The following is a 72089-nucleotide window of genomic DNA, read 5'->3' as shown; positions in this document are numbered from 1 at the left end:
GGACGAAGAAGCGATGAAGTTTTTGTCTATTGTTGGTCCAGACGCATTGATTAATTCCTTTGTTGTAAATTTGGTCGGAAACTCCACTAACTTGGAAGCCACCAACCAACTTCAGAAAGATATTTTTGACGAAACAAACGGTAAGATGACTGGAATTTCCATTCTCCTTAATATAGAGTTTGTTTAGCTGGAAAGAAAAGATAGTATTTATGAGTTATTGAAGGTTTTATATTTTTGTCACTCCAAACATATCGACGGCTTAAAAAACAGGTGTGAAACAAACTTCATTAGAAACTGACCAGGTGACTGGTATAAGTTTAGGCGATGCTTAATAAAAAAAATGCTAAATTTACAATCTGAGTTTTGATTTTATAGTTAATTTGATAAAAAAACTTTGTGGTTCTGATATGGCGATATGGCATGAAATTACTTGCATTGTTTTTGTTTTTCAGTGACTGTTGGCCAACATGCTAAAAGAGTACCAATTTTCTTAACCACTTCAATTATTGATCCTGCTAAGTACGGAGCAGCCGCTGATCAATTAAAAGAAAGATTAAATATATCAGCTGAAGGAGAGCTAGGTTTTCTACGAAACACTTGCATTAGTCCGTTTCAAGCCAATGATCTTAATATAACAGCATTTGGCAAGCTCTTTAGAAATGTTGTCATGAATTGTATTGGCGGTGTAAGTAGTGACTTAGAAATTTCCTAGATGTCAGTAAACTTACAAAAAAAATTTTTACGTCACACGCTTTAGCCAACTAAAAGAATATCGACATAACATGATGCCAAAAATTATTTCGATGTGTTGATAAAACTGTATATATTTGCATACATGAACAGCTGAAAAAAATTGTAACATAAACATTAAGCAGAAATTGATGCAAAAATAGACCAAAAGAAACATTATCCAGCACGTTTAAAATCCCAATCTTTTTCAGTATGAGTAGTCCAAAGGAGATGACGACAGTATTTCCTCCTGTTTTAAAAACATTTCTCCAATGCAAATGATTTGATAAGTTGCCTGTCTTCTTTTAATTTAGCTAAAAGTGGAAGGTTTCGGTGACCCTGAAGTTCATATCACCTTTGCTTGTGCTAGTAAAATGAACAAACATGGAAAGATCTTCTTAGATCACATACCATCCTTTTCTGTTCCTGGCAAACAATATCACGTGGTTTTGTCTATGCTGGCCCCCACCGATGCAGATCGTGACCGACTTAGGTAAGAAGTGAAATATAATGGCTATTATTAATTTTTGGACCAAACCATGTAAAATATGTCTCACGCATTACATTGCAAATATACTTTCTATGTAAATTCGTGGTACCAATGTTATTTATAGAAATGCTCAAAAACTTGATCACTCCACCTTCTTCCTTAAAACAAAAGGCAAAACAACAATGAAACAGTTTCTAAGAGGCAAAATGACCTTCATAATGGAAGTTTACAAAGGTATTTATTTCTAGTTGAACTTTTCTTTTCTTTGTTTTCCCCATTTTTGTTGTTGTGGTTAGTGGTGATGGTGTATTGTCCTTGTTGTCGTGGCTGTTGTTCTTGTTGCAGTGTTATTGTTGTTACTTTTGTTGCACTATTGTAGTTTTTGTTGTTACACGTGTTGTTGACGTTATTTTGATCCATCAAACCGTAGATGCAGAAAATACCACAGAAAAGCTATTTGATGTAGCCATGCAAGTGGATGAAGTGTTTAGATACAATCATTTGGAAAGTTTGGAAGCCAGTAAACACATTGAGTATCCTGAGCATCAAACCTACTTTTTGTATGGTGATACAAAGCGAGCATTCATTTCACATGTGCCTACCAAATTCCCCGACTTTCATCAGGTTTGTATATCTTTCTAAGTATATATTTTTCATTTTCTATTAACTACTTTTGTAATGAATCCTAGAGAAAACATTGTAAAGCCTGAAACAATTTATTTTAATATTAACTTTCCAATTGTTGCCAACTTATAAAAGTAGTTTTAAAAATAGCATCAGCATAATCTTTTAATGTGATTTGTAGTACAACTTTAAATCCTTTTTGTTATTTTTTAATGATATATAAAGAATGTTCTTATGTTATTAAAAGGTTGTCAAACTTGACGAAATCCCACACAGTGTTACACCAGAAATGTTAGATCTTGGCGTGATCATCACCATTCCTGAAATACCTGGGCGACCATTAGAGATTAATGGGTCTATTGTTGACCCGTTACAGGGAGACGGTTACCCTGTTTCATTCATGGGCGTGCAATATAAAGAATGTCGAACAGCCATTAAATTTTTTAAAAAAAATGCGAAAAAGCATTTTGACGGCAAAATCTAATTAGCATACTCGATTTTTTTAACATTATTTTAGATTATATTAACTCTTTGTTTTTGATGTAGTAGAAGTTTTTTGTTAAGAATTCTCCTTTACCATTCTGTAATGTGCAAACACTATATTATATTGTAGTTGCTGCGACAAGATGATAAGATTAGTTTTTGCGTTTTAGTAAAGTGTAGTTTAAAGAAGAAGAGTTTAAAAAAGCAATGGGGATGTTTAAAAATACTGTTGTAATTTCCATTTTCATATTTTTATACGTTATTATTTCACAACAATATAGTTATATAACATACGACTGGTTGTTATTTATGTATACTGTTAATAATTAAGTACAATATTTTGAAAACTCATCCGAACAAGAAAATCCTACAATACAATATTTTGTGCTTCGCGCTAATGAACCAAATCAAACAAGGCGCTGGCAAAAGTGATAGCTAGATCTTAACAGCAAAAAGTGTATATTACCGTGTAACGCATACGCATTTTAATTTCCCCGGGGATCCTCTAAGGGAACATTTCCGTTTCATGCTCAAAAAAAAAGGTGAATTCCACAATATTTAGAAGCCACAAGAGCAAGAGCAGGCATGTAATAATTAAACAGATGCCAACACTAACACCAAGGTCAACAAGATGAACTCGTATGTGCACAAATAGTGTTGGTAATACCTTTTCCATATCTTTTCATCAAACACAACGTCTAGGTCTTTTTCGTAAAACAGGACAAAAAGATCAAACTTAGAGATGTTTTTCTTAATCTTCGGGAAGTTGCAATCATTTATAGCTGGCTTTCTCTACATGGGCCATGTCTACACATTTTATTGATCAATGTTGTATCTCGAGATCGAAGCTTCCATCTTAAGATCGAACCAGCTATCTTGAGATCAAATAATCCAGCTGAAGATTAAAGCTTTCTTCGATCTTGGGATGGAAGCTTCCATCTTTTTTTTGGAAATAATTAAAGAATAAAATTATGATGCTTATAATAAATGATGTGTTTACTTGAATTATTCCAAGACATTGTTTTAACTATTTTTGTTGAGACACAAAACTGCAATCGGATTTTTATGCTGTCCAAAACAGCTTGTCAGTGCCTCTAGAAAGGACTAAATCCAGGATATCAGGAACAATGATTGTTTTCAGTTAAATTGTATCAATTTTTAATATACCCGGGAAAAAAAACGAGGTATTAAAATATTTCGCAAGTGTAAACATTTCCACTGCAAGTTTTTATTATCTGTTCTAATAAATAGGGGTAGATGGATTTTACGATTTTTTTAATATGAGAATGGGTGTTAATAAATTAAATACATTGAATATCATAAGAAAACAGAAGTAGAATTTGTTTGGGATTGTCAAGGCAACAAATTGTAAAAGCAGAAATGAGAAGACTCCTTAAGTAAATTATTTTTAAAGCCATTTTTAAAAAAAATTGTTTTAAAAAGGAACTTTTTAGATCTTATTATAGCAGTTGCCTAATATACCTGCGAGACGTTAAAATTACATTATGACGGCGTTCTGTCAAAAAATACAACGAAGGAGCACCCTTTGAATTTGTACAGTAAATTAGTTATCATATTAGAGCTGTAACGCAGACAAGCTGATATGCACCTACAGGAAATAGGAATGCTTGGTGTAAAAGCTGCGAGTACAATGGATACAATGGGTAGGTCAGTATTTAAGCTGCAGTTTTCATTTAAATTATAATTTTCATGTGTATAATTTAAAGTTCAGTTAAAATAAAATAATAATGCTTAAAAATTTTTGATTAATCAAACTGTGCAGCTATCACCGCTTTAACCCTATTCGGTCCGGGGATGGGAGGGGGAATTTTGCCAACCTGACTTTTTTTTTTAATAACTTCTTAAGGTTGCGCTGCATGGCTATTATACTTACTGAGTTTGAATATATATCTAGTAGACACCTGCATGCCAAATTTTAGGTCCCATGCCTTTCAGAGGCTTCCATACTGGCTTTTACTCGAAAATACCCCTAAAAATCTCTATTAAAATCTAATAATGGGGAAAATATAATAACTCTTGTTAGTATTATCCTTAGAACTTGAAACTTACAACACAACTTTGTTTCATCAAGAAGAATTATTTTCCATGTCTTGGACACGTGATTAATCCAATTTCCTGATTTTTTTTGATTCTACCCGAAATTCGGAAAAATCCGGATTTTCGGGCAATTTTTTGGCAACTTTTCATGATGCGATCTATGTAAAAACCGGAAAATATGTTAAAAAACTGTTATGTAGCTTTCAGAAACTTCAAACAGAATGTGAAAAGTCGCTCTAGAACTTAAGTAATTGAATTTTAAGTCGATGGTGGCATTTTGTTGCTGCTATTTTGTTCCTTTTTGTGACGTACTATAAATTTTCCAAAAATTAAAATAAATTTCCAATAAATTTTTCCAAAAACAACTTGCTTGCAACATTAATGCAAGCACATCAGTTGAAAAAAAATTGAAAAAAAAATTATTAGTCCTTAAGTAAAAAGAACTGCAAAGTAATATTAAGTAGATATACAATAGGTAAACATAGGTTATTGAGATTTATTAACCCGAGGTGATTTATATTCAACGACGCGCAGCGGAGTTGAATATAATATCACCGAGGGTTAATAAATCCAATAACCTATGTTTACCTATTGTATATATGTTTTATTATATACCATTTTTGTTTCGATTTCTTTGTTTTGATGTTTTTGTAAAAAGAATTTTCTCGACAAAAAAGTTCCCGCCATTTCACGTGTTTGGAAATCGACCAATCAGAAAACGGACCACTAAGAAACAACCAATCACAGTTAATTACGATAAAAATTAATGAGGCGGAAAGGATAAAATCAAAACATGCGTTTACGAATGTTTTGTCAAAACTAATGTTACGTCACAAGCATTGAATAATGCGGGTGGAATACGATTATTTATTCAATGGCTGTTTTTGCTTACGGGTATGTAATAATAACATTTATACAATTTTTCAGTCTTTAATTTTTATTATTATTTATTTAATTTCTTGTCATTTAGCGTTTTTTACTCTCATCAGCGTCGAATTTCCTACACAAACTTTCAAGTTCAAACAGAAGGAGAAAATATTGGCATTGCATATTAGTTGAAAATTTTTATTTGTCATTTCTATCATCCCTCTTCACGACAAATGATAATAAGGATTACTTAATAGTAAAGAACAAATTATTTCCTTAATATTTTCTGAAAAAGTGTTATGACCTCTCCTACTTGAAACAACCATCAAACTAATTCCTACTCTGGTCTAGAAGACCTTCTTTAAGTTTAAAGATCGATATTTTACTCCTTAAAACATAAATATAACAAGTAAAACAAAATGAAGTGGATGCTGAAGATTTTTTCTAACTGATTTTTTAAGACAAACAATGGGTAAATTAATGCTTGTTTACGTCAATTGATGCAGAACAATTAGTTAGCAATCCAAATTTGTGTGAATAGAAAGGAGATAGGGTTTGTTTAAAATCTATATGGAAACATAAAGATGCAAAAATTGCTTGCTCAATTTTGAAAGCGTATAAGAATGTTTGACTTTCTTAGCTAATTTCCTTCGACTTTTTACAAAGCAACGAGAGAGCTTATTATATTTGAAAATATTATAAATTATTTTTGAATAGTGATACAAGGCTTAAGCCTATACAAGTTTTCCTATATAAAAGTATCTAATTTTATAGCACTTTTAATGATATAAAATTTACCACAAGTGACTATACATAATATTTTCATCAAGTTCAGTGGATGTGATGTTGAAAAGACGTGGATGAAAAGTTTGCAAATCGATTCTTTGCTTTTCTTCTAGCAACTTGATTATAAAAGAAACGTCAGTTACAATAAGTTCGAGTCAAATTCAAGTTGATTTCTAAATTTTCTTTACTGCAGAATTTCTTCATCCTCCATCATAAGATGCGTATATTTTATTGTTCTCACAATTGTAGTTTCGAATTTCCTATCCCTCTTAATTGCAAAGATTTTTTATTCTTTATTTAAAATATATGTGTCGTTTTATTTTCCACACAGATTGTGTGGAAGACAATTCACTATTTTTTTTAAAAAAATCATGAAATGTTCAGCAAAATGTGATAGCTAAAAAAGTAGAATTCTAACTTCTGGTAGGTTTTTGACAATTATGCCAACACACATGTCAACACACGAATCAGTGAAAATAAGTTTTAATTTTAACATGTCTGGAAATGCATTAACACCTTGAATTAAGAATTATTAAAAAAAATATTAAAAAATATTAGGTTTAGAATTCTCTAAAAAAAAAAAAACAACAACGAAGTTTAATAAGAAATGATCCGTTTAATATGTGGATTACAATTCACGCATTTTAATAGGTTTTGTTGCAGTGTATTTTACATAAAACACATGAAAACTACCTTAGCAATGGGATTAACTTTCGCATAGACTGAAAAATCAAATTTAGTTTTTATTTTGCGAATAAATATTTCCTTAATTTTTGCGAGTCAAAATTGCTCAGATAAAATTCAAATTTGATTTTCATAAAAGGAAACAAAAGCAGCCCTCTAGGCAGGTGGTTAAGTTTAGAACCAAAACAATGTAGCATCTTCTTCTTACTCTACTACTCAAATTTTCCTACAACGAGGAATATTCCAACAGGAGAAAGGATTCGTGATAATTCTAGAAACAATGTCATGAAGAAATAATGTTCCATTGTCTTTCTTAAATAACGAAACCTTTCTTAAAACAACAAATATGTTTTTTTTTTTTTTTGGGGGGGGGGGGATTGTCACGAGATCGTATTTTTACAAATTAGCAACTTCGTAAATTGCAAATTGCATGTTTCGAAATATTTCGTGTGGACGTAAATATTGGACAAATTCGCAAAAACCCAGAAATTTATCTTACGCGAAAATTGATCCCGTTAAGGTAATCAAACAATTTAGTTACATAAAAAGATAGATAGAACACATTGCAAATTGTTAGAGCTTAAAAAAATGTGAACGTCCAAAACCGAAAATGATGAAAAATATGGGATAAATTTTATTCCTTTAAAAATATATTTCAGTTTACGTCTGGCATGATTTCATGTCAAAAAGAAAATATTTAGTCAAAAATATTTGTAGTTTATTCAATAATGTTTGTATTTCTTTTTCTTTTTGTGTTGGAGGTCAGCGTACATTATCACACAAACATTATTTCGAAATATAAACCTCTTTTAGAATCCTCAAAACAAAAGAAATAAAACACAAGACACAAATTTATATTTTTCGCATAAATCTCAACATTTGGTTTGTCTTTTTAATAAAGCTTTTCCCTGTTTTCGTTGCAAACATAACGTAGATAAACGCATCACAAGCCATGCCAATGAAGAACATTACATTGAGTGCTCTTCTTAAATCATCAATGCCTTCTAAAGCCCCGACTGACGTGCAGAAGTGAATAATGTCTGGCACCACAACAAAGATCACGCAGGTTAATATAAGTAGAACTGGGAGGGACTGGTTTCTAAATCTCTTTGATCGCTTCCTTTTTCTGGTTCTACAACCTTTATCAGAACACACTACTTTGATTTCTTTAACATGTCGAGGATGTTCAGTATGTGTTTGAAGTGATGGTAATTTGTTTTGCGTATCTGACTGAGCAGGCTCTCTTTGATTCTTGCAAAAAAACCTTAATCGATTTTCACGTTCTCCTGAATTTGTATCAGTTCCATCTGTTTTACAATCTTCACATGTGGTAAGTTCTTTAGTTTGTGGACAAATTGAACTAACATTAAAAGATTTTTTTCTGCTTTCATTTGATATTGGTTCAGACAGATTTGTAATCGCTGTTTCTGACCATTCTTTTGGACATTTAAAGCTATAAGGACTTACAGAGTTATTTTTTCTTAACTTGTTGAGGATGTATATGTATGTAGTTGTTGCTATGGCAAGAAATATGATATCTAACGGCAGTGAAACGTACTTAATGTAAACGTCTATAATATTCCTTAAACCTTCGTCACTGTGATAGTGAAAATATAACAAAAATGCGAATAAAATTTGCAGAAATATTATCCAGCAGATAAACATGGTAATTTTAGTCTTTTTTCCCGACCAATATAAATGATATCTAATGTTTAAATACACTTCAAAGAATCTGTCCATTGTGAGTGCAATCATGACCAAGTAATAGACCAACACAAATGGGTAATACATTATGCAGGCAATTTTTGTCGCCAAAACAAAGCCGTACAACTTTAATGATAAAACACTGAATAGGAAAAAAATGCATATACATATCTCTGTGGCACTTAAATGCAAGAGAAAGATCTTCTGACTTTCACCAATATTTGTACTACTTTTGTACAATAAGTAGAAGCCAACAACATGTAGCAACAAAGGTATAAGTATTGAAATGCTTTCCACTATCCACATATCATGTTTTTAATTCTAACATTCAAAATACATATATATATACGAATGAATGGGCTGCTCATGTTTTTCAAATAATAATGACTTTTTATATTATATAAGTAAATCAAAGAAAATTTTAGGTTGTAAATGAATATTAGCAAATATTAACTTGACCATAACACAACTGAAAACAGATTTTTTCATACATTATTTAACGAGACTTTAATTTGCAAGAGGATATTAACAGAAACAAATTTACGAACAAAACCGAGATATGATTATTGCAGAAATGTAACTTCTATCACGTTAGAATACGTAAAAATCTAATTTTCTTATTTATTTTGGTAGGAGCACATTTTCTAATGAATACTTGTGTTCACTTTATTTTAATAGCAAAACAAATATGCACTACAAATTTATTTGGTTAAACAAAACAGCTGAACAAGCTTTTAATTTCGGCTAAATTATTCATTAATATTTTAAACACACAGTTGAAGTAAAACAGAAAGTCCGTTATGCGTCCAGCAGGTTAAAAAGTCATTTAGCGAGATTAACAACCCTAAATGGATGTTCATATGAAACTAACCAGCAAGAGTTAATTTAATTCTTGGGACTCATAAAATATCTATAATGGTAATAATGAAATAAACAAACATTATTGATCATAAAATTGTTATTTGATAACAAATACAAAATTTATCATACAAGTTAGGATTTCGAATTCCTTCAAGATATTGGATCATCGGCAAAAGATATAAACATTCTCATACATTTAGGGAGCAAGTATCTCGTGGTAATTAGCGGAATATGCTTTATAAGAATATAAGTCTAGAATTTTATTTGGAAAGCAATATTGTTTACAAATTTAGAGTAATAAAAATAATGACCAGCCTCGTCGGAACTTTGGTATTTTTTTTAAAAAAAAGCGTGTAGTTACATGTAGTAACATCATTTGTCTAATTAAAAATTAAGAATTGACGCAAAAGTGTGGCCTGAAAACTGTAGCTAGGTACATGAAAGAGTGTTTCCTATTTGTTCTGAAGATAACAATACAAAATCAACAACATTTTTTTACTTACTAGTAGCCGTACCTTGCGTTGCAATTTCACAAAATTTCAAGATACCATAAATAATAAAAAAATACTGATCAAAGACTAAGCAAAGACTGAGTGAAGAATGAGAGAAGGCTGATCGATGACTGATCGAGGACTGATCGAAGGCTGATCGAAGGTTGATCAAAAACTGATCGAAGATTGATCAAAAACTGATCGGAGACCGATCGAAGACTTCTCGAAGATTGAGCGAAGACTAAGCGAAGATTGCACGAAGACTAACCGAAAATTGATCAAAGGCTGAGCGAAGACTAAGCAAAGACTGATCGAAGATTGGACAAAGGCTAAGTGAAGATTCCACAAAGAATGACCGAAAATTTATCAAAGTCTGAGCAAAGACTGATCGAAGACTAATCGAAGTTTGATTGAAGATTTATTGAAGAATGATTAAAGGGTGATCGAAGACTGAGCAAAAAAACTGAGCGAAGACGAGCGAAAACTGAGCGAAGACTGAGTGATCATAATCCGCTTGTTTTTTATAGAATATTCAAATAGTTTAGAGGTTCATCTTAAATGTTTGACACTAACTCTGTTATAGCAGGAATTGTAGAAATGAAAAGAATTCAATTCGAAAGTGGTCATAAATAACTTGGATTAAAAAAAATAGTTGTTTAAATTTTTTTTGATGGGCAAAAATGCTTTCCCTTGCAAATTGATTCATTTTTGTATCCAGCTACTTCTATAGCAATATAAAATATCTATAGTGGTGTTACCAAAACACAAAGGCTACTCCGCTATTTTTCACGGGTTACCAAATAGTCTCTATAATAATAGTTGCATTTTGTCTGTCTGTTTAAAAGGGTATTTCTTTGATCTATCCGCGATTTTCTAGAAACCATAGCGCTGTTTAGTCGGAAACTTCATTTTAAAAATAAAATTATTTCTTTGATTAAGTCAATTACTTTAATTTATTAACTTATTTAAGAAAAATAAAAATAAGTTATTAAAATGAATGCATTATTTTATCACGCCATTTTTAATAATAATTACCCCCGTAATTCTCAATCGCCAATTCCGCTCTGTAGCCAGAGAAAACAAATAGGACAGTTTTACTCACAGTTTTATTACTTTGTTTTAATCGCTCGCACGTAGCATACCAATCAAAACGCCTGATTATTTGAAAAGCCAATACAAAGTTTTCGCGGCCTGGACATGCTAACGAAGGAACATGATGACCAAGGCCATTTCGGTTTCGAAAGTGCCCGTAGTCGTGGTCAGTTCTAGGGTTTAAATCTGTGTTCTTGTTCTTTTTGTAGTATTTGTTTTCTGTATGTTTTCACATGTTAAGATAAAATTATTGTCACAATTTTTAGCCATAAATATTAATTAATAAAAAATTAGAAATAAAATCCCCCAAAAAATGTTAGGCGAACACATATTCTGGTGATTCCTAAGCTTCGATAGACGAGAATTGCTCGGAAGCTAAAGAAGGAGAAAAGGAGAAACAATTATGTTTATATAATAGCTATTTCGAACCCAAGTTGTCGTTTAATATTGATTTTCTTTCTTTCCCCGTTTCTTTACAATAAAACATTTTTTTTTAAAGCTAACTTTTTTATTCTAAGGCTGGTGGATGAGATTCTCCTTTGTAATCTAGTATCTCCAACAAAAACCAAACATCTTCATCATAAAACACAAAGTTTATGAAATTTGAACCTGTCAGCAATGATGGGAAAGTATACGGAGTATCCATGCTCGTTATTTCTTTGCGTACGTAATTACGCAAATCGCTCGAGTAAAGGCCATTTCGGTTACGAAAGTGGCCGTGGTCGTACCAGTTCTAGGGTGTAAATCTGTGTTCTTGTTCTAAATTTTTTTATTCTTGTAATATTTGTTTTCTGTATGTTTTCACCTGTTAAGATAAATTTATTGTCACATTAAAATTAGTTAATAAAAATTAGAAATAAAATCCCCAAGAAAATGTTAGAGTGGATTGTGCTCCTCAGTCAAGGGAGTGGGGGTTGAATTATCCAGTGTTAAAGTTAGCGCAACAAATTGCACAGAAAAACAAACTTGACGTAACTATGGGATTAAATTGGCGGAGATTTTAATAGCTACTCTATGGACTGGTTTCTTCCTAAAAACCTTCCGTGTAAATCATTTATTACGCACTACCACTAGAGAGTATTAAAAAAAAACAGTAAGAATGGTTTAGGTTCTTTAAACACCTAAACGTGAAAATTCTTTTTCCAAACGTAAATCATAAAAAAGATTAAACTTCCTTTTAGAAAAATTATGCGCAAGAATGGACAATAATATGAGATATGTTTTTTACCGTTGCCATTAATTTTACCTACCCAAACTTAATTGAGCGTGAATAACTCTGCATAAATCAACCACTGACCTATGAATTTAGGTCATTTATTTACCTGTTATAGTTGAATTTCGCATTTCATCTTTGATATTGTAAAGAAGAAGAGATACTGCAAAAGGTACTTTTTTTCTCTGTTTTTTTTTTTTTTTGGGGGGGGTGTGGAAGAATACGACATTCGCGTGATAACTTAGTTTCATCCACTTCTTTTTTACTTTTTTGTGTCTTTTCAGAAAATTTGTTCAGAAAAATATTTTTGAGAGCTTTAATATATTTATAACTTTAAAATTTAAAACTCCATTCTCTCTAAGTGCATAGGGAATATCTAAATATTTACAAGGTGAAGACAATTGCGCCGTTGGATAAAATCTATAATTTTTAAAGAGCCCAGAAGAGAACAAACTTCGTGGGTTCAGACTTAACTTCTCTACATACCCCAACATTTTCTATTCTGCTCGAAGCATATCTACTCGACTGGAGTTATTCATCTATAAAACATCACTCTTAACATTCTCTCGTTTCGTTTTAACACCTGTATGCTTCTGGAATTGCAAAATAACGAAGATGCTTTTTCGTATTCAAACGAACTTTTACTGTATTATCGTAGACCTCAAAAGACACATTGCCCTGTATCATTGGATTACCGTTTAGCGCACATTTTTGATTTGCAAGTGAATTAATACTTCGAATACAGTAAAACAAAAAAGGCGCACTGATCCATAAAAAAGGCTAAACGTCATTTTAATAAAATTATGCGCAAAAATGAGCATTAATCTAAGATATGATCACATTTCCTTTGCACTTTACTTGTCCAAAATTAATTGAGCGTGAATAATTCTGCATAAATAAACCACTGACCTATGAAATAGGTCACTAACTTAACTGTTATAGTTGAATTTCGCATTTCATCTTTGGTATTTTAAAGAAGAAGAGATACTGCAAAAGGTACTTTTTTTCTCTGCTTTTTTGTGAAGTTTGGCAGGATACAACATTCACGTAATAACTTGAGTCGCATCCATCTTTTTTTTTGTCTTTTCGGAAGATTTGTTCAGAAAAATATTTTTAAGAGCATAAGGAATTTTTAAATAGTTACATGGGAACACAATTGCGCAGGTGGATAAAATCTAAAAACATGAGTAGTAAATAAATGATACTTAGTTATCAGAAATACATTTAATTCAATGTTCCAAATAACTTATTTTTAGACCACAATGTTGTATTCAACGTTCCTGTTGCTGTTGGTGCTGTTGTTGCAGGTGGTATCGACATTTTCATGTAAGCAATATTTTTAAAAAAACTGTTTTAGAATATAATCAGAAATATTTTCTGTGACAAGCGCTGTTGAAACTTAATGTATAAATATATTCCAATCATGTCATAGGGCATGTTATCAAATGGTTAGGTTTTTCTTGCACTGTGATTGGCTAATCTACACAAAATATATGCTATATTTTTGTTTTCCTCCGAGAAACGAGTGCAAATAGTGCAAAGAGCTGATTTTTTTCTGATTGGCTAAGGTAAGGTGCAAAATTGTGTCTGCGTAGTTCAAAATGAGCATTAAATACTATATATATATATATGCGTATGAGCAGTAGAGTATGACACTGATAATCTAGATATCCATTCCAAAACATATGATAAAATCCTATCATAGATCTAAAATAGTATTATCACGTAGCCACGAACGAAAATCATCATCAACAGTTCCGATATTGCCTCGGATATCAATTCTTTGGCATGTCAGTACATGTTGTGGGGTTTGAATTTCACCACAGACGCAATTTGGGCTATCAACTAATCCATTAAATACTATATGACTCCTAATCTAAACCATGGCCACTCCAAGAAATAATATACAAGAGGGTATATCTATTCATTTTTGTGAGGATATCCATGTAAAATATGCATATCTATCTAAGGGCTTACCGTGGAAAAAAAGTTCTAGAACAAAAGGCTATGCGTCTGATGAAACCCTTGTTTCTTAGGTAATCCCTTTACCCACACAACATCTATTCCCTAGTACACACGATATTCTGAATCCGTTACAGGAGAGTAGGGACATTAAATCTAAAAACAAAATTGTGTTTCCTTCAAACTTTTGTCACTTCTTCTTTGCCATACTGCAATTCTAGGAGAAAGGCTCTCTTTCCGTACTCTGCCCTGGGTATGCAACATTGACTTCTTACGGCAGCAATTTTAGAACTTCAATCAAACAAAAAGGCTTCAAAATGTAACTAAATTCCAATGATGATTAAGAAATGTTCATTATGCCACTTGAGTAAACTTTCTGGCGCTTAGTTCTTTGTTTTGCAAAAGATAATGTATATGAAACGTGATGTGACACATAGCTGTTAGAAACCATAACTTGCAAGACGTTGGGGTACAACGATTTTATGTAGTATATTGGATTTTAGTACTTGAGTACGAAAACAAAAAGAAGTACTATCTTAGAGTTTTTATGATAAACATGCCATCACTAAAAAGAACATTAAATTGTGTTGTACATTGTATAAATAAGAATAATTCATTAATTCAAACATGAATGATAAAACAGTATTGATTTCACCATCTTTGTGCCACATGTTGCAAAAAAAGTAAGTGGATAGGTAAGGCGGGGTAAACACACAGTGTAGTCTTTTTTATTTCCAAGATCGATGTTTGTTTGCATAAGTACACAGTTGTTAGGCTTTATTACCGAGCGACTTAAAATAGGCAAATATGTTAATAAAAAGAATAAAATAGACAATAAAAACACTGAACTTTAAATGTAATACTGAACATGAACACAAAAATCTGAACCTGAACAAATTTTGAACCGCAATATTTTTTGTTCGTCAAAAGTACACGAGCCTATACATTTTCTTTGTTAGCCTTTTAAGCTCTTTATGATGAACGCAATGATTTTCTAATTCTATAAAAAATTTTGTATTTTAGACAAATATTTTGACCTTTGACCTTTTTTGTTCTTTGGACAAACATATTGACCTGAATTTGCAACAAAAAATAACAATATTTGATGGTACCGACGTTATTTATTCCGTAGAGCAAACGTATTAACACAATTTAAGCGATGATTTCCTGACATTAGCAAGACAGTACCTCCATAGCCAGAAGACTTGATGCTTTTTGCAACGTTGCACCAAACTCTCTGTCTTTTTTAATTTAAAACACATTATTTTATTTTATGATTTTACATTATTGTCATAATCACAAACAACATTTGAACTGAAGAAGAGGTGATGCATTTTCTCAAATCTTATTTTTTCATAAGAAATAAGAATATGAGAGAGTATAAGAATAGCGCCGGCTCTCCGTGCATGCTACAACCAATATAGTAAAATATAGCATAAAGCGAAATATTTCATTCATATAAAAACGTGTTTAGTGTACTTGTAGAATGTTTGATAATACGGCAGACATCCCCATGTCTGCTAGATCATAAACTTTATTCTTGTTTGAATAAAATTAGCTGCTGTTGCGAGAGAGACATTTCTCTTTTCTCTGAAATTAGGTCTTCAAGTCATTTTATACTCTTATTCCATTTCAAGGTCGTGAAAGTTTCATTTTTTGATTTATAAAACACATTTGTTTTAGGTTCGTGCACTCGCACTTTTCGTCTCCTAATTCATACTTTTATTAATTTTTCGTCAACGGTTGTTTCACCTTGTCATCAATTCCTGCTACCTACGTCTTTGTTCATGTTTACCCACAGCATTTAGATCGTTTATATCATTTAATGACGAAAAGCTGTAATGAGAGTCGGTAGTAGTTGTTCACGTTACGACAAAATAGCGTGCACAGGGTGTTAACATTGACAACATTGCTTGATGATTGGTACTGTTGAACGCATTAGTAGCATCTAGTGCAAAGTTGACATGTTCAATTTTCTTATACTTATACTTATATTTGTTAATCCCTTTGACGTGTCGTCGATATATTGAAGGGGTGATGCACGACATATTTTGTCAAAATCAAACTTTGTGTTCAGAAACAGTCCAGCGTAAATGTTTGTCGGGGAAAATTAATGATGGGTAATTCAGTATCGGTCAAAGAAAAAAACACCTAATTTTTTGTTTATTTTCTTTATTTCACTCTAATACTACATCAATTTCATTATCATCAACAGTAATTTGTTGTTTGTTGCCAGGAGAATAATACCATCTGATGTGGAAACAAAATTAAAAATGAAAAAAAAGAGTTATAGTAAATTTTGCGGCACATTTTTCTTATTATTTTTTCTTCTTATTATGGGATTTACGTCCTACGTTGTACTTTTTATTGGTAAGGGGTACAATATATTTACAATACTTTAATGATAGCAAATGTTATAACATAATGTCCAATCGTTGTATTATGTGACTAATATAAAGCGTCTGTTTTAGCACCGGCATCTTTAGACGCAAGTCGATGTGAAAAATATGAAGGGAAGATATGTGAGGACGTATATTCCTTTGAATCACGTGAAGAATTACTCATTTACGTTAACCCAAGGTACAACCAAACTGTGATGGAAAATGAAGTCCGATATTTGTTACACAAAGCGAGAAATCATCCTCAAGTTGCTTGCATTGATTTTATCAAACAGATATTTTGTTATCGCTTTTTCCCAGTTTGTTTACCGACTAGCAGTAAAAAAATTACAGTGAAAGAAACATGTAGAGAAGATTGCGAGAAAGCTAAAAGTCACATTTGCTATACTGGAATAGAAGATGTACCAGAGCTTTCGGAGCGATTGCTTGAAGCAAGCTGCATGACGCTACCATTTGAAAATTGTCAACATGTAAAAATTCCAAGTAAGTTTCTCAGTTTTTAGAAGTACAATTCCAAAGAATCTCTACAGTTTGATAACATCGTGAGAACATGCTAAGAAAATAATGTATACAGTTATTTTCCTAAATGGTAAACACCATGCAACACTGTAAACGTTTTCTGCTTTTTTATTTTAGCCACAACTGAAGTAATTGAAAAGTCATGCCGCGTAGACAATTATAGGAAAGGTAAAACATTGCAATTTTTCTAATTATTTTTATTTAAATTTGTGGATCAAATTATAGACAAAATAGATTGCAACATATATCAGCAAATAGCAACAACCAATATTATTTTGTATTTCTCCTTTTGCAACAAAACTTCATATCCTTGTTGTAATCGTCTCATATATTAATATCTAGTTGCTAGTGTTGTGTGATCTTAAATTAACGAGTATTTCTGTAAGTAAATATGAAAATGACGAATTCGTTTAGCTGACATGATTAGTGATTATACCATATTCCCATACCTCAACAAAAAAAACTTTAAACAAAGGCCATTCAAAAGTTAACAGGTATATTTCAAGTGAAATTATTTTTTTGTAATTCTTGAGTAACTGGATTTGCAGTTTTTAATACATAACTTACTAATCATGTCGGTTTAACGCCGAATTTTGATTTAAAAGCTCTTAACTAAATCATATTTTTCTAACACTGACAAATCATTTTAATTACTTTGGCATTACCAGCCAACTACATTTTTGTCAGATCACAAACTTAATTGTTATAGGATATCTTTCTAAATAAAATTGTCATTGTTTTTATCTTTATTTCTATTTCAGATAGTGGCACAACTAAAGTAAGCATTCTACGACACAGTAACAATAAGGCAACTACCGATATTACATTTCCACAACCAATTGTGCTTTCTAAAATCAGACCACAAATTTTAAACACAACAACCTACGCGAAACAATCTATTTCCCTGTCAAAGATTTTTCAAATTAGTGATCTTAAAACCACATTAGGTATAAACAATTTAAAAATTCAACAATTGCGCAAATTTCTAATCCGTTCCTATCGCGTTAATTACTTCGACGATTTTACAAAGGACATCACAGCATACCTTGGTAAATTAACGAAGTACACACCAGACGACTATTTAACGTTAAGGAATGTCAAAATTTTTATTGAAAAGATTAACAATACTATTTACGTAGTTGCTTCAGGTAGACATAGACTTTGTGGTAAAATATTTAAGTATTCCATAGTCGCCGAAAGTAAAAATATGGTTATAATGCATGCTACTAGTGCAAATGCCATTTCTATGAAACTAATTGAATTATCTCATCGATTGAGAGCATTTCCAGTAGAAATCGAATCCATTTTAAGTCAAAAAATTAGACTTATTCAAACCCTTCGTATCACTGAACCAACGTGGAGTATCTTATGGTATGAAGGCAAGAAAGTTGCGGCTTTCAAGGGCCAGGGAACAATTGAAGTGAATGCTGAAAAGAAAAATGTGAAGGCGGAACTTATGATTGGAGTTGATCTGCGGTTTTGGATCGTTCGATTGAATATGAAGTTAACCTTGCAGGAAATTATTCGCATATTTGTCGAGGATCCGCTCTCTCCATTTCCATTTTCAAATGATATCAATATAGAGGACGTGATGCCACATGATGTAAGTTTACTTCAAAAAACTTTATTGAAAATGTAATATTTAACGCTTTTCTGAGGTTTGCTGAAACATGTAAGCTGATTGATAAGATTTTGTGCGTAATCAGTTGGACGGTTGTAATTTAAACTAACATATATTACTTTGTAATAATCCATACGTGAAAACACTTAATAATATAATATGTGATCTATATGAGCATAAATATCACCTTGAATATTCTTTTGGTAAAAAATAAGCGTTCAGTTTGATTTTTCCCATTTTAATAGATTGATTTCACATTTTCAACATCAGACGTCAAGTTGCCGAAGTCAACATATTTGGAGAAACAGTATAGCTTGTATAAAGACGCCAATAAAATAAACTCCAGATTGTCAATTAGAGCTACTGGCGAAACAAAAAAATCAAAAGCATCATTTTCACATTTGTATGGTGACAGGAAATTTAAATTAGACATCGATACTCAAGAAGATGGAAAAACAACGTTTCTGCTGCGTTTCGATGACAATATGTGCAAGCAGGTAGATCATTTATTATTATTATTAGTAACTAAGACTAGTTAAAAAAAGGTTGAAAAAATAGACAGCTAAATATCATGTTTGTGTTCCCATGTTGTTATGGTTTGCTTTACTTCATTGAAACAGAATATTAAAACCAGTTGCAAAAGTAAATCCTGAAATAAAATTCTGATAACAGAAAATGATAACAAAATTGATAACAAACAACGCAACTCAATTCATATCCATCATATAAATTTCCTAAAGATGCTCCCAAACAGCTAACTATAATGGCAACGCTTTTTAATAACAACTGAAATGGGTGCTCTAAGCAGTCGGATTGTGTAACCAAATAAAAAATTAGGAAAACTTTAATTTATTTTACTTTGTGTTTTTTTTTTTCAGGATAGGCACTGGGAAATGTTTGAGAAAACGTTGCGCATTCTTCAAAGCAAGACTAACAGCAGTGAGAATGCTCAAATCAAAATAAAATCATATTGTGATCATTGTTGTGAATCGAGATATGCAAATCTTGTTTCAATCAAGGGGGCGATTTATTGGGAAGCCTCTACATTTGACGTCTTTTCACCAAAGATAAATTATTATCTGGATTTAGATATTAATGTGGCGAAAAGAGAATATCTTCATATTTATCGGTTAAAGAAATATTTCATCAAGGCCGCGTGATATTTTAACAGAAATTTTGTTTAATTCCAAATACTTATCGGTCATACTCCAACCGTTAACCGATATTGTTATATCTAGATAACAACGGATTAAACAATTTCTTCCACCTAGATCAAGTATCAACTATACGATATTTAAAAACTTTCTTGCGTGAGATTGAGTACGGGATATTCTAATTGGTGTACTTTGTTTATTACAAGAGAATGGATGATGCTTTTTTAACTTATCTATACGAGTACAAAATATAGCTGTCATTTGAACATATAAATAGTGTACTGATGTTTACGCCATTCCTAATTTTACATCACATTAAGTTAAATTGTTATTAGCAGCTTAATAGGTGTAGCGGCAGATGATTTAAGTTCTGTGACTACATACTAAAACTATTAAAAAAACCTCAACAATACACTCTTCAGCGACTTCCATACTGTGTTGAAAGTAATGATAGGATATGGTTGATGATATGAAGTACTAAGATTATAATATAAACAAATCTTGTAAAAACAAGCTTCCATAATTTATTTACAATGAAGAAAATCTTTTCCGTCACCATGATAGCCTTGTTTTAACTAATGCCTACAATTTTGGAATGACGCGTTTTTATATTCTGTGTCTTCCACAATGCAAATGAGCCCTTATTACAATTTTTTTGCCATTTAGTAACCACGTGGGTTTTATTTTTAGATTCCGGTAAAGTTTTCTTTGACTTTTATTTTACTTTCATGCCTTGGTGAATGATTTAACTCCCAAGTGCCTTTCAAATAAATTTTAGACGACGGCGATTAGTTGTTGTGTTCCCTGCAAGAAGAAACAATAAATATTTCTTTTTCTCTCCAACAGTCATCGACTGGTTTAATACCTTTGGCACCTCAGCAACATTACTTGTCTTCATGGCACCTCAGCAACATTACTTGTCTTCATAGCAAAGCTAACATGGTCGCAAATAATTCCAATGAAAAATCAAACACCATATTATTTAACATACATACTATATTTTTAATTTAAAAGGAGAGTAAACAAATATCTGTTTATTGTTAAACATTTTCCTCTTGAACTTAAAGGTTTCCTACTTAAAAGATTCAGATATTGGCTGTTACGTAAAACTACATCTGTTAGGATTATGCTCAGGACTAGAAAGTCGTAATATGCGAAGCCACCGTTTTATTACCTTTACAGAATATTATAGCTGTACAATGTTTGATGCCACTTGAAAAGGTCGTGAGGGCTGAAGGTAGCGGAATCCGCCCTTTCCCAGTCATAATATCTCGGAAAACTGCTAGACTGAATCGAGTTTAAAAAAAGAAACACCAATTTCATCAAAACACCAAGTTCAACAAATAGTTTAACAACTTGTAGTTATGTAATATAGCAGATGTAACAAGAGAAATATTAAAATATCTAACAGTGGCAATAAGAAGAAAATGACGCAGTGCAGGGCTTATGATCGCATGATTATAGATTCAATTTTTAATCCAGCTTAATGTAAGTTTAGACAGTTTAATAGAAGTCTCTGAATGATGGTAAATCTGGCTTGCAGCTTTCATCTTCCTTATCATTATGAAAATTTTCAGATCACGATTTCTGAAATAAATTTAACAAAATAGGTTTTTGGTTGTATATTCTTTAGTCACAGCCTTCCTAAACTTCATTCACTAAAAAGCCTCGTCTTCAAGCAGAGGTCACTAATCAAAGAGTTAATAATCCGTTGTAGAAAGTTGTTTTGTTTTCTATCTGAATGTAAGAAAGATTACAAAATATGAGGAAAAAGCTGCGAAAATCTAATTCAGGTATGGATGGTGAAATCTATCGTAGTTTGATGTATTTAAAACCCTCTTCGTTGGATATATAAAAGAAAACAAGGTCTTTGGACCAAGGTTGGATATAACTAACTTGTTTTGTGGCCTTTTGAAGACAGGAACTTTTGCGTTTTTCGCGTTTTTCTCCCTTTCTTCGAAATTTCAAAACAGCAACACGCAAAGGTTTTTTCCCCGCGAAAATACAGACTACAGGTATTATCGCAGATGTTATATATTTCTTCAGAACTATGCTGGATAGAGAAAAAATATTCTGCAAGAAAAATCATTTTGACCTCCAAGAATACTTTAAAGCAATTAATACTTTTAATGGACATTAAATAGATAACTAAAGTTTTGAAACTTTTGAAGGAATACGAAGTTTGAAAGGAATTTTTTTCTTTTTTACAATTCCTGAGTTTCTAGGCGTAGTTTCAAGCATTAAAGATGGTCCATTAAGAAGGTAAGAAACAGTCTTAACTCAGTGAAGTTATTTAAATGTTCTAAAAAATAATAACAAGTAAGTTATGAGTGTGGCGTTATATTTCTCATAAGAAAACAACGCCCTGATGATGACAATCCTAAAAACAATTTTAGATAAAAAAAAATTATTATTAAACAACAAACATAAAAAATAAATTTTCTTTTAAACTTTCAAAGGTTGCTCCTACATCAACGTCAATAAATCATGTCATTTTGAAACAATAGGGTGCTTAGCCGGTTAGTCCCAAAGGGGAAATTATAACAAGAAATGTGCTTTTTTATTATGTTAGCATTCTGAAATTAATTGAATTTGCAGCATGAGATACGGCTACTATTAAGTAAGGAAACGCTCTATCATTTACTTCGCTACAGTTTAAAGGTCACACTTTTGCGTCACCTCTTAGTTACTAAGTTGACAGCCGATTTTGTTTTTAAAATATTCAGGCGTAAAACAAAGAGGCTGCACGCTTTTTTAAAAAGAACACCAAAATTGTAACCAGGCTAGTCATTTTCTGAATTTCTGAACAATAGATTTATTGCTTTTAGCATAAATTCCAGCCTTATACTCTTATTAAGCATATTCTGATGAAAGAAAAGGGTGTATTATATTTAAGCTACACCTCTTTGACTTATCGACGAATTAGAAGTGTGATATGCAAGATTCGAGACCAATAAATTTACTTATAAATACTGTTTTGGATTTAAAAATTGAAGTGTTTTTCAGTAACGCACCAAAGAAGTTAACTAGTAGTTGCAATCATTTTTTTAACAACTCATTACCACAAAAGCATTTAGCTGTCCCTATTTGTCAGTTATTGCTTTATCCTTCCACCATAACTAGAAGCTTATTGAATTTGACTTTCACAATGGATTTTCTCTTGCAGCAATCTTTGTATGGTTAAGTGTGTTTGCTACAGTTTCTTTCTAGGTTAAGTTCTCTTTGAACGTGACAAATTTTCCGATAGGCGTGAGCAGAGTTTGCTGGCTATAGATAATATAGGTAAAAAATATCGTTAATGTCAAACACATGTAATACGAAAACTTTTTAGCGTAAAAAATATCACGAGTCATATAAATTTAAACATTGCTTAAAATTACGTCAACAATAGTATGACGCAATCTATTAAATTTTAGTTATATTATGGTCCCATAAGTAATTTAAAATGTTTGAATCAAAAGCCATTACTAGCTGTCATGTTGAGATGTGTTAGTTTAAAGATTAAATTTAGATTTTAATATTTTAATTTCGCTATTTTTTACTAAAAAAATATATCCTGGTGAAAATTGCAACCTTATTCTGTTATATTCTTAGTCCTTCATATTATCAATCATATTCTTCGCTTATTTTCAACACAGCAGGGAAATAGCTGGAAAGTGTGTTGCAGAGGTGGGCGACTTAGATGATCTGCCGCTACCCCTACTGCTACACCCAGGATAACAAATTAACCTCAATGAGATTTAAAATTAAGAATAAAGTCAATTTCGGTACATTATTTATATGTTCATTTGATACCTATATTCTGTTCTCATATAGATAAGTTAAAAAAGCATCATCGATTCTCTTGTAATAAACAAAGTACACAAGTTAGGATCTCGTATCTTTTAATATTGTATAAGTATTTACCTGAACGAAATAGAAAACTGTTTAATCCTGATGTTACCTACATATAAGAACATCATACAACGGTTTCAGTATAACCCATATACATTGTAAGTCTTGAATGTTCGGAAATAGAAACGAAATGTCTGTTAAAGTATCACGCGACCTTAATGAAATACTTCTTTAACCGATAAATATAAAGATATTCTAATTTCGCGACATTGATATCTAAATCTAGGTAATAATTCATCTTTGCTACGCAGCCGTGATATGTAAATGCAGGGGTCAAGACTTCTCAATAAATCGTTCCCTTGATTGAAACAAGATCTGCATATCTCGACTCACAGCAATGATCACAATTTGATCTCATTTTGATTTGAGCACTCTCACTGATGTTAGTCTTGCTTTGAAGAATGCGAACCGTTTTCTTAAACATTTTCCAGTGTCTTTCTTAAAAAAAAGACAAGGTGAAATGAATTATACTTTTCCTAATTTTTTTTATTTTTTATTTTTTATTTTTTTATTTGGTTTCACCATTCAACCATTCACCAATTGTTCAGTACCTCCATTTCATTTGTTGTTTAAAAGCGTTGCCATTATAGTTGTTTGGCAACATCTTCATTGCAACATATGATGGACACGAATTCAATTGGTTTTTGTACGTATGTTATCGGTTTAATGGATTCTTGGTTATACGCTTCCAACTTTTATCTTGTGGTCCACCAAATTATCAGAAATGTATTTCGGGATTTACTTTTACTTTCTGTTTTATTGTGCCGTCCCAATTAAAATGGTATTAAATGCATTCTATCTGTAAATGAGAATAAAGTAAAACAAAACATAAGAAGATGGAAACGATAGAATGATATTGTACTGTGATTTTTTTTCAGCCTCTTCAACTAGTCTTAGTTATTAATAATAATAAATGATCTACCTGCTTGCACTTATTGACTTCGAAACGCAGCAGAAAAGTTGTTTTTCCATTTTCTTGAGTATCGATGCTTAATTTAAATTGTCTTTCACCATACAAATGTGAAAACGATACCTTTGAACGTTTTGTTCTGCCAGTAGCTCTAATTGACAATCGGGGTTTTATTTTATTGGCGTCTTTATACAAACTATACTGTTTCTCCAAATATTCTGACTTCGGCAACTTGACGTCTGATGTTGAAAATGTGAATTCAATCTATTATAATAGGAAAAATCAAACTGAACGCTTATTTTTGACCAAAAGAATATTCAAGGTGATATTTATGGTCATTTAGATCAGCTATTATATTATTAAGTGTTTTCACGTATGAATTACTACAAAGTAATATATGCTAGATTAAATTACAACCGTCCAACTGGTTACGCACAAAATCTTATTAATCAGCTTACATGTTTCAGCAAACCTCAGAAAAGCGTTAAATATTATAATTTCATTAAAGTGTTTTAAAATAAACTTACATCATGTGGCATCACGTCCTCTATATTGATATCATTTGAAAATGGAAATGGAGGGAGCGGATCACCAACAAATATGCGAATAATTTCCTGCAAGGTTAACTTCATATTCAATCGAACGATCCAAAACCGCAGATCAACTCCAATCATAAGTTCCGCCTTCACATTTTTCTTTTCAGTATTCACTTCAATTGTTCCCTGGCCCTTGAAAGCCGCAATTTTCTTGCCTTCATACCACAAGATACTCTTTGTTGGCTCAGTGATACGGAAGGTTTGAATCAGTTTAAATTTCTTACTTGAAATGTATTCAATACCTACTGGAAATGCTCTCAATCGATGAGATAATTTAATTCGTTTCATAGAAATGGCATTTGCACTAGTAGCATGCATTATAACCATATCATTACTTTAGGCGACTATGGAATACTTAAATATTGTACCACAGAGATCATGTCTTCCTGCAGCAACTGCGTAAATACCATTGTTACTCTTTTCAATAAAAATGTTGACATTCCTTAACATTAAATAGTCGTCCGGGGTGTATTTCGTTAGTTTACCAAGGTATGCTATAATGTCCTTGGTAAAATCGTTAAAGAAATTAATGCGATAGAACCGATTAGAAATTTGTGCAATTTTTGATTTTTAAATTATTTATGCCTATTGTGGTTTTAAGATCACTAATTTGAAAGATCTTCGACAAGGAAATGAAATGATTCGCGTAGGTTGTTGTGTTTAAAATCCGTGGTCTGATTTTAAGAAAACAAACTTGGTTGTGGAGATACAATAACGGTGGGTGATTTATTGTTACTGTGTCGTAGAATGGTTACTTTGGTTGTGCCACCATCTGAAATATAGACAAAGATAAAAACAATGACACAATTTAATTCGGAAAAACATCCTGTGTCAATTAAGTTTGTAAACTGACTAAAATTGTAGTTGGGCGGCAATTCCGAAGTAATTAAAATAATTTGTCAGTTTAGCTCGAAGCTTTTATATCAAAATTCGGAAAAACTGACATGATTAGTGAAACATGTATTAAAAACCACAAATCCAGTTAGTAAACACTCAACAGAAATGATTTGATTTAAAAGTTAACGTTTGAATGGCCTTTGTTTAGAGTTATTTTTGTTAAGGTCTGGGAGAATGGTATAATCACTAATCAAGTAAGCTAAACGGTTCGTCATTCTCCTATTTACTATCGGAAATACTCTTTTACGATTGCAATGATGATATGAACTTTTGCTGTATATAAAGACATACAAAATAATTATTTTATTGCTATCTGCAATTTTTTGTCTGTTATTTTATATGCAAATTCTGGGAATCAAATTTAACATTTCCTATAGTTCTCTATGCGGCATGATTTTTCAATGACTTCAGTAGTGGCTAAAATAAGAAAAAAAGCAGAGAACGTTTATGGTCTTACATAATGTTTATCATTTAGAAAAATAACTATTTCAAATCTTTCAAAGCAAACGCCACATCCACGCCTGAACTGGCGACATATCAAGGTAAATAGATATAAATTGTACACCTTATTTTCTTATCATTTGCTCATCCCTTGAAATTGTGCTTCTAAGATATGTGAAACTGAGACACTTACTTGAAATTCTTACATGTACACAATTTTTAAATGGTAGCGTCATGCAGCTTGCTTCAAACAATCTCTCTAAAAGCTCTGGTACGTCTTCTATGCCGGTATAGCAAATGTGACTTTTAGCTTTCTCGCAATCTTACCTGCATGTTTCCTTCACTGTGATTTTGTTGCTGCTAGTCCGTAAACAAACTGGGAAGAAGCGATAACAAAGTATCTGTTTAATAAAATTAATGCAAGCAATTTGAGGATGATGTCTCGCTTTGTGTAACAAATATCGAACTTCATTTTCCATCACAGTTTGGTTGTAACTTGGGTTAACGTAGATAAGTAACCTTTTACTTAATTGAAAGGAATATGTGTCCTCACATATCTTCCCTTCATTTTTTTCGCATCGTCTTGCGTCTAAGGATGCCGCCGCTAAAACAGACGCTCTAAATTAGCCACATAATATAACGATTGGACATTATGTCGTAACATATGAAGTCAATAAAAGAACTATGACTATGTTGTACCCTTAGTAATAAAAAACTAATTTTAGGGCGTAAATCTCGATTACTAATTTGCCCGCCTAACTCTAACAAGACAAAAAAAACTTCACTACAATTCTATCTTTGATTAAAATGTTCCGATTTTGTTTCCACATTGTATTATTGCGGAGCGTAGTGAAGGGGAGCGCCAGCGAGCCGAGCGCAGCGAAGCTATTTTCCTCGTTCCCATAAATATATTAGAGCGTATCGAATTTCCGCGTTTTCTCCTAGTACATCAAATTTCAAAACGTCCGATTTTTGACCCACTTACCCAAATATTTTTTATGGTCATTTCTTCCGTGAAAATCTGGTTCGTCGAGACCATGCCGTTTCCAGTTGAGATCAGGTCGGCATACGGCTTTAGCCACGGTCACTCTTACTAATATCACGTGACATTGTCTCACATACATAGCGCTTGAAATGAAAATTGCGTTGATGGCCATATTGGCTTGTTGGACGTAATGGACGGAAGAGCATTTTCAAGAAAACGAAGAAAGGGTATGTTAGCTAGTATATCACTATTTTTTACATGTAATGAGCCCTTTTCTAGCCTCACTCACACCTAAAGCTAGCTAGTATAAAACTGACGACTTAGCTGGGATAATATTAAAACTTAGATAGCATATATAGCTATAGCTAGCTAACTAGTTAGCTAGCTCGAGCTTACACCAGTGCGGCTCAAGTTACAGAAACGGAAATTATTTCAATAAATATGTATCGGGGAAACTTTTTCAACATGTATATACATTTGTTATTACTGAGGCGTTTTAAATTCTGACAAGCGGTTCTCATGCAATCATCAACGCCTACTGAAAATCTTCAAATATATATATATATAATTCATTTTTTGGGTTCAATCAGAACAAATTTCAGAAAAATGAAAAAATTTCCTGTTCGGGAAATCTCATAATTTTTTAAACCAGAAAATAATTTCACGATAAGGAAATATTTTCCGTTTTTGTAACTTGACCCGAACACCATTCTTGTTCCGTTTAACCTTTTTTAGCATTTTCGATACATCAGGTTCTAAAGAAAATATGTCCCTGGTGCAAGTAATATTGCGGAAACCCCAGGAAATGTTTCATCAAGGCGAAGATGAAACAGTTTGATCGATTACCATGGAGCACGTGGGAACTTTGTTTTTTATACGATTCGTTATACAATTCAACCGAAAGGGCCATCTAAAATTTTTCGCTTGCGAACCTAGGGGACTCAGTCCCACGCTCCGCAACACTTTCTATACTAGTTGCGGAGAGAGAGCCATTGCTCGAACGGAGCTATTTTCCTCGTTCCCATAAATATATTAGAGCGTGACAAATTTCCGCGTTTCCCCCTAGTACGTGAAATTTTGATGAAAACGTGGGCGTTTTTGACCCACTTACCCCACTTTTTTTATGGTCATTTCTTTAAAAGGTTCCGTGAAAATCTGGCTAATCGAGACCACGCCGTTTCCAGTTGAGATCAGGTCGGCATAGAGCTTTTGCCATGGTCACTTTTACTAATATCACGTGACCTTTTCTAAGATACTTAGCGCTTCAAACGGAAATTGCGTTGATAGCCATATTGGCTTGTTGGTCGCAATGGACAGAAGTTCATTTTCAAGAAACGAAGAAAAGGTATGTTTAGCTAGCTGATATATCACTATATTTTTACATGTAATGATCCCCTTCTTAGCATTTCTCACACCTAAAGCTAGCTAGCATAAAACTGCAGACTTAGCTGCAATAATAATAGAACTTAGATAGCAAACTATATAACTACCTATAGCTACTTCTTGTTTGCTCTTTTTATGCTAACTAGCTAGCATAAAAAAAGAGCAAACAGTGCCATATAGCTAGCATAATACACTAGCTACACAGCTAGCATAAAATTAACTACTTACATGGGTTAAAACTACCAATGTAGCTAACATAAAATTAGCTATTTTTGCTAGCATAAAATCAGCTACATATCACCATAGAAAAGTTGTTTTAAACATATTTTCTAACTAGCTAGCTAACTAGCTATATATATACTACACAGTGATTTAATATGGTCATTCTTAATTACATTTTTTAGTAAGCGAGACAATATGTTTTTAGCACGGCGATGGAGTTTTTGTTGTTTTTTAACCAAGCGTAAATAGTGCTGTTTCCAGTTGAGATTAAGTTTGCCTAAAATTTTTAGCCACATACACATATTAATTTCACTAATATCACATGACTTTTTTCTCGGACACATAGCGCCTCAAACTCAAACTTTCGTTAATCTAAGCTATATCGCAACTGACGGAAGGGCTTGTTCAAGAAAACGAAGAAAGGGTATGTTTTTAGCTAGCTAGTATATCACTATTCCTTTACATGTAATGAACTCTTTCTTATTCTCACTCACACTTAAGGCTAGATAGCTTAAAACTGCAGATTTACATAGAATAATAATAGAACTTAGATAGCATTTAGCTACCTAGCTACTGTAAGAGTTAGCTAGCATAAAAACAAACAAACAATGCAATATAGCTAGCATAAAACTAGCTACAAAGCTTGCAGAAAATTAACTATTTAGCTGGGATAGAACTACCCATGTAGCTAGCAATAAATTGCTATTTTTGCTGGCATAAAATCAGCAACATAGCTAGCATAGAAAAATTGTTTGAGACTGATTTTCTACCTATCCTCTATCTAGCTAGCTATTATACATATATACTACACAGTGAGTGAGATAATTCTACTCTGTAGGAATGTCCCATCATACAGCTTGTTCCAGCTACAATCGTCCACAAAATGGCCAAACATAGCCAGCTAGATATTTTGCAGATAGTAAATGTTTATATACAGGTATGTCACGTGCAATTGTTTACGTTGCTTAGCCACAAATGGGCAGTTCTTAACATTAAGGGGGAATAGAGAGCTATATTTTCGTGGACGGTTGTAGCTAGCTATATATATTGTACACACGTCAGGAAATAAACTTTTTTAACCCTCCCGTTGAGCATACATCAGTGCGGCTTAAGTTGCAGAAGCGAAAATTATTTCAATATATATATATAGTTAGATAGATAGATGTAGATGTAGATAGATATCTCGTTCAATCGTCAACATGTATTGAAAATCTCCAAGTGTATTCATTATTTTTTACCTAATTTCACGATATCATCATTCTCGGCTTAACGTCCGTTTTCCATGCTAGCATGGGTTGGACGGGGTATATTAATGACCCTCTTCCAATCTGATCTAGACTGTGTTAGATCTAAATATATGTATACAAATAATGTCCCAATAATTTCTGTTTTTGTAACTTGACCCGATCCTTACACATGTGGCTCTAATGATGTTTTTGTTCAGTCTGGAATAAGAGATTTTTATCCTACTGTCATGAAAACTTGTTTGCAAACAAAACATATACTGCTATTTGATTTTTAGCTGCACAGGCTAACAACAGGCTGTTTCCGCTGTGTTTTTTTAAACCGAAGTTGCAGTAAAGGTTTTTTTAAAAATGTATTACGGCTGTCCGATTTTATGATTAATTTTTGATCTAGCACAAACTTTTCCCATAAAATATTGCAGGATTCTTTAGGAGCATAAAAACAGGTTTTGAGCAGTGTTTTTATTTTTAAATGTTACAAAAACTTTTCCACAAAATAAAAGTGCTGCATGATTGTTTTAGCTGTGTAGGATAACAACAGGGTGTTTACTGTCTGTTTATTTGAACCAAAGTTTTTCGGATGTGCGCCACAGTATATTTGTACTAATCACTCAGCCTAGTGTTAACGACAAGCTACTACCTGTGTTTCTATTTAACAGAAGTTGTGCTAAAGTTTTTTTAAAAGGGTTTGTTTACCTATACTAATGGCGCACCACAGATTAAAGTACATATATATTTTAAGTTTTACCGGGAACATTTTGTGAAACAGTTTTCGCTATGACATGGCACAATATGTAAATTGTGTTTCTATTCAAGCTAAAGTTGAAGGAAATATATATTTTGTGAATCTGAAAAATATAATTACACACCCGACACACCTTAAATGTTGTGTGTTTCACTCGATTTATGATTGTGTGGTACAGTTTAAAATTTGTATTAATTGTTCCATCAAGCGTTTAACGCCAGGTAACACAGTTACTTGTGGCTTAACCAGCGTAAATTCCTAAGTGTATATAATACTCACCTGTAAAGTTTTGTATATATATTTATGTTTATGCCCTGCTGGTCTAATGGCTATGACACTCATGCAAATGAGAGATCCAGGTTCAAATCCTGGACAGGGCTAGGAAAAACATAATTATCTTGCACCTACAACAACCAGGTTTTCATATAATAGGTAATCTTTAAGTAAGACTTCTCTGATTATTTCTATATCTTGACTTTTTAATGTTGTTGTCATTGGAACCAAGTTAATCTCATATTTTTTAAAAAATGATATGTCGTTATGACCGATTGTTTAAATACTTGTAATGGCTATGATTCACTGTATATTGACCTGAGATAAATTTGATAATATTGAGTATACGCAATCTTTGAGTTGTAAGGTGGAGATTTTCTATTAAAGTCATGCACCCCTGCCTTGCCGTTCCATTGCCTTGCCAGCACTGACCGTGCCTTTCTTTGCCTACCCTTCCTATGCCTTTTCTGGTGCCTGCCCACTATGTCCTTGCCTGTGGCTCCCATGCCTTGCCTACCCCTGCCTTCCTGATTCCTCTTCCTATTTCCTTGCCTGCCTTTGCCCTTTCCTTGCCGTGCTTAATGCCTTTGCCTTGGCAACCTCTCCGCAACACTTTCTATATTGATTGCGGAGCGTAGTGAAGAGGAGCGCCAGCGAGCCGAGCGCAGCGAAGCTATTTGCGGAGAGAGAGCCATTGCTCGAACGGAGCTATTTTCCTCGTTCCCATAAATATATTAGAGCGTGACAAATTTCCGCGTTTCCCCCTAGTACGTGAAATTTTGATGAAAACGTCCGACTTTTGACCCACTTACCCAAATATTTTTTATGGTCATTTCTTCCGTGAAAATCCGGTTGGTCGAGACACGCCGTTTTCAGTTAAGATCAGGTCGGCATACAGCATTAGCCACGTGATTCATAAGTTACTCTTACTAATATCACATGACATTTCCTTAGATACAGAGCGCTTGAAACGAAAATTTAGTTGATGATAGCTTGGATAGGATAGAAGGGTATTTTGAGGAAAACGAAGAAAGGGTATGTACAGCTAGTAGATCACTATTTCTTTACATTGATGAACCCCTTCTTATCCTTACTGCCACCTAAAGCTAGCTAGTATAAAACTGCCCACTTAGCTGGCATAATAACAGAACTTAGATAACATATAGCTAGCTTACTTTAACCGTTTAGCTAGCTATAAAATAGGGCTATAGCATAAATCTAGCTACAAAGCTAGCATAAAATTAACTACATAACTGGGATAAAACTACATTAAGGGGGAATAGAGAGCCATATTTTCATGGACAATTGTAGCTAGCTATATATATTGTACACACGTCAGGAAATAAACTTTTTTAACCCTGCCGCTGCATACACCAGTGCGGCTGAAGTTACAGAAGGGAAAATTATTTCAATACTCGTTCAATCGTCAACATGTATTGAAAATCTCCAAGTGTATTCATTATTTCTCACCTAATTTCACGATATGTATACAAATAATGTCCCAATAATTTCTGTTTTTGTAACTTGACCCGATCCTTACACATGTGGCTCTAATGATGTTTTTGTTCAGTCTGAAATAAGATATTTTTATCCTATTGTCATGAAGACTTGTTTGCAAACAAAACATATAGTGCTATTTGATTTTTAGCTGCACAGGCTAACAACAGGCTGTTTCTGCTGTGTTTTTGTAAACCGAAGTTGCAGTAAAGGTTTTTTTAAAAATGTATTACGGCTGTCCGATTTTATGATATTTTTGATCTAGCACAGAAACTTTTCCTATAAAATATTGCAGGATTCTTTAGGAGCGTAGAAACAGGTTTTGAACAGTGTTTTTATTTTTAAATGTTACAAAAACTTTTCCGCAAAATAAAATTGCTGAATGATTGTTTTAGCTGTGTTGGATAACAACAGGGTGTTTACTGTCTGTTTATTTGAACCAAAGTTTTGTCGGATGTGCGCCACAGTATATTTGTACTAATCACTCAGCCTAGTGTTAACGACAAGCTAATACCTGTGTTTCTATTTAACAGAAGTTGTGCTAAAGTTTTTTTGAAAGGGTTTGTTTACCTATACTAACGGCGCACCACAGATTAAAGTACATATATATTTTAAGTTTTACCGGGAACATTTTGTGAAACAGTTTTCGCTATGACATGGCACAATATGTAAATTGTGTTTCTATTCAAGCTAAAGTTGAAGGAAATATATATTTTGTGAATCTGAAAAATATAATTACACACCCGACACACCTTTAATGTTGTGTGTTTCACTCGATTTATGATATACTGCACACCTGTACTAAAGCGAGCCACCTGAATGTGTGGTACAGTTTAAAATTTGTATTGTTTCATCAAGCATTTAACGCCAGGTAACACAGTTGCTTGTGGCTTAACCAGCGTAAATTCCTAAGTGTATATAATACTCACCTGTAAAGTTTTGTATATATATTTATGTTTATGCCCTGCTGGTCTAATGGCTATGACACTCATGCAAATGAGAGATCCAGGTTCAAATCCTGGACAGGGCTAGGAAAAACATAATTATCTTGCACCTACAACAACCAGGTTTTTATATAATAGGTAATCTTTGAGTAAGACTTCTCTGATTATTTCTATATCTTGACTTTTTAATGTTGTTGTCATTGGAACCAAGTTAATCTCAGATTTATGAAAAAATGATATGTCGTTATGACCGATTGTTTAAATACTTGTAATGGCACATAATTCTGCTATGATTCACTGTGTATTGACCTGAGATAAATTTGAGACTTTTTTTTTGAGATATTGAATTTGAAACATTTGCACCTCAATATTTTCTATACTCCTGGACTAATATGATACTTCACTTAGACATATTGAATATACGCAATCTTTGAGTTGTAAGGTGGAGATTTTCTACTAAAGTCATGCACCCCTGCCTTGCCGTTCCATTGCCTTGCCAGCACTGACCGTGCCTTTCTTTGCCTACCCTTCCTATGCCTTTTCTGGTGCCTGCCTACTATGTCCTTGCCTGTGGCTCCCATGCCTTGCCTACCCCTGCCTTCCTGATTCCTCTTCCTATTTCCTTGCCTGCCTTTGCCCTTTCCTTGCCGTGCTTAATGCCTTTGCCTTGGCAACCTCTCCGCAACACTTTCTATATTGATTTTCCTAGCAACGAAAAACAGATCACTATTGATAATGATAATGATGTTGATGTAGTATTACAGTAAAATAAAAAAAGTTATGCAAAAAAATTTGGATGTTTTTTTCTTTACTCGAGACCCAACTACCCGACTATTAATTTTCTCCGATAGCAAATCTTAAATGTGTTGAGCAATTTTATGTATTCCTGCGGATGTAGTGTAGTGGTAGCGCATTCGCCTTGTACTTATTAGGTTTCAGGTTCAAGTCCCAACTCCTGTGCGCTTTAAATGTAGTGTTGTCAGCCCATTTGGTCCCATCTACTGACCGTCAACGGGTTTGTGTGCAAGTTAGAGCAATGCTAAACGTATCTCAAGGGGATAATACAACAGAGGTACTGTCGGAGGGGAGGAAGAGCCAAGCGTTAGATGAAACACCCAAGGACGTCAAAACTTCTCGTTACTTACTTATATACTTACTTACTCTCATTGCGTACAGCTGAAAAAAAGCTGTTAAAATCATTCACAAGATCATATGCTTTTACGAACGGGTTTGGGGTTAAAGAAATTTAAACGTTCTTTGATGACGTCATGAAATAAAAAGACTTCATAATAATACAATAAGTAATAATGAAAATAAAAAGAAGTGCTGTATGAAAATATACTGAGAAAGTGCTGCATATAAAAAAATACCGAGACTGATAGAAAGTATCATGAATAATTAACAAGAAACGTCATAACCTTTATTTAAAATATCTCTCGATTGAATACTAAAACTGAAAATAAAATCACTTCTTTAACGTCAATATCTTACTTTAAATTAATGAAGCCATTGCAGTGCACTTAAAACTTTGAGGATAAATAACTTGAAACAGAGGTGGTGCCGTCACTGATTTTTCACCGCGTGGGTAAGTAGGGAACAGCTGGGACCAAATTAGGGAAGTTTCCCAAACCTGGGTCCCGAATCAGTTTCGGAATGGACGGGTTGATTACATCAGCAAAAAAACTTTAACCCCAAATATTTTAAGATCTATACGATGAAGGCAACAGGTATACAAATTTCTAAAATCATTCTTTTGTGTTTTAACAGGCCTTTGCTGACGTCAGTAAGTTTTTTAAATCCTTATATCTCCCTAACCCTTCTTTAAAAGTACATGATTATATACGTTCTCTTGATCACCTCTATAAGCTTTATACAATAGAGGCAACGTAAAAACAAGGTTCTGAATTATTTTTTTTTTGTGGATTGGTTGCTCACGTCATCAAAATTCTAATGACCGCTCTTTTTCATTTTTATCCTGCCTAAGTGGATTTTGCCACGGGATTTATCGACTAGTATAATATATTTTTACGAGCGCTATGATGATATCAGCTGCTCAACCTCTAATTGATACTAAATAGTTACGCTTACCTTTCAAACTCATCACAATCAGTATACACAATGAAATCTACATCTTTAAGTAAACAAGCATCAGCTATTCCTAACGCTCCTATAGGGTTCTTTTATAGTTTGCGACTGTGCCACATCTTTTTATATGGTAGGTAATAAAGTCGCGAACAATTGAGTTGTGTATGGGGTGTTGACTGATATGCCTAATGTAACTGTTGTTGGCTTTGCTATGAAAACGTATGTAATCCTAGTCTGTTCGTCTGTTGTTTTAAACAATATTGTAAACAGGTATTAAAGGTATTAAAAATATGAATGATTGACTAGACTTACATTTTTTAACTCTTGTTGCGAAAACAATTATTCATTGTTGTCTTTTTGTGCCTTAAAATTAGTTTTGAGAACAAAAACTGACCTATCAAAAATAAAAATAAAGTGGTGACGAATGAATAAAGTAATTGTAACGTCTTGTTTTAAAACGGTTCATTAGTTCCGTTGGTTAGAAAAATGATAACCAAATAATGGATTTTTTCCTTTCTTTTTCCTTTTCCTTTTTGGATTTTGTGCTTTCTCAAAAAAATTTGTTAGAGAGAACCGGAAGCGGTCATTGTTTTTAAATTCGACCACTAAAAGTATGGGAGCAATCTATAAAATTAGAAGCCACTATGATACAGTAATTACACCTACTACAAATACGTGTAATTAATGTAAATGTTGATTCACTTATAAAATAGGTCCACGTACTATATCCACGCCTGAAAAACCTATTTACACCTAAAAACAATATTCAGTGAAATTGGTTAAAAATTGTGTACGCCTGAAAAAACCATTTACAGCAAAAAACATGAATTCATTCAAACTACGTAATTACCTTAAGTGCGATTTAAAATTTATTAACATTTTCACAAATGCGGAGGTATTTAAAACGGCTAATAATGATCAAAATGATCCGTTCGAAAACTTTGCAACTAAACTTGAAAAACCATCATTGAATTTCGTCAAAGATTGCCTAATTAAGTTCCGGAGGACCTGTTGTGTTAGAAATCGATTTAACCAGGTCTTTGTATGAAGCCATACTAACCGGTTTTGAAAAGCCATTATTATAATGGTAACATAAAGACGTAAACAAATAAAAAACATTTTCATAGCACACAGAAATATAAAAGTGGCTCACTTAAAACCATCTTTTCGTTTGAGTCCACATAAATAATAATTGAATTTGTTTTGTGTACTTACAAAATTTCAAAATCGAATTAATATCAAACATGCATTCTTTCTCCCTTGGTGCCTTGGAAATAGCAACTTAAATACAGCTTTGTTTGTTTTGTTTACAAAGAAATACTTATTTGCAGACCAGATACAAGCTCGGTCTGTACTTTTGACCTCGGGCTTTGTATTTTACAGTACAACATCAAAACCTGTCTGTATCTGTTAAGTATAAAGCTGCTTGCTATATGACAGCATACTTTGCTAAGCCAGAAACTGAGTCATCTCAAGCTCTTAAACAGGCAGCAAAGGAGGCCAACTCACTAAATTTGGGTGCAAGAAAATCCATGTACAAAATTGCATCTGCTTTTGCAACTTCACGTCTAGAATCTGTGCAAGAAGCTGTTTACTATAGCTTACCAGAGCTTTGCAAGTGTTTTCCTGAGGTTATACATATCAATAGTAATATACCCTCTGAACAAATAAGAAGGCATAAGTCACCCGATCAAATAGATGTACTAGATATTAATAGCACTGACATAATTAAACGTAATATTATTGACAGGTACATAGATAGGCCTAATGTAACTTTTAAGAAAGGTGCCTATGCTGTTGTTGATAATATGTGTCTTGCCATGTTTGCTTCGTATTATTGTGTTTGTTACTGCATGGAAAACAATGATACTCAACTAGAGTTGTTACCTGGTGACGTGAGTTCACTTCATCATGATATTCATAGCGTTCTGAAGACATTACCTCTTATAAATTCCTGTGAAAAATGAATGTCGTTGTGTCCAACAAGCTTTTAGATATTACATTCAATATAAAAGAATTTATCCAGAGAAATATGTCCACTATTTTGTTAATTTTGTTTTATCCCTTTCGTAACGAAACAGATTTATTGATAAATGCCAGCTATTGTGAGAAAATTCAGTCAAGCCATGTTTTGGATATTGTAAGGGTGAACTGTGAAAATTTTGAACCTCATGCTGAGGGGTTAAACGCTGCCTTTGCTTCTAACCAAGTTCTAACCAATGGAAACAATCAGTCTGAGCATTCACAGATAACGTCACCAGAAACATGATGAAGACGTTGACCAACAGCCAATACTCTTTGATGGTTATAGTCAAACTTCAATAACTTTTCTAGCAGGTGGTAAAATCAGCAACATTCATTCATAGTTTGGATAAACAACAACGAGAAATATTTGACATAGCCAGGCCAAAAATTCTATTAAATTTGCCTGTAGTAAAATAAGAAAATATTGTTCCGTGGCACTGGTGTTGGCAAATCATATTTAATTAATGCTATTTATGTGTCTGTTTCCAAATGGTCTGCTTCCATACTAGTTCAACAGCTGAAATCCAAATTTTGAATGTTACCCTTACTGGTATAGCAGCCATTAATATTGATGGCGCTACTATTAATACAGCATTGGGAATTCCTTTTTGCGCTACTTCACCAGATATCAATAAACTTAGTGACAGTTAAGATACAGAGCTCTCTGTTATTATCAATAACGAAATATCTATGGTATCAAATAATAGACTATATCACATTCACAAGCGTCTGTGTGACATATTTGGCGTATCCCTTGAAAAATTGTTTGCTGGCCTGTCTGTCATTGTTGTAGGGTATTTATATCAACCCTCACCTATTCGGCAATGCACTGTTTTCAGTTCCTTCAAAAATGATTTGCTTAACTTCTGCCATCCTTGAAAATATTACAGCAATACAGCAAAAAACATGAATTCATTCAAACTACGTAATTACCTTAAGTGCGATTTAAAATTTATTAACATTTTCACAAATGCGGAGGTATTTAAAACGGCTAATAATGATCAAAATGATCCGTTCGAAAACTTTGCAACTAAACTTGAAAAACCATCATTGAATTTCGTCAAAGATTGCCTAATTAAGTTCCGGAGGACCTGTTGTGTTAGAAATCGATTTAACCAGGTCTTTGTATGAAGCCATACTAACCGGTTTTGAAAAGCCATTATTATAATGGTAACATAAAGACGTAAACAAATAAAAAACATTTTCATAGCACACAGAAATATAAAAGTGGCTCACTTAAAACCATCTTTTCGTTTGAGTCCACATAAATAATAATTGAATTTGTTTTGTGTACTTACAAAATTTCAAAATCGAATTAATATCAAACATGCATTCTTTCTCCCTTGGTGCCTTGGAAATAGCAACTTAAATACAGCTTTGTTTGTTTTGTTTACAAAGAAATACTTATTTGCAGACCAGATACAAGCTCGGTCTGTACTTTTGACCTCGGGCTTTGTATTTTACAGTACAACATCAAAACCTGTCTGTATCTGTTAAGTATAAAGCTGCTTGCTATATGACAGCATACTTTGCTAAGCCAGAAACTGAGTCATCTCAAGCTCTTAAACAGGCAGCAAAGGAGGCCAACTCACTAAATTTGGGTGCAAGAAAATCCATGTACAAAATTGCATCTGCTTTTGCAACTTCACGTCTAGAATCTGTGCAAGAAGCTGTTTACTATAGCTTACCAGAGCTTTGCAAGTGTTTTCCTGAGGTTATACATATCAATAGTAATATACCCTCTGAACAAATAAGAAGGCATAAGTCACCCGATCAAATAGATGTACTAGATATTAATAGCACTGACATAATTAAACGTAATATTATTGACAGGTACATAGATAGGCCTAATGTAACTTTTAAGAAAGGTGCCTATGCTGTTGTTGATAATATGTGTCTTGCCATGTTTGCTTCGTATTATTGTGTTTGTTACTGCATGGAAAACAATGATACTCAACTAGAGTTGTTACCTGGTGACGTGAGTTCACTTCATCATGATATTCATAGCGTTCTGAAGACATTACCTCTTATAAATTCCTGTGAAAAATGGATGTCGTTGTGTCCAACAAGCTTTTAGATATTACATTCAATATAAAAGAATTTATCCAGAGAAATATGTCCACTATTTTGTTAATTTTGTTTTATCCCTTTCGTAACGAAACAGATTTATTGATAAATGCCAGCTATTGTGAGAAACTTCAGTCAAGCCATGTTTTGGATATTGTAAGGGTGAACTGTGAAAATTTTGAACCTCATGCTGAGGGGTTAAACGCTGCCTTTGCTTCTAACCAAGTTCTAACCAATGGAAACAATCAGTCTGAGCATTCACAGATAACGTCACCAGAAACATGATGAAGACGTTGACCAACAGCCAATACTCTTTGATGGTTATAGTCAAACTTCAATAACTTTTCTAGCAGGTGGTAAAATCAGCAACATTCATTCATAGTTTGGATAAACAACAACGAGAAATATTTGACATAGCCAGGCCAAAAATTCTATTAAATTTGCCTGTAGTAAAATAAGAAAATATTGTTCCGTGGCACTGGTGTTGGCAAATCATATTTAATTAATGCTATTTATGTGTCTGTTTCCAAATGGTCTGCTTCCATACTAGTTCAACAGCTGAAATCCAAATTTTGAATGTTACCCTTACTGGTATAGCAGCCATTAATATTGATGGCGCTACTATTAATACAGCATTGGGAATTCCTTTTTGCGCTACTTCACCAGATATCAATAAACTTAGTGACAGTTAAGATACAGAGCTCTCTGTTATTATCAATAACGAAATATCTATGGTATCAAATAATAGACTATATCACATTCACAAGCGTCTGTGTGACATATTTGGCGTATCCCTTGAAAAATTGTTTGCTGGCCTGTCTGTCATTGTTGTAGGGTATTTATATCAACCCTCACCTATTCGGCAATGCACTGTTTTCAGTTCCTTCAAAAATGATTTGCTTAACTTCTGCCATCCTTGAAAATATTTTACCTTTTATGAATTAACTGAAACTATGCGTCAACAAGGTGACAATCAGTTTATAAGGTTACTAAACAATATAAGAGTTGAAACTTTAACTGAAGATGGTTTGGTGTTACTTGAGTAACACGGCAGTATAATAAACATGAACTTCCACCTGATACTGTATTTATCTTTACTGATAATTCATTGAAAGATAAATTGCATACTCCGATACTTGATATCGAACTCTGAAATTAGAATATTTGCTATTGACAGTAATCCTCCTGGTGTTCCACAAAGTAAATTAGACGAAATAGCTGACCTTACTGACTTTGATCATTAAAAAGGATGCAAAGGTGATGTTGACTATTAATATACATACAGATGATCGTTTGATAAATGGTCAGTTGGGTACAGTTTTCTGTGTTAAATATGATCAAAATTATTCTGTACAAATTATTTATGTAAAATTTGCTGATACTACTGCACGTGTCAAAATGAGAAGAACTGATAAATATGCTTTAGAAAATGTTCTTGTGCCTATCCAGATGATGGAAGCTGATATTCCTTTAAGTAATACTCTTTCGCCACTATCCATTATACGCGCACAGTTTCCATTGATGTTTGCCTGGGCCTGCACAATGCACAAGTTACAAGGACTGACACTTCCAAACGCATATCGTTTGAATAAACTGCAACGGCCATTTAATGATGGTGAAATTTATGTAGCTTTGAGTAGAGTTAAATGTCTTGATAATCTTTTTATCACTGGTGAAATAACTCCTAAAGCTGTCACTTGCAACGAGAAAGTATCGGTGGAATATAGCAGAATAAGGTTAAATACTATTGTGCAAAATAGAAGTTCTCCACCTGTTCTTGCTACTTTAGTTATTATCAGGTCGTTTGCTAAACACAAATTGGATTTACTGGAGCATTCACTTTAATGCAGTCAAGTATAATTTGCTTAACAGAAACTAAAGTGCCTGGTTATTCCAACATTGCTAAATTAGAAAGAACATTTCCTTCCTACAAACTATCCGTCACCAATAACCAGGATAAGTACAAGAGTATAGTTATTATGAACAGTGATGTAACTGAATTAAAAATAATAGGACATTATGATGCTATATCCTTTACAGAAATCAATGTTGGTCAACCTCTAAAAATGTTATTGTCAGAGAGTAGCAACACATGGGTTTACTGAATTATCACCACATGTAATTCTTGGTGACTCCAACCTCAATTATTTAGATGAGCCTGCCTCAAGTGTTATTTCTATGATAGAACAATGTGGCTACATACAACTTGTACAGGACCCAACTCATATAACAGACGGTATTATTGACCATATTTATGTGGTGAAAAACTACTTCAATAACCCCGTTACTAATGTCGTCCCTCTGTATTATTCTCACCATAATGCTGTTTTGTTATCCTTATTGTAAATTCTATTGAATTCTGTAATTTTAATTGTATTGTTATGTGAAACTAAGTTAAAGTTATGTATGTGCAGATCTTTCAAACATTTATATTTTTAGTCAATCTTATACCACAATGACAAGTCTTAGCAAATCTTTCACACCTCAAAAAAATTCCGGTTAGTCTGATATTTTTTAACACTTTAGCCAATACATTTAGACTATAAGTTTCTATTGTTTTTAGAAGAGATGATATCTCACTGCTCACAACATTTTTTAGCTTCACCTTCAAATTCAACTATACGTGGCTACATATCCATTGTTCTTCCAATAACGTCATCTCGAGACAATAAGAGAAAATGCTTTGATTTTACTCTTTCAACTGAGGAATGACAAGAGAGATCGGTTTGTTTCACTCCAGAAAAACATAAGCTGATCAATACAATTACCATCGAAAAAACTAAATGTAAAATTTGGTCATTCAAAAGAAATATACAAAATGATATATTGGTCCCCTTCAGTGAAAAAAACAAAACTTCTGTTTTGATTCACCTTAACATAGAACGTCATATAAATAAATAACAGAAATTCCTAATGCATTTTCATTGTTCGTGATTGTTAATGCGGTTATTAATGCGGGTCTTAACGAAGGTCCACCCCGAGGAACGTGTGGAAAGGAATGGAAAGACATCAAATTTTGTTAAAGCTGTGTTACATGACAACACTGATACCATACCTATCAAGATTTTTAGCAACCTGACAAAAGAAGTGAAAGTAAAGCAATGCTATTCGATTACAAATGCAAGAATATCAAAGTACATGTCACATAGACGGCTCAAAACTACCGATTTCTCAACAACTGAAGAAAGAGAAACGAAAATAAAAGTTGATCTAGAACTCTTGGATGTATCCGCAGACAAACTGCAAATCTCAGATGAATTTGCAACATGCGATTCTTGTTGTAATATGTTTTCAGCAGATGATTCCATCAAAATAGCCATCAAAATGCTTTTCACAATGTCATTGAAAATTGCTTTAATATACCAGAATGCAGCTGGCTATAGCGACGCTACGCAGCAAGGTGAACATTACCTTTGAACCTGTTGGCAATAGCATTGAGGAAATGACTTCGCACGCCAACAAAGAAGTTGTTGATGAGCAAAAAGAACAAGTTAACACACAAAATAATGCTGAACATGAACAACATGAAAATTCTGATAGCGACAATATATAGATGAGAATTACCCTCCTGATAGAGTCTTGAATGCATTAAGCCTATGTTTTTTTCCGTTATTCTATTCAGCCTTTTTGTTCTGAACCTAAACTTTGTTTGAAATTAGTTCAAGTATGAAATAGACTGTTCGAGCACCTGTCTATCTTTGGTTGCCTATATTTTTGTTCCTTATTCAGCTTTTATGTTGTATATCATAGAAGTGGCCAAGTTAAACATTATTTAGCTCTTATGTTACCATGTAGAGCTAACTACTTTTTACATTGTATTATATTTATTGAAATTGCTGCTACTATTTGCAACAAGTAACGCATGTGACACGTTTTTCTGTTCTGTATATTCCTTATCCATTTTATACTCATCGAATTAAAACACTTAATCTAATAATTAATAATATGATCTTATTAGAATAAATTTCATCATCGAAGTTCTAAAAATGGAAAGTGGGCTTTGTTGTTTTGTTCAACATAGTTTATCTGTCATATATTTTATATTTTATTTTTCACATTTTATTGCCTTACTTTTATATTCAGAATAAAGCGAAATGAAACTACCAATACTTTTTGCTGCTGTATGTTCCTATACGTATCAGAGTTTATCCGTTGTCCCACAGTTCTTTAGCCGTCTGGTTTCCTTGTTCTTACTGGTACCGCCATTAATTAGCTTCGGCTCAGAAAGGGAAACAAAAGAGTTATTTAAGATTGGATTTAATGATAAGGGTAAGGAAATATAAAGGTAAGGAAAAAAAATGAAAATGAGTTATTTTGATCTGATTTGCTGGATCGATGTTACTTGTATGCAGTTCATAACTAGGATTTATATATCTCAGCTATTTCTCACTGGTTACCAAGGTCTTATATATAACACCTTGGTAACCAGCTGGTAACCAACATACATGTATTTAATAATAAGGCCTAATTTACATTTGCAAACCAAGCGCAAACGCGAGTAATATGCATGTGCAATGGTAATTTTATTGCAGTAAACTATAAAAATGCAAAATAACATAAACAAACATAATGCATAAAGAAAGATATAAATTATATTGAATTATATGTTTATTTATTTTTTCGGGGCTATTCAAAAAGGACGTGCTTCTATACTCTAGCAAAAGTCAAATGGACATGGAACCTTCATTCATAATTCATAAAGTGAAGGAGTTATATGTCTTTGTATACATGATGACCCATAACAAAGGCATGTTATAATATTTTTCCAAAATTAATGGTATTTGTTCAAGACATAAGACATTCTTGATTGATGGGATATTTAATGTCATGGTCTGCTTGTATCATGGAAGAGAAGCAATATGACACTTATAGTAAATAAAGCTTTTTTTACACTAGATAAAATATTTCATGTTTTTTCATTTTTAGATTTGGTGATCGTTCAAGTCTTTGTTGGGTGGAGAGAAATAAGTGAGCGGTGAGATGACGGCTGCATGAGCGGAAACAACCATTTTAGTAACACTCTTGTCGCGCTATCCGCTGAAGAATATTTTTAATGCCGATTTTTCCAAAATTAATGGTATTTGTTCAAGATATAAGGCATTCTTGATTGATGGGATATTAAATGTCATGGTCTGCTTGTATCATGGAGGAGAAGCAATATGACAATATGAGCAATATGAGTCATTTTTTGGGCTGATTATATTTTTCGTCGTGATTCTATTATTTCTACCCTTGTCCTCGGAGCCCTCGAGCCCTTTTAAAACTTGGAAAAAACTTTCGCGATTTTTAGAAAAAGTTGATTTTTCGCGAAAATAACTTTCGCGAATTTCAGGTTAAATTTTTATTGGGCTAAAATTTTCGCAAAAAAGGCGCAAATTGCGGAAATTTTTGCCCCTAAAGTATATGAGATTACCTTCCTCTTATTGTTGTTATGGCTCAATGACAATCAGCCTACGATTGCCATAACAACGGATGTAAGCACAAACTTTCATACTACCGAAGAACTATACCAGGTTTTAAACAGTTTTAACGAATGCAGCATACATCGCTTGGTAAATTTGGTAAACGACAATGAAAGAACACTGGTGTTTTCACCATTAAGACTTGGTGGTCTTAAAGAAATGGAAAGTTCTAATGTCCTTGGGAATTCCATCCTAACAATTGGTTTTTCCTCCCCTCCAACTGTAACTATGTTACATTACCGCCAGAGATACTTACATTGCTCTAACTTGGTTGCCTGCCACAAAAGCCGGTTAGCAGTCAGTAGATTGCACCAAATGGGCTAACAACACTGCATTTAAGGTGCACGGGATTGGAGACTCGAACCTGAAACCGTATGATTACAAGTCGAATGCGCTACCACTACATCATCTCCGTTAATACAGAAATAGCTTTACCAGAATACTTAAGCTCGATGCATTTGACGAAAAGGTTACCTAACCACATAATGAGAAGGTCAGGAATTGGTGAAACGTTAGAACTAATAAAGAACAACTGTCGACGAAAAATGACTTGATAACTCTTTCGCAGCAGTAACAAACTTTATTTAGACAAGAATAACGTCTATGATCTAGCAGACATGGAGATCTTTAATGTATTATCAAAAACTCTACAAGTAGACTAAACAAGTTTTTATATAAATTTTACTGTGTACTCCATTCTACTATATATAGATATAATGATTTAACGCGATTTCCACTAACATTTTAGGTGATCTAATACCGTCGCACGTCGCACTGTAATCCTATGTAATCCTATCCACTGTAGTTGTAACGCTGCAGTAGATGTAGATTAAGAAAAAGATTGACTTAAATATCAGATTAAATTCGAAAAATGTTTGAGAACGTGCGGACGGGAATCGTAATAGGTTAAAAAATCACAGGGGGAGAGGGGCGAGCACGAACAGAGAGAATCCTGTTTCTAGAATTGTAATATGGCGGAGAAGAAGTGACCAAAGTTGGAGGGAAACATAATTTTGTTTTTAGATTGGGTGTCTTTACTCTCCTGTGAAGGATTCAGAGTATGATATGCACTAGAGAATAGATGTTGTGTGGGTGAATAGGTGAAAGTAGGGCTTTATCAGACGCATAAGGCCTTTCTTATATATTTTCAATACAATAAATATAGAGTTTTGAAAATCAACCTATAAATCCATTTTGTAGAGTGTGCGATGGCAGCCTTTGAAATAATTTTTGGAGACTTGTCAGACAAAATGCCTGCCACATTTCTAGTTGGTCGAACATGTCCTTAGCTTGTTTCGAGCTTTCGTCGGTTAAAACGTTTGATAGATTTTTGTCTTGGTCTGACACTTTTAGATCTCAGAATTATTGAACGGTCCTGATTCTTTAAATCCACGAGCAAGCCTATTCATAGCCAACTTGACCATCCTAGCTAATTCATTGACTCCTGACTCAGTTAAAAGAACTACATAGACCTAATTCTCTTTTTGCCTGGCCCCTTCGTCGTTGGTAACCAGGTCTTACACAAGAAATCCAACCATGCGGTTCTTAACTAATGCGGAGGTGAACGCCGACGAAGCACAGGGAAAGCAAGTCTGCAAAACTGCACTTGCAGCCAAACAGACATTTTATCATGGATTTAATTGTAGATAATTTCCTCATTTGATAAAACAATTGAAAACCATATTTAAAACCAAATTTAATTGAGTTTTCTTTTTATGCTGCAAGTGTTATTTTTATTCAAACAATTGTAAAAACAAAACCCAAGTAAATTTATGAAAATCACAGTAAGTCATGGATACTATATCAGACATGTAGAAAAGGAAGTTAAGATTGAGAGAGTCGCTATATGTAGATGCTTGATCATGGTGTTTGGAGTTCACAATTCAAAAGGTCCCCCACTTTTCTATTGCAAAATGAATGCGCAACAATGATTAACCTCAGAGCCTGTATCGCACGTGTTATATAATTGATTTGCATGTGCAAATTATCGCACTTCTACAATACTCAAATTTGTCTGAAAAAGCCTGATTTCTATGTTTGCAGATGTTGGCTACAATCCTTTTTATGCATCACTATACTGTCATTTTCATAACTTTAATGTTTATTTTTCAGGTCATCACAAGCAAATAGGAAATTTCATTATAAAATTCTTTTTCTGGGTGGTTCAAATAAAACTAATAAATAAAATCTCTTTTTAAAAGGTATATGTCAGGTACATACAATTTATACAGAATAAAAATTATACCGCACGTTGGTTTCGTTTTTAAAATTGTTTGAATAACAGTTGCGGCACAATGAAAATAATCCATTAAATTTGGACCTGCTATGGTTTCCAATTGTTTCGTCAAATGAAAAAATTATCTATATACAATTAAATCCATGATAAATTTTCTGTTCCGCCTGTAAGTGCAGTTTTGCAGACTTGATTCATCCATGCTGCGTCTGTGTTCACCTCCGCATTAGTTAAGAACTGCATGGCTGGATTTCTTGTGTAAGACCTGGTTACCAACGACGAAGGGGCGGGGCAAAAGAGATTATGTCTATGTAGTTATTGGTAAGGCCTGCTGTGTTGTTGTGAAGACTAATCCTCCAGGAGAGGATAAATTATTTTGGTGGGTTTTACAGGAAAAAGTAAGGTAAATGTAGTCCAGCTATAACACTTCACTCACTGTAACTTCCTAAGAATAAATTGACTAAAATTCCCAACAAAAATGGCTATTTTTGACGTTAATGATTCAAGGTAAAACTACTGAACAAAATCTATTAAAACGTGGCTCTTTTTATGTCAAAGTTAAATTCAAAATGTCATCCTTGAGGGATCACATGATCTTTTATTTCCCCATGAACTCTTGAAGAGACTTCTCAGGGCACTGTTACTTTTCTTTTTCCTCTGAATCACTTCGGTATTGATCACTACTTTTCTATCCAAGACTAAATCTTCTCATCAGTTCTAGCACGAAATCGATTTTATGTTTTTCAAATAGGAAAATCTCATACCTCCTTCGGAAATATTTGGCGAACTTAAAGGAAACCCTAACAAGTCTTTTTAAATTTTTGGAAAAGCTCTTTTCGTTCTCAAGTTATTTACATTTAAAGAATTTCGGATTTAATTATGATGCATGAATTATAATGTCATATTTAAGTAATAGCAAATAGACCTATTTCCATACGCATTTGGTTCCGCAGAATTTTGGCGATGCTGGTTGTTTACATGCAAGTTTGAAGAATGTATCAACAAAATGTTGGGTTTTGCAGCTTTTCACTGGCAGTTTCACATAATCGTAGTTAACACAGTTATAAAGAAAGTTTTGGTAATGGTAGTGTGACAAAAAAAATTTAAAATATTGCAGATTTTAAGTGTGTATCTTATGGTATATGTTAGATAGCTAGTAGCTAGCTAGCTAACTAAACCTCTTAAACCTCCTGGCCACATTAAACCTAGCCCCGTTTTTAGAATGATGTGAATACATTTTTATTTACTGTTTTCAAGTAAATTTAGAACTAAAACTCAATATACAGTTTGCTAACGCTCAGTGATACTTCATATTACTTCTGGTCAGTTAAAAAAATTAAAATTAGCTTGCCAGTATACCTAAGCCAAAAACTAGCCAGCACCTAAGCTAAAACCCTGGAAAACATAAAACATATTGTTAATATCATTTTAAGCTCCCCATTCCCCAAAAAATCAATATTGAATATGCTTGACTGATGCTAACAGTCCAGAAACCTAAAAAAAATTGACTTCAGGGGAAAGGGGATGGCACAGTAAAGAGATTTTGAAGGCTGGATTTTCAGCATTTTCAGAAGTATTTTTCCAGGGTTGTAGCTATAGCTTAGCTGCATGAGTTACCAACAAATCATTTATCAACATTTGTTGCGTAAACTGATATTTAAAATTAATATTTTCGGTACTGGCAATTGATGCACTTCCTCTCTTACTGACTGGCAATAATCATACATTTGTATCAAGCATTGTGGTGGTTAACCTTAATACTTACAGTGTGTAAGTATTAAGGTTTAAATATTATATAAGAATTTCAGGATTTCAGCTATAAACGTATCAAAATCTCAGTCTCAATGTTCTTTTTGTTTTTTGTTTTCTTGCTTTTAAAAAAAAAAATGAAAATTAATCTTGCAGAATTGTTTATTTTACAGAAAATAATCTCAATAAAATATTTCTAAAGTGAAAATACAAAACCAAATATTTTGTTTTTAACATAACAAAAACATTTCCCATTGTTTTCACTTATTAAAGTTAATTGTTTTCACTTATTAAAGTATGACATGACAAGCATTTTGTGGACAAAATTTTAAAGAAATTTCTTTAATTCTACACAGTATGTCAGTAAAATGCTTTGTGTTTTTTTTGAACAACAATTTTTTAATTATTTTTTGAAGTGATCCTTCAGGAAATATTTGTTTCTGACTGATCACTGGACAATTTCATTTGCCTGAAAAAATACTGAGATGGTAACTCTGTGAATACAAAATTTAAGAATTAGGATATCATCCTTTTAGCACCCTTATAGTTTGACATTTTAGATAATTTTTTTGCCAAATTCAATCTATGATAGAGGCTTAAAATTTACCACAAACAAGCAAGAACATTCCAAAAAAGGTTTATAGTCCAACTTTTCCCACAAAGTCAAATTAGTATCCTAATTCTAAAATCACAAATGTGTAAAATGTGAGTTATAAATACTTCCAAAACTATCCTCACTTGAAAAAAAAAATACGAATTTAAGGCAAGATCAACTCAACTACTATTTTAAAATCACAGTCGGTAAGCCTGGCTAATGTTATTTTCACAGATATTGTTTAAAAAATAAGGTACAATCAGTAAATGGAGACACAGGATATATAGCAGCAACATCACCAATTTTGGTAAACAGAAATTTAACGTTTGTTTGGAACTAATCCGCCAGGCATCTTAGCTATATCTAATATCATATTTAAAGCTAGCTCATTTAACACCAAGAATAATAAAAAAAGCATTAAAATGGCCCAACGATACATCTTGTTATCCCATATTATCACCAAATGTTAATAACAATCTGTATGACAAATTAATTTTCCGAATATTAGAAGTAAACAAACGATATCTGCACTACTTTGCTACAAACTAAAATTTTGCTCATAACTAATCTTGTTTTCATGTATTATAAAATATTGTTTTGTCTTGTCAACATTTTCTGGTGGTTCTCAACCAAGAATACTCGTTCTGTGATTGTACTGGTTCACTGCTGGTTCTCTGCTCATTCTACAGAGACTGGTGGTTCTCTGCTCGTTCTGTGGTGGTTCTGCGGAGGCTAGAAGTTACCTGTTTTGGTTATTACTGGCGTCACCACTTGTTTTCAAGTTAATTTTTCCTCATAGATGCATTGTAATGTTTCATTAATTTAAATTTAAGTTTTTATATTTGGTGACATGACTTTTAATTTGTCAATAACCATTTCAGACATAACTTTTCCAGTGGCTTGGAAGGAAAATGAGTGGACATCCACTTGCCTGTTACATACAGACACAGTTTTCGATTATTACATAGATGATAAATTTCTTTTTTAAAAAAATCACAGGATTATGACGAGTGATAAAAGCACAAATATATATTTTATTTGTGCTTTTATATTTTTTTATGTAATATATCTTTATTTCCTTGAATTTGCAGAAGTTTTTTTTCACCAACTCAATTTTTTTTCTTTCTTACTAATTTTTGTCTTGGTAAATAATGACCCAGATGATCAATCTTTTATTTAGATCAATAAACAAGATTTAGAATGCTTGTTAGCCAAAATTAAGTGTGCAAGCATGCCTTTACCAAGAGTAAACGTTGAGCCAATGCAAGTTGATCTTCCTGAGAATGAACACAGAGAGGAAGTATTTGTTGTGGATGCTCCAACATTGGTATTTTTTTGTTGTTGCAGAATTATTATATTAATATTTGACCAACCAGATGTTAATTTGAATGAGCTGTATTAAATGTCTCTTTTTCAGGATTTAGATGTTTATGCTTCCATGTACAAAGGCCTGGCAAAATTACAAAGACTTCTTTTTGTTGCAAAACATTGCCCAAGTTATGCTGTGGATGCTCTACGGTAAGTGGCTAGATGTAATTGAATTTTCTCTTGTGTAATCCTTTTTTTCTTTTTTTATCCTATAGATATAATTTATTTCCTGCAACTTAATAGCTACACAGGAATTACAGGCTTTTTTTTAGGCGGTTAGCCATGTGTAATGCGAAATTTGACATCATAATTTATGCAGCATAATTGAATCTGAAATTCTTTACATGTGAATATCTTGAAAACGGAAAGAGCTTTTTAAAAAATTAAAAAAGACTTATTAACCAACTTTTTAAGCTCTATAATATAGACGTTTAACATAATTTTATACATTGGGTTCCAATTAAGATTTTGTCTATAAAAAATGTTACAAAGAACTTGTAATAGACCGACACTAATGAGCATCTATTTATTGCAAATAGGTAAATGAGGATTTTTGTTTGTTTTACATATACAAATGTTTTTTTTTTTTTTTTTTTTTTTAGAATGTCAATTTCTGCAGTTAAAAGTACTTACAACACTGAGATGTATCGAGATATCATGACTAAACTTGCTGACGCTGCGTAAGGCTGGTTGTGTTTTCATTGAGTTATTTCTAATTAAGCATAAGATCATCACTAAAGCGTACTTCTTTGTAACAATATTTTATTTTGAGGGTGGGGATGGGGAGACGTATTTGGCAGTAAGCCATTTGCAAAAAGGCCCTTTTTTACCAAACACATAGCTTGTGGAAATTGAAAATTAGAATGGGCATAAAATTTGAGGTCGTTAATAAGGAACATAAACTTAACTTTAAAAGGAAAATAGAAAAAAAACCTAAAGGCTTGTTACACATATAGTATTGGCAAAAATCTCCATGGAATGAAAACATAAATTGTTACCCTAAAGTGAATTGACCCTGCTTTTGCCCAAGGTCCCCCTAGGTCCAGTTGACTATTATTTTAACATGTTTTTTTAAAGAATTGAATTAAATAAATAAATATTTCTTGCTAAAATATTTTCTCTGCACAATTTTTTTCATTCTTTCTATAACACTGTAAACAAATAATATTACTGATGGTAATATAATAAAACAAGTAAAAATATTGTTCCTTATGTTCATTGATTTGTTGGAAGAGTTTTATTAAACAATTAAATCTTTAATTTTTGTTGCAGAAAATTGAACAACACAAGACCAAGACCACAAAAAACAACATGAAAAACAATTATCGCATAAGCATTTTTTCTTTTCGTCCTTGGGTATAATGTGTTTACTTTCTCACCCTGTTCAGTTCTACATGTAATTTCACCTTGGGCAAAGTTTTACACTGGGGTGAAATTCACCTTGACTATGTGAACAGGCCCCTAAAAGTATTCATGGAGGTGAAATTATCTTCAGCTAACACACGCAGCCCTAAACCTCAAGTCAGAATAAGCTTCAATTTTAACATTAACTTCTTGAGTGACAATGTGTGTTCTGCTAGCCCTATGGCTCCCTGCCACAAAAACTATTTTTAATGTTTCTGTGAATTGTGTTGGTGGTAATCACTGGTAGTTTAAAAGTGATACGGTTGTGTTGAAAATTTGACGTAAATTGCAGTGACAAACACTAGCTATGTGTGCAGGTGCTTTGTCTTTGCTTTTTAAAGGTTGGTACAATATATGTTCACTTTATTTTAAAAAAAATCAGTCAGTGAATTGTATGGGACCATTTTTCATGTATCTTTTCAGTATGTTGTAAGCCCACTGACAAAACCATATCTTTTGACAAGATAGACATTATTTTAACTCTAAAATTTAGAAATAACGAGGATGGAAACTCAGCATCAGATTTTGATACTCACTGGGTCGAAACAACAAATAAAAAAGCTGAACTTAAGGTACAGGAGAAACAATATTAAAATAACACTAGCCTTTATCTCTTTTAGATACTATAACTATTAAACATGTCCATTCTATTTAGCTTGAAAAATTAGACCAAGACTTAAAAACTTATAAACATAACTCCATTAAAGAAAGTATCAGGTACATCGCGAAAAAATCTTTTTCTTAATGTTTTTTCTCTTTTTTTTTAAAGATGGTTATTATACTCCTTTATGTCCTTTTTATTGTTGATTAAGTTTGATAGGATGTGTTAAAGATATTATTGACTCCAGATCTATATCCACATTTAGAATCTTTCTGTGCATAAGCATGTTTTACGACAGGAAACTTTAGGTTATGCCATTCTCTGTGTATGTTGTTACTGATATTTTTCCATAGGCGTGGTCACGATGATTTAGGTGATCATTATCTAGACATGGGAGATTTCAGGTGGGTTTTTTTGTAATAATTTTAATTTAACTATTTCAAATGATGTGTAAACATGTTGTAATAACGCTTTTTCTTTTTTTGCAGCAACGCCTTGAAATGTTATTCAAGAGCTCGTGATTACTGCATATGTGCGCAACACATTGTCAACATGTGTATGAATGTGATAAATGTATGTATGTATTTAACTCTGATTGATTTCTTGAAAGTTGGTTTGCTTGGAGAATTATTTTTTTTCTATGGCTTCCTGTTTGTTTAGGTAAGTATATACATGCAAAATTGGTCTCATGTTCAGACGTATGTTCACAAAGCCGAAGCAGTTCCAGATTTATTTGAAAGTACGTCATCAGCATCTAGTTCTAACGTAAGTGTTTTTTTGATAGTAATTACGTGGCATATGTTTGTTATCATGTGCTTACTATCTTCTTGCATAAAGTACAGCATGGTGAGGGTGAAAAATAAAACAGAAGTCAATTTACGTACTTTTGAATGTTTGGAAATTAAGTTTGAATTGAGCAAAAAGAAGTTTGAAACATTGACATTATTTTTTTTAAAATTTTAAGTACTTGAACCTAATTGTGGAGGGAGAGGGACAATACCGATTCCAGGAAATATACAACCTATTACAATTTATTAACATCCCACATGAAATGTTTCTCAAAAACCACCCCTTCCTGAGAAAAATTTTCAGTAGAATATGATGAAGGATATGTTTATATTTCATTAAATATCTTCTTCAAATAATTCAGCTTTTCTAGCAAAGACTTTAGAAGGCATGATGTTTAAAGGAGTTCTCATAACACTATTTGAACAATCCCTTTCTGTACAAACATAGGAATAAACAGACAATTACAGAGAAAAGCTTACCCTAGCTCAGCAAGTCGTAATAATTTGCAAAAATTAATTTTTTTATTTGAGAGACATAAAATAAAGACTGTTGAAATTAAAATTCAATTTGAAAAAGTCACCACCTTAGGGAAATTCGCATATATTATGTAAATGCTAAGTTTAGCAAGTTTTCTATTAATTTTGCAGGAATTAATTTTCGCAAAATTTGTGGAATTTGTGGAATCTGGGAAAATTAGTGGTGCAAATAATCTTGTTGTTCTCGTTGTCATTTCAGGAAAAAAATAAAAACATCAATGCTGGCATATTGGCAAGATTAAAATGCGCTGCAGGTAAGCAACACTAATTTTCACACAGGAAATTCATGATTTGATTGACTATTAAAAGTAACACGTGACCGAACAGGTTAGAATTCAGTTTAAGTGAAAAGTGTTTTTTGAATAAACTGAGATATACTTTGTAAAGAAATTTATTTAAAGTAAACTTGTTTTATCATACACTGTACTTGTAAATATGGCCTTTAAACAACACGGCACAAAGTATGGAAGAAAGCAGGTGTAAATATTTTGTTTTCAATGTATAGGATTGTCAGAACTTTCGGAGAAACAGTACAAAGCTGCAGCGAAGTTGTTTTTACAGGTTTCATTCGATCATTTGGACTACCCTCAGGTTTGAATTTTATGTTGCAATGTTCTCCATTGCAAGGATTATTTCTTAGACATAGAAGAGTTGAATTTACAAATGCAACAATTTTTAATTTTACGTTTTGAGTCCTCTTTCTCGTAATGTTTATAAAGTTTAAAATAATTTAATATGATATGTCATAAAAAGAATTTAAGATAAGTATAAGTGAATGCATCCGTCAACTGAATATTAGAGCAGGCATAAAAAAACCCTGAAATTTCGGACTTAGCAAAATTAGCCTGAAATGTTTGTTAAAGTCATCCGTAGAAGTTGGAAAAAAATAAGCTGGAATATTTGATTTGTGTTTTGTTTTAGGTGCTGTCTGCTCACGATGTGGCCATTTATGGCGGGTTGTGTGCGCTAGCCACGTTTGATAGGGTTGACTTACAGAAAAAAGTTCTCTCAAGCAGGTATAACATGCTTTCGTGTTTCCATTTCATGTATTATGTATTAAACGGAAATATAGACCTCTAATCTCTTAGAGTTCGATATTTACATTTCAATCCAATATTTATTTTGCTTTTTCCTTTATAAGCTCTTTCAAACAATTCCTTGAACTACAACCACAGCTGCGGGATATCTTACACAAATTTTACGCTTCGCAATATGCTACATGTTTGGACCTTCTTGCTGGTATGAAGGTAAGTAATCCAAACGAATTCTACAAGTGAAATCCTGCTGGCTCTTGTTGTAATTTTAAGTTTTGTGGACCGTACTCGCGAGAATTTAACTCGTTTCGCGCAGTATAAAATATGCGTCGAACAGCTGCATGCAATGTTTGTATACTACATGAATATTCGATTTACTTCTAATCTGTTTGGGTGATACTTATAACATTTTTTATTTTTATGCTTAGGATAATTTGCTGTTAGATGTTTATCTCTCACCGCATGTCGATAAATTATATTCACAAATACGCAATAGAGCGTTAATACAGGTCAGATATATTTCACTGGAACTGTATTTTGGTTTCTTCAAGTTTTTTCTGACGTTTTTATTACACATTTGAAAAAAACCAGAGCAATAAGAAATATGCAAAAAATCTTTTTTTTCTCTGCAGTATTTCAGTCCGTACGTGTCTGCAGACTTGAGCAAAATGGCTGCTTCTTTCAACACGTCTGTTGGCTTGCTAGAAAACGAATTGACTCAGCTGATCTTAGATGGACAAATATCTGCGAGAATAGATTCAAGAAAAAAGGTAAGGATTTTTAAAACGTCAGTCTGTACAGAGAAATGTTTGAAGGTAAGGGAGGGGGTTAAGGTTAAGTAAAAATCTTTCGTCAGTTAAAAAACAAAGTTTGAATTATCCTATATTGACCACTGCTTTTCAAATAAGTTCTCAAAATAAGCATGCGTTTGTTGTTGGTGTATGAGCATGTTGTTGTATATTGGTGTTTGTTCATGTTTCGTTTATTTCTACCACGGCTTGTAATCATTTAGGTTCTCTACGCTCGTGACGTCGACCACCGATGCTGCACGTTCGAGAAAGCTTTGGAAGTAGGTCGCGAATATGAACGTCGAACAAAGGTACGCAAACACGCCTATCATGCGTTTAGGGTGTAATCCAGAAATGTAAAATAAGAACCATTAAATCCCCAAATAGGCGTTTTATGAAGGTGTTCTTAGGTATAATTGAAGTCTGAAATTAAATGGGCTGTAGTCCCATATTTTGTAGTGAATGTAATTAGCTCCTCTAATAAATTGGGAAATTTGTGATAAATTTCAATTAGGAAATAGCCGTTTAACAGCTACTGTGAATGCTGAATTACACCCTGGCGTTGTATTGCATTTTTAACACTGTTGTAGTAGAGCGTTCGTTTCCAGGAGGGAAGGTCGTTGATTCATTCATCCGAGTCGTGTCAGGGACTAAGAGTATGAATCAATCCTGCTTAGCATTCAGCATGAAAATTTGATTGATATTTCAAGGGAATGTTCAGTTGAGTAGAAGACGCTATTCTGAGCAAATATTTGTAATAACTCTTACCACTTGGTGTATTTTGTACATTGTTTATATATGTATACTTTTAATTCACTATATTATGCCTGTTTCATACAGTGTAAATGATTTCTATTCCGAATTTAAATTCTTTAGTCCCTGATTCTTCGCACTGTGGTTTTGCAACATCAAATACAACTCCGTGTAAATTTTGTAAGTGATTTTTGTATTAACCTTTTTTTTTATTCTCAGCGTTCTCTTTACTCACATTTGAGACGTGGCTGTATGTGAAGATAGTCTTCTTTCGTTTTATTTGTGTGCATCGGAGCATTATTCGTAAATTTTACGTGCTGTGCTGACGTGCTGATCATGGTGGAGCCTGCACTGGTCATTAAATACAAAAAGGGCAAAAACAGGAATTATAAAGGTGGCGATAGTTTCCCAGATATTTCCTAAAAGCGATGCCATGTCCACACAGAAATTGTAAATAAACTAGCCAAGTTGTTTAAATAAACAAAACTTGCGCTTTTGGAGACATAACATGCTTGTTAAATTTTAACGACATCTTAGTGGATGTCTTACAAAATAAATTTAAAAACGAACCTAAAAAAAAGTTGATATGATGTAAATACAGTTGATTATCGTTATTTGGAATACGCGCGCTATCCTGTACAAACACCTTTGATCCTGGACTATTTGTCCGGTGTGAAATATTTTTGTCTGGTCTGAACTATTTGTCCGGTGTGAACTATTTTTGTCTGGTATGAACTGTTTGTCCGGTGTGAACTATTTTTGTCTGGTATGAACTATTTGTCCAGTGTGGACTATTTTTGTCTGGTATGAACTATTTGTCCAGTGTGGACTGTTTGCCCGGTCTGACGATGAAGCACAAAGATCAAATTTTGCGGCCTGTTCTATTTTATGGTCTTTAAATTGACTTCTCTTTTCCTGTTTGTGACCCGTACCTAAATAACCTTCAGTCCGTAAAATAGCTAAACCGTAATCTGTTCTATTAAAAAAGCTGTTATTGTTGTAATGCAGTAAGATAAGGTTGATTGTCTTTCTCTTTTTTTCAAGATTTATTTTTTAGAAAAATAATATATACCCGCACGATTTGCATCGCGAAAGTTTCTGTTATATCCAATTCGCAAAGACGCGAACTTTTTTCTTTCTTTTAATGAGATATCTCAATGATAAAAGTCATTGCTATGACACACGAGCTCAGCCATAAGTTAACCATAATAGAACTAATCAGTTGAGAGATCTTTCAATAGAGGCACAAACAAATAAACAACTTCTTCCCAACTACCCATGCAGCTTGTAATTGATATTTATAATTTTAATTGCGCATGCGTGCGTACTCGTATGTTATTGATTGGCTGATCACACATAGCTGCTACATTAAAAGGCTAGACTACAATCATGCGCAGAAACGTATTGCTTGTTAAAGTTTAATTTCTTTTTACTAGGGTGGACAAGCAACAAGAGATGACGATGTAGCTCACTGACGAAACGAATGAAACGAAGAACGTTTTGTAAAATATCACTGTCAGTAGTTTAAAATGTTTAATTTAACGACCTAAATTCAAAAAAATATTTTTTTTCGCTATTTTTTATTGCATTTATGGTATTTCTGTGTGAGAGTTATAAGTATGGTCATTTATACAATCGATCTCACATTTCATCGGGAGAAAAGTATTGCAGTGCATGGTTAGCACACAGAGTCTCTCCGACCCCATTGTAGAGAGATTTCTTCGAACAAACAACTAACGATAAATTATCAAAGATTTTCGCCTTTTTAGACAGTGAATATCGCGAGGAGTTTGTTTTTTAAAGGAACGCAATGTTTTTGACATGATAAAGATTGTGTAATAAAGTTTTTGTGAAACAACCCTCTGCCTTGGTGAAATTAAATCCACCCAAATCCTTCAAAGCCAGTCTTCGCGACGTCTACGCGAGGCTTGGACCACATTGCAATGCTTGAAATGCTTAAAATAGATTAAGAGCAGTTCATTTATAATTTCAAACTGACGGAAAAGCTGTAATTTGCTAATAGTTTATTACCTGTGTTGTCAGAGTTAATGTTTTGTCTATAAAACTAATTGCACCTGTGGAAGTAAGATATTGAGTGGTTGAGAGGACCACTGTGCCCCGGGTGACGTAATGTGAAATTTGTTAATAGCGAAAATCAAAAAGTCGGAGGAGCCGTGCTGAGGACGTGACCACTTAGAAGTAATCTTAAAAATTTGAAACTAGGTTGACTACAGGACTACTACACAACAGCGCAAACTCTCGATACTACACAACAGCGCAAACTCTCGATACTGCACGGCAGCGCAAACTCTCGATACTACACGGCAGCGCAAACTCTCGATAGGTTGTACAGACATGGATAATGGATGCACTATGACAAAAGGTAAAGGTACCTAAAACTATATCTATGATACTGCTAAAAATAATGTTTTCTCTTAGAATCCCGCCCGAAACATTTTGTATAGTGACGTATTTTTTGATTGGTGGAGAAAATTTTCACTCAAAAATATTTCTCGCTAATAGATTTTCCATCGATATATACGCCGTTCGTTTGCGCGTGTTGTTTGTTTGCGCGTGTTGTTTGTTTGCGTGTGTTGTTTGTTTGCGCGTTTCTTCTCAAAAATATCTAAACTGATTTCAATCAAAAGGACAGCACTAAAAGCGAGACAGCTTGTTATATAAAAACTAGATTATCTTATACGAATTGCTGCCGTATATATAATCACGCTAGTACAGACGTATCATTTCTTCTTTATTTATTTTTTTGAGAGAAATGGGCAAAAATTCGATCCATTTCTCTGTTGTAAGTCAACACTATTTTGCTGAATACTAAACAATGCTCTCGTTGGTTAGAATTGTCATATGATTGGTCACATGATTTGTTACCTTTTCACATATTAATCAATTAAAAAACGAAAAAAAAGTTGAATTTAAACTGATTTCCAATTTTCATATTTAGGTTGAACGCAAATTTAAAAAACGGATTAGTTAATTTTAGCGGGAGATAATTTTCGCTGGTTTTTTAGCTCGATTTTACTTTCCTCAAGGTCTATTTCTACTTCCTAGTTAGTATGTCTCTAAGCACATCATCAGAATTTTTCATTCTAACTTGTTTGAAAAATCTAATTTTGTTATGGTAATTTTTCTGGCACGCTTTAATAAAGCACGTTTTATTTATTATTTATTTATTTATTTATTTTTGTGGCAACTCCGTGAATTGTTTGTTTATTATTCTTTATTTGTGTTATTATTGGTTCATAAAGGCCTTGAATATAATAATACAGGACATTTTTTCTGCTCCTACAATTTTTTGCTTTATAAACTATTGTAAATGAATCAAAGATAAAAACTCAAGAGGTAAGGTATAAAATTCTTTAATTTTTTTTTAATCTTTCTTTCTTTATAACATTTTTCTTACACGTCTTCAGATCTTTGGAAAATTTAAGGCTATGCTGGTTACACATAAAGTTATGATGTCCATTTAAACTACAAAGTAGTAAGGACCTTAATTAACCTTTCATCACCTACGCATACCGTAAATGACCGATTAGGCCGATTAATTGAGTCCCGGGCGCTTAACCCATCATTTGCGGCACTTAAGCTCAGAAAAACGCCATGGGCGTTGTTTATTGGATTAAGGTCAATTTTTTAGCAATAACAAATAAATTTTTTGGCTAAAGGTATGTCGCCTTTATTGCCTAATTCTCTCCGGAATTTTCTTTGATTAAAGACTCGTGTAAAGTTGAAAGGCATCTCAAGACTCGCAATATCTTTCCTTTTTTAGTGAATTGAAAGATAGCGTTTACTTACAGGAGGGCGTATACACATAACGGGGCGTTTAAATTATTTAGGTTGTTCAGGCGAAGCGCATATTTTGCGTGTGTGTATATATGCTTGTCATCAAGATAATTTATTAATTCATTTATTTATTTAGAAGGTATGTTGTGTTATCTACGTCACAATCAGCATCATAATAAAGAGGTTAAGAATTTTAAAAATGCATTAGCTAATGCATAATTCGGAATTATTATTTAACTATGCAATGTCAGATATCAAACGTCATAGTTTTTATGTCTCCATTTTTACAGGCTGTAACATCTGCTGATATATCTACCAGGCTGGTCGTGGAAACTACAAAGTCGTGAGCTTTAATATCTATCTCTAAAGTACGTTTAAGTGGAGTTGATGATCACATTCTCGGCAAAAAAACTAAAAAAAATATATTGCTAAAATTTTATTTTTTTGAATATTGAAATTCTTAGTTGTGCAAAAAAAAAATGCATTGTACCGGTGTACGTTTTTGGATAAAATGTTTTTTGACAAAGTTTTCTTTGACCTTTCCGCGACGCATTTTAGGATTTTATTTTTGTTTTCGTAAATAATATAACATATGTAATATATATTTAGTTTATCTTCATTTTTGTTTTTTCATAATTTTTTAATTTATGCAATCCCTGGGCCTTAGAGGGTCGCGGTTGACTAACACCAAGCCCTCAAACACAATAAATTTAGAGAGAGAAAAAAAACTTATATTCGCTTTTTTACGTGCTTTTATCAGTAGTATTTCTATGTAACATTTTTACTTCGCGAAAATATTCAATGTTCTACCCACAACCTCGAAATGCCTTTTTCTAATCGCAGAGAAAATGGAAATTTGTTTTGGTGGGCTTACCTTAGTCTGCACATGCGTATTGAAAAAATATTATTTTCATCGTTGTTGTTAGCCATCTTCGTAAGTTGTTATCGTTCGAAACTAAAAATGCTTTACACAAAAGTAAACCCACTCATGACGCCATTATACTTATGTCAAAAGGTTATCAATTTCAGTTGAGTTGTGCGGCAAGAAATAATTAGTTATTTCGTCCCTATTAAATTGTCAGCGGAGGAGAGTGATTGGTTATGTATTTATTAAAGAGCTGCGATAACAAAAAAACAAGTTAGTCAACACGTTAAACAGAAAAAGGTAAGACAGCTCCTGTTTATTTTATTTTTATATTGAAGTACTTTTTTGATATACTTTCTACCGCCACTAAACACCCTCGGTTTCAGATTTTTTGCCTGTTTGATATGAGAAAGGACGGCAAAAAATATATTTAGCGTCTTCTTTTGTATTAAAAGGCAAGGAGTCTTGGGAACGAGGGTGGGCTATTTAAACCAACAACAAATAAATGCTGCCTGCCAGAAACATTTTAAATCCTGAGTTCTACGATTCTTTTTCGGAAAGTTGCTTCTGACCACAAAACATAGGAGGCAGTGCATTTCGTGTGTCGTTAAAATCTTGTTTTTGTTTTTAGATATTATTATTCCATTTAAAAAGAGAAATGGTTGAAGCACATTTCATTCTCAACATCGTCCATTTGGTGTTATGTGCAGCGACACTAGGGGGCGGTATAGCATACATATACGCCCCTGAACACTCAGATGATAATGTGACATTACTAAAAAATTTATACGCGCCCATTTGGGCTCCAATTTTACTAGCAGTAAACCCAATTCTAGGACTGATTGGAAAATGTACAGGCGTTCGTACTTTTTTTCACGTTAAGTTTGCTTTCGATATCTGGCAACTGATTTGGTGGATAGTTGGTACAATAGTTTACGCGCAGCTCGGGCCGCAATATCGCGAATGTTTTGGTAACATGCATATTCAAGATGAAAGTAGCGATGGTCATCGTTTTTGGTTACGACCACGTTGTTTCGGATCGAATGCTGGTATAATTGGTGCTGATTCATCAGCAGACGAGGATAGCATTCGTTTGGAGTATGGAATAGTTGTCTATATCACTGTGGTGTACTTCATACAAACAGTTTGTTTAATAGCATCTATTGTATCGTATTTCAAAGAGATTGGGTGTTGTCACTGCTGTCAGGGAGGAAGTCGAGGAGAGGTCATACCATTAAGAACTGCTTAGGTTATACGAACTTATTTCTCTATATGTATCACCTAATAATATTTTTTGCATATTTTATGTCAAAATCAAGCTGAGAAATCTTCAATTCTGTAAGTAAATTTAAAAGTGAAAAATCCACTTAGGCATAAGAAAAATGGAAAGGGAACGTTATTTGAATTATGATGACGTCAGTTATCACGTGTCCATATATTAAAAAAAATTCTTTTAAAAATGATATTAGGGTTTAAAGATTTTCAATGATGTCATGAACCCGTTTGTTCCCAACCTCGTCCCCAGGGCATCTTGTATCTTTTCTTACATCGGACGGCGATACAATACATGGTCGTCTCGCCCCCCCCCCCCCCCCCCCCCCCCCCGAGAGAAATAAAGAGACAACAGGCGCTCGGAACGTGGTTGGTTCGTACCAAATCGAGTAAATTTGCCTGGTTTTAGGGAATTTGACCAATTTTGGCTTTAGGTGGTCTGTAGTAACCCACGCGGTGACAAATAATGTTTTCAGGATATTCGGACTTTAAGTTATAAGTGTACATAATGACATTAATTTAAATAAGGTTATTGATAAGATTTAGACATTTAGCAACACGGCACACACGTCTGTCAATGTAACGCGCTTTACATCCAGGTTCGTAAAGGTGCATGTTTTGTTCTGAAAAAGTAGAAAAAATCTTCGTGAAATTTTTTCACGCAGAAATCTTTTTCTTTCAAAAACTTCATTCGTTGAAGAAATTTATCGAGAGAGTTGAAATGAGAAAACAGAAATAATAAAAAGAAGAAGCTTTTAGGGTAAAACTGTTAATGGAAGATTTACAATGCTTCGTTGTTGTTTTTCACACGTTATTGAAATTCTTTACCCAGCAGGATAGCCTCTTCCGTTCCTATTAGTACCGCTATCAACGAGGGTGCTACGAAAGGGGTCCTAGTGTTTTAAATTTTCCATTTGACCTACAAAAGTCGTGCAAGCACAACGATCGCTTAACTAGACAACCGCCTAAGATATCAATTCTATTCTTATGCTGAACGCTAAGCAGAAAGGATCGATTCACACTGTTATAGTCTCTGGCATGAATCGGCCAGGGTTTAACCCAAAACCTCTTGCACTATCCGTCTCCATAAAACCTTGTCGAGAATCTTCATATCACGTGTTCCCTCGTCGTAAAATATGCAATAATCATAACAAATTTTTTTATTGTCTTTTATGGTTGTCTACAAGAACAAAAAATCTCGTTGACATGCGTTTTGCCGTTACATCAGACTGCAACCTCGTGCCCAGGGTTTGTGGCCGCTGAGCCGTTGATACGGAGAAAATGCCCTGGGAACGAGGTTGACTGTTTTCTTATACTACACCCGGGGGCGGGGGCGGAAAATTAAAAAAGTGCCCTGTATCTGGAATCTGGGGACTAGTTTTGTGACGTTCGCGCGGGAAGAGAAATCTCAGCAAACGGTGGTCAAGACGACGCACCATTTTTAAAAGAAATCAAAAGATCAGGAGGAATAGCTATAAAGCTGTGGTGAAGCTGTTTTGTTTTAGAGTTTGCTAAAAGTTATCCATGTTTTTAAATATTAGAGCCCGAAGCCATTGTTGTTATTAATGCAGTTTAAACAATGGATTTTGAGGACCCAAGATTTGAATATATATCAGAATATGTTTTAAAGACATTTAAATTAAAGCCAGAAAAGTGGTCTAAACTCGTTGGAAATGAGGAATACAAACAAATAATTTTAGATTTTTTTGAAAAGACTGATAATTCTCAACTTATAATATCTTTGTCTGGATCTGGCTCACTGACTCCATGCTACGTATTTCCAGTTGTTGGAAAAAGCAAATCCCTATACTTTGTAAAGAGAGAGAAAAAAGATCCAATAGGGAAAGATAGCTACAAAGGTTCTTTGTTATTTGGAGATTTGTCATATACACCACTGGAACAACTTTCTGCTCTGGTAGATGAGGTATCATAGCTTACTTATCTTCTTAATAATGGTTGTTGATTGTATATACTTTCCAGTCATATAATTAGGTGGGAGCGATATCCAGCCAGCTCAGGAACAACGCTAATTAGGGGATCCCATAGTTAGCGGTTGTTCCTGACTGATATCATGACACCTGTAAAAAACATATTCAACATAGCATTTGCTTTGATTCATAAGATACTACAGTTGCCATTATACTATGATGATATATTGGTTAGGATAAATGCTACAATTTTTTGTGTTTAAAAACAAAAACCTTGTATTGCTCATTATAGTGTTGTGGAAATGTGAAAGTGTGGTACAAATTTTAGTCAAAAAGTTATGCAGGTTATAGCTACATATGTTTAACCTTATATAATAATATGACAGTTCTGTCTGTCTGTGACCTTTGCAAAGTGGATTTTATTCTTCACTATTTTCTTTTATAAAGTCTGTAAAATTGTTCTGTAGTTTACCAAACTTTAACGTTAAAATAGTATTAACGTCAAAGGGAAGTATATACACGATCATGAACATTTTCTTGATCAGCAGTGTAAGCTCTATACAATGGAGGAAACATGAAAACAAATTTCACAATTTTTTTTTTTGTATTTGCACTGCTGACGTCAGCAAAAAATCCAAATAACCTATTTTTCCATTGTCCTTCTGCCTAAGTGGATTACTCCATGGATTTTATCGACTAGTCTTACACAATAATATGGAGTGTTTGTGACTGTCATAGTGGATATCGTCATTTTCCTTTGATGTCGCCTCAAATGTTTATTTTTTATGACGTTACTGCGACGTCAATAACACCAATTTAACGTTATCCTATATTAAATTAATGAAGTCATTGGTCCCTAGTGAAATAGGTATTTGCCGACGTGTCTGGCAAAAGTATCAAATCACGTCGGCATGATTTTGCCGTCGTAAAAAATTCCTAATTAAAAGGGTTGTTATACCAAACATCAATTTTTATTTCTCGTTAAAAAATTATTTAGGTAGAAAAAACATCCGAGATTTAAGCTAAGATAGTACTTGTGTTGTCAAAAGAAGAATACACGTGAAAAACATATGAAATTTGAGTTTTTTCTTCAATTTAACTTTGCGAATTAACTTCTTAGGCTATTTTGTGTGTGGGACTTTTACGAATCTACATGTAAGGCCTTTTTGCGGGTACTTTCATTCGCCAAAATGGCCAATAAAGCCGAAAACACAAATTTCTTTCCTTAAACTTTCTCCCTGAAAGTAAGGCAAATATATATTCAAATGGAAATTACCTTAAAAAAGGAATAATTAGATAATTTTTCAGTTAAACTCACACAGGAAAAACGCAAGTATGCAGTAAACAGTTCTATTAGCAAGAATACTAAAAACAACAACAAATAAATACAAAGAGCAGCGAGCATACACAAAAACAACTAAATATATACAACAATAAATGAGTAAGCATACTACTATATAAAGACAAAGTAGCTAATATAAAGCTGAGTCTATATTACAAATATATACATAGTAGGTAATGCGAATATCCAAATTCAAATGTATGTTAAATTGTAAATTAGGAATGTGTGGTAAGGTGCAATGCCACGATACACTGGGCAGACAGGCACTGAGATAGTGGCATGTGTAGGTAGAGAAACATAGAATCTGACTTCCAGTCTCCAAGAATGGAGATGGAATCCAGTGGAACCTCCACTTCCAGTGCATATGTGGCACCACCCTGTCGAAATGAGTGAGTTCCATATAGGTGGGCAGGAACCCCAAGCTCTGTCAAAACTTTCTTAATACAGGCCATAAAAGATCAATAGGTAAAAGTACTAGTGTCATGCCAGCATAATGCTTGAAAGTTAGCTGGTACATCAGGCGTAAGAGAAAACGTGTGAGCAACAGCAACAACTGGGCACAAAGGTGATGATAATAATAATAATAATAATAATAATAAATATTTAAAGTGGCTAGCCCAGAAAATCACAAAAACCTATAGTTAGTGGATTGTTTCCACTGGGGGCCACTAGAACAAAAAAGAAACAAAAAATGATAAACCTTAGACTGCCTCAGCTCAATCAAACATAGTAACATTTATAATCTGTGAAAATTGAAAAGAAAAAGAATAAAAAACAAAAATTAAAAAATTCAAAAGTGATCTCCATTAGAATTTGCCAAATACATTAGAGATGGAAGTCTTAAACGAAAGCAGACTTCCATCACAGGTCACTTGGTCTGGAAGATTATTCCACACTTTTGCAGCTCTAAATGGGAAGGCTTTTTTGCCAAATTCCGTGTTGACCAAGGGAAGTGTGAACCTGTTTTTTGAAGCTCCTCTTGTTTGATGATTATGACAGTTTTTTGTCAAAAGGAATTTTGAGCGCATGTAATCAGGAGCAATGTGATTCATGGCTTTGAAAACTAATATGGCATCGTTTTTGATGAGTAAATTATTCATTGAATATTCCCTCTCTTTCCCAAGAAAGGTACGGACACATTTTAATCGTTTTTCTAGTTTTCCCAATCTACCTTGGGTGGCACAAGCCCATGCCGAGGAGCAGTAGTTGAAATATGGCATGACAAGTGCATTAATTAAAAGGTTTTTTGTGTGAGGTGTTAAACAGGATGCAATGGTTCTAATTTTAGAATATTTAATTAGTATTTTTCTATTTATGTCATTAATGTGCTTTTCCCATTGCATTTTTTGATCAAATGTTACCCCAAGATATTTAACTTTTTCGCTCCTCTTCAAAGGAATACCCATATAGTTGATAGTTTTGTTCTCAACTTTTTTTAACTGGCTGTGGTTGCCGAAAAAGATTGTTTCAGTTTTGTCCGTATTAATAGTCATTTTGTTATTATTCAGCCAGAGGTCGACTTGCGAAAGTTCTAACTCGACCTGGGAGACAAGGGTATCCAAGTTTTTATGAGACGAAATAATTATTGTATCATCCGCATATAGATGGTGGTAGTTTGAATTGATGACAGATTTTAAGTCATCAATATACAAAAGAAAGAGCAGGGGCCCCAACACAGATCCCTGCGGCACCCCAAAAGCGTCTTCATGAAGCAGATCTGATCCTGTGTCGTTTACAAGAGTCAGCTGCATTCGGTCCGTTAAGTAGGACTCGAACCAGTCAAAGGCAGCATCTCTGATGCCAAAACACCATAGTTTTTTTAACAAAATTTTATGATCAACAGTGTCAAAAGCTTTTTTAAGGTCAATGAGCACAGCACAAACAAAGTTATGTTGGTCGAGCTCAGTAAGAATAAAATCAGAGACATCGACTACTGCAGTTTCTGTGGAAAAGAGTTTTCGAAATCCGGACTGTCTGTCATTCAGGAAGTTGTGCTCAGAAATAAAATGAGACATTTGCTCATGCACTAACTTTTCAAAAATTTTCATAGGAATTGGCAAAATGGAGATAGGCCGATAATTAGTAGGATCTGTTTTATTGCCACTTTTAAAAATAGGCGAGACCCTTTTAGTCTTCCAACATTTAGGTACATAAATGATGGAATAGCCACCAGCGGAACAGTAATAGTACGCTGTCCCAACTGGATGGTTTTACTCCAGCAAACTAGTATCAAAAACTGTGAATGGGATAAAACAAAATCAGACCTAGTAAAGTTGATGCGAGCATTAAAGGCAGCTGACAATGTAGGTAGTAGGTGAGACTTGCGAAAAAGGCCAAAAAGGATACAAGGCAAATAGCCCAAAAGGCATGCTTACTGGATTTGAGATTTAAACGAGACCGGATACCAAGAAGCAAATTTATGGTAATAGGAAGACGGGGCTGTGGTGGAACACCAACCATCCGCTTCATACCAGAGCTAAGATAGTACTTGTGTTGTCATAAGAAAAATACACATGAAAAACATATGAAATTTGAGTTTTTTCTTCAATTTAACTTTGCGGATTAACTTCTTAGGCTATTTTGTGTGTGGGACTTTTTAGAATCCACATGTTAGGCCTTTTTGCAGGTACTTTCAAAATACAAATTTCTTTCCTTAAACTTTCTCCCTGAAAGTAAGGTAAATATACATTCAAATGGAAATTACCTTAAAGAAAGGAATAAATTGGATAATTTTTCAGGAAAATGTTGCACATAATCTTGCAGTTATTGTTTTAGCTTTTGGATATTTGTTATAGAATGTTTTTCCTGCCTGTAGAAATGTTAAAGAAGAAAAATTCCATATTGAACATTTGTGCAACATAAAACAATTTGATGTTTCCATCCAGAAGTGGAATATGTGGAATACGAATACCAGAAAGTTAGTCGTATTTCACAATAAACAACTTAATTTTTTTCTCAAATGCAAAAACAAAAGCGTCCTGCCATACCCTCTTCGGTTTACTTTTACAGGCAAAAAAAAGCATGCATGTACATTAGAGAATAAACTAATAGAAAATCATCAACTTTACACTTCTATTGTCAACTTTACTTGTTAGTCAAGAGAGCCTGTAGGCATCTAAAGTTCAGTTAAAGCTTGCTTCTACATTCGTGAGTATATTAAGCTTTTCCAAAACGTCGGTTCTTAAATGAGTATGTGCTTTTAAATGTAGCTAAAGAAATAAATTATTGATCTGAAGTAAAAGTTATAAATTTATTTTTTAAAGTTTGTTTTACACGTGAATTTTAAAGCATGTGTAAACATGCAAACCTAATAAGCAACAAATTTTTTTTAGTTTTTTCTAAAAACACAACAAGTTTTACAAGTGAGCTCCATAAAAAGTTTCACCAATGCACTCTCTTTTTTTAGGCATGACATTTTTAAGCATAAAAAAGCGTAATGCTATAACATACGTTGAAGTTCAGAAATTAAACTGCTTACTCAGTGTTTATGCCGAAAAGTAAAGAATAAGTACAGAGTTTCATGAACAAAACAAACAAGCCAAAATTTTTACAAAACGTTGTATTTTTAGTAGTAGTTAGAATTTTCATCATTACTTGCCAGGACACCATGTTAATTATTGAAAGCAGAATATTTTATTAAAATGATATTTAAGTGGGAAAAAAGCAGCTAAAACACTTTAATTAATTTTGAATTTTTTGAGAAAATTTTGTGAATGTGTGCTGAATTCGTGAGTATAACGAAAAATGAACTGTATTATTTCACACTTTTTTCAAGAAAATATGTACACAAGTGTAAGTAAGTATAAATAAACCAGCTGTTTCGGCAGGAAGTTCTCACCGTATTACTGTTTAAGTATTTGCTTTAGTTAATTGTGCAGAAAAAAATGATCACATATCACCTATTAATTCAACTGTCATAATTATTGTCACAGCAAAAGAGGATGAAAAATATGAAATTAGTAGAAAAATGAGTTCCAGTTTGTAAACACTGCCTTTATGAAACCTAAATGAAACGTAAAAAGCAGTAAAAACAACTATTTTTGATTTATTTCATTTTTTAAAAGGAATTTTAGCCTTTTGAAACTTGTTGTGCGAAATACAGATCTAGATTTAGTAAATTCTAGATCGCTTAAAAGATAACAAACAACCGTTGCAGCGTGGTACTTGCAAAACCAACTGAACATAAAATAATAATGTAAGATGATTAATTGGTAAAAATAATAGGTTTTTATACCTTGTGCAACAGAGTAGTCTGTTAAAAACTAAGAATTCCCATACCACTGCACTAGATTGGTATTCTGTCGTGTTTCACTAGTCTCAGTAGTAAAAGTAGCAACAAAAAAAGAAGCCCACTCTAAAGTTACAACGGTTAAAGCCGTAGAACAAAAACAAACAAGTTCTAGTTTCAAATGCATCGAATGTGTTTCTGTCATTGATGCTCCAGTTAGAATTGCCACTGTCATGTTTCTACTACTAAATTCGCTAGATACCCTGATCAGTCCAATTATGATCATCCTCATCTCCTAAAGGGTACATTCTAACAGAATCTCTCAACACTGCAATGTAATTGCTAACAGTGGAGCTGTAAAAATGCAAACTGACATTCTCCATAAAGAAAAGAGAATTTTAAGGCACAATTTATAAAAATGTGGATGGCTCCCATCCAAGTGTGTTTATAACACTAAATATCAAGTGAATCATGCACCTCTTCATCAGTATGTCACACAGCAGTTGATTGTATAGGGGGTTTAAGGGTCAGACATCATGTGGTTCCTGTTAAATCAGTCGCTGATTATAAATGTTATAAATGTTATATCTACTATAAATCTAAAGAAAGTTACAATCATAAGCAAGAACATTTATTTTAATTTTATTTAAGTCAATGTGATTACCCATTTTAAAGTTGAAAAAAAAATTAAGTTAAAGTTACATGTTAATATCTATATTGTATTACCTGTATACATCTGCCTGTCATGCACAATGGTACCGCAAGTAGTGAGACGCATGCAATGTTGTCTAAAAAAGACGAGTGAACCTGTGGAGTGTTCCACGAGCCACCAACCAGTCGTTGTTTCAATGAGTTAATCAGTTCTAATGTTTAGGTGTTTATCGCTTAATTTGGCAAGTGTTTGTTTACAGGTATGTATCAATATCGGATTTTTAACCTCCAGACCTTGTCCTGTGTCACGATCATGAAGATTACAGATGGCATGATTTGTGTTTTTAATAGTTCCTGAAATTGTAGCATGGAGATGGGGTCTGAGACTTATAAATTTGATAAACTGATACATAAATTTAAACAAAAAACATGTTGGAGTAAGTGATGAAACTCTCAATGCAAAATGGGTGCGCTTTAGCAAGGAATGGATTGACTTGAGAAAAATTAATAGTTTTATAAAACTTAATCTTAAAAGATTCATAATATACTAGAAGCCTTTACATAAAAGCAACACAACGTAGTTAATTCACTCCTTTTACTCCATAAAAGACAGCTGTTGCAAAGAAAATCCAAAGCAACTTTTTTAATTTTTCTGTAACTTTAATTTTTTTGTGAATTGAGATTGAGAGGTTTTGTACAGTGTTTCTATTATTAAAGGCTTTTTAATTAGGAGAAGAACTGATGTCCA

General features: G+C 33.2%; 5 protein-coding genes across 5 annotated transcripts in view; all 5 read left to right on the top strand.

The window, feature by feature from the left end:
• Positions 1–2619, top strand: part of LOC130648405 (L-tyrosine decarboxylase-like) — a 9413-nt gene extending 6794 nt beyond the window's left edge. Inside the window, exons 10-15 of the mRNA XM_057454454.1 lie at positions 2–140; positions 453–685; positions 1044–1222; positions 1344–1453; positions 1650–1843; positions 2091–2619. Coding sequence (XP_057310437.1) covers positions 2–140; positions 453–685; positions 1044–1222; positions 1344–1453; positions 1650–1843; positions 2091–2327 — 1092 coding nt within the window. The 3' untranslated portion in view covers positions 2328–2619. The remainder of the gene's footprint in view (position 1; positions 141–452; positions 686–1043; positions 1223–1343; positions 1454–1649; positions 1844–2090) is intronic.
• Positions 2620–13411: 10792 nt separating this feature from the next.
• LOC130648406 (uncharacterized) lies at positions 13412–20434 on the top strand. Its single transcript, XM_057454455.1, has 6 exons — positions 13412–13650; positions 16516–16926; positions 17080–17130; positions 17724–18565; positions 18829–19080; positions 19462–20434. Exons 2-6 carry the CDS (start codon positions 16641–16643, stop codon positions 19741–19743), a joined length of 1713 nt encoding a protein of 570 aa, XP_057310438.1. The 5' UTR covers positions 13412–13650; positions 16516–16640; the 3' UTR covers positions 19744–20434.
• A 30731-nt stretch (positions 20435–51165) lies between these two features.
• On the top strand, positions 51166–58833 carry LOC130648407 (COP9 signalosome complex subunit 1-like). Its single transcript, XM_057454456.1, has 17 exons — positions 51166–51311; positions 51402–51502; positions 51955–52032; positions 53250–53328; positions 53412–53473; positions 53711–53761; positions 53846–53930; positions 54018–54122; positions 54882–54936; positions 55188–55273; positions 55604–55698; positions 55824–55929; positions 56145–56225; positions 56349–56486; positions 56729–56815; positions 57381–57437; positions 58694–58833. The coding sequence occupies exons 1-17, from the start codon at positions 51216–51218 to the stop codon at positions 58730–58732; spliced, it is 1401 nt and encodes a 466-aa protein (XP_057310439.1). The 5' UTR covers positions 51166–51215; the 3' UTR covers positions 58733–58833.
• Positions 58834–61104: 2271 nt separating this feature from the next.
• LOC130648409 (uncharacterized) lies at positions 61105–63238 on the top strand. The gene is made up of 2 exons (XM_057454458.1): positions 61105–62220; positions 62552–63238. Exon 2 carries the CDS (start codon positions 62579–62581, stop codon positions 63167–63169), a length of 591 nt encoding a protein of 196 aa, XP_057310441.1. The 5' UTR covers positions 61105–62220; positions 62552–62578; the 3' UTR covers positions 63170–63238.
• Positions 63239–64592: 1354 nt separating this feature from the next.
• The window catches only part of LOC130648403 (dynein beta chain, ciliary-like), a 52403-nt gene continuing 44906 nt past the window's right edge, over positions 64593–72089 (top strand). The window contains exon 1 of the mRNA XM_057454451.1: positions 64593–65116. Coding sequence (XP_057310434.1) covers positions 64772–65116 — 345 coding nt within the window. The 5' untranslated portion in view covers positions 64593–64771. The remainder of the gene's footprint in view (positions 65117–72089) is intronic.

This window comes from Hydractinia symbiolongicarpus, chromosome 7 (genome assembly GCF_029227915.1).
Source record: "Hydractinia symbiolongicarpus strain clone_291-10 chromosome 7, HSymV2.1, whole genome shotgun sequence".
Lineage (NCBI taxonomy): Eukaryota > Metazoa > Cnidaria > Hydrozoa > Anthoathecata > Hydractiniidae > Hydractinia > Hydractinia symbiolongicarpus.
The sequence above is the reverse complement of the archived record's forward strand: the minus strand, read 5'-3'. Positions and strand labels throughout refer to the sequence as shown.

Excerpts from the sequence above, each read along its gene's own strand:
- LOC130648406 (XM_057454455.1), top strand. The coding sequence starts at position 16,641 with ATGGAAAATGAAGTCCGATATTTGTTACACAAAGCGAGAAATCATCCT. Across the intron at positions 16,927-17,079 it reads TCAACATGTAAAAATTCCAA|CCACAACTGAAGTAATTGAA; the intron begins GTAAGTTTCTCA and ends TTTTTATTTTAG. Across the intron at positions 17,131-17,723 it reads CGTAGACAATTATAGGAAAG|ATAGTGGCACAACTAAAGTA; the intron begins GTAAAACATTGC and ends TTTCTATTTCAG.
- LOC130648407 (XM_057454456.1), top strand. The coding sequence starts at position 51,216 with ATGCCTTTACCAAGAGTAAACGTTGAGCCAATGCAAGTTGATCTTCCT. Across the intron at positions 52,033-53,249 it reads ACTAAACTTGCTGACGCTGC|AAATAACGAGGATGGAAACT; the intron begins GTAAGGCTGGTT and ends TCTAAAATTTAG. Across the intron at positions 53,329-53,411 it reads ATAAAAAAGCTGAACTTAAG|CTTGAAAAATTAGACCAAGA; the intron begins GTACAGGAGAAA and ends CATTCTATTTAG.
- LOC130648409 (XM_057454458.1), top strand. The coding sequence starts at position 62,579 with ATGGTTGAAGCACATTTCATTCTCAACATCGTCCATTTGGTGTTATGT.